Here is a 72,089-nt window from a genome sequence, read left to right as displayed (position 1 = left end):
GAGGGACAAGGGAGATACAGAACAGGTTCCCAGGGTTCAGTGCATTCATGGACAGGAGAGGGTGCATGGTAGGCTGCACCCTCTGTGGTCTCCATTTTTTCCCTGGTGACCAGTTGTTGATGCTCCTACTGCAGGATCTCCCTTGCAAGTGACTGTAGTATAGTATAGTATGCTGGGAGGTACTACAGCCGGATAGATGTTTCAGCTTAATATTGCAACCTAGGTAAGACATATGACAGATGGTGGAGCTTTTAAGGAGGGAGAGGGTTGTATGCAGAGGAAGAGCTACTATTTGATGCCATTTAGCAGGCATGTGTGTGTGGCGGGCATGGTTGAGTTCCTGAACCTATTCTCTGAGAAAAAAAAGCCCCGATGCAATTGAAAGTGGCCCCTAATGTCTTCGATCCTCTTAAAAAAGCCGTCCTTTTTTTGTGATCTTACTGGGTATTACCTGTGTAAAACATATTCAGTTTGCCAAATAAATAAATTTAAGGGTAGAAAAATTTGTTCCTTTACTTTAGAACCTACCCCATCAAAACCTTCATTATCTGTGCCTTTAAATATGTTATTTACATTTGCTGCCCTTGTGGTAAGCAATATGTGGGGAGGACCATTTGCCCCTTCTCAGTATGTGTTAACGAGCATATCAAAAATATACGGAAGGGCATGAAGGGGCACAAACATTATGCATGCTGTCACAATAGGGATCCCACAGGAATCTTCTTTGTAGAAAACAATAAATATGAAGCACCTTGGAGGGGAGGATCACTATAAAGGGAGGTTTCCCAACTGAAAACCTAATGAATCTATGAGTTAAAGTCCTATAGTCCATATGGTATAAATATTGAGTGGGATATTAATGCATTTATAAATAACGCATTAACCCACTCAGGTTCTAGACTATCATATTATTATAATACAGGAATTATATATAGCCAACAGTCTTATAGGTATGGGCCTATGTTGCACATCTTTAAATGTTCATTTTCCCTGTACATTTTTTGTATTATTGACTGTTTTTATTTTATGTGGAACTGTGCAGTATATGGTTGCCATGGATTTTACCATTGATTTAAAGAATTAGATACACAGTTGAACTCCAGCCAAATAATATGAGCCAGATTTCTGCTTGATGGGATTGTCATATACAGTATCTCACAAAAGTGAGTACACCCCTCACATTTTTGTAAATATTTTATTTTATCTTTTCATGTGACATGAGGAGACAGCAAATTTACATTATTATACATGCTGTACACTCACTACTTTACATTGTTGCAAAGTGTCATTTCTTCAGTGTTATCACATGAAAAGATATAATAAAATATATTACAAAAATGTGAGGGGTGTACTCACTTTTGTGAGATACTGTACAGGCCGATTTGACTCTGTAGTGGAGTCCCTATGTTCTGGTAAGTCTACTTCTTATGGTTGGTAATGGTTCATGTGGTGATTGCCAAAGTGGATTGAACACTCCCTCCCTGCAACGTGCTGTGTTTTGAAGACCTAATTTTGACTCTCGAGACTTTCACATATGAACGTGTTTATTTCATATTTATTTTCTTACATCAGGGGACACAGAGCCATAGTAATTACTATGTGGGTTATAGGGCCACTGATAGGTGATGGACACTGGCACGCCCTAAGGTAAGAAGTGTACTCCCTATATAACTCCTCCGTTTTTTTCGCCAGTGTCTAAGGTGTTGGTCATGAGTAAAGATGTGCTGTGCTGAGCTCCACTGGAAGCTTCCTTGCTGGGGCTAGCCATGCTGACCGGATCCGTTCTGATGTCCTTTTCATGGGCTAAATGGATGGTTCCCAGGCCTTGTGTCCGAAGAAACAAGGTTTTGCTTGTGAACAGTTCTCTTTTAGAGAGCTGAACCCTGGGATCCAGTAGTTTTTGGTAGTGAGGCCATAAAGTTTTTACTGGCAGGGTGCTGTCGCAGGTCCAGGGTTGTGGATAACCTGAGGTTCCCCTGTACCTGAAGGTTTTCTAAAGGTCTCAGAGCCCACCGTGAAGGGTGAAGATTGGGTTTTTATCTCAGACAAACCCTGCTGCGAGGAAAAGGTAAGGGAGATTTTCTCAGAAATTTCTCCTTCTATGTATAATGTTGTCATGCCTATGTGTCCCCACTGGGGGCTGTATTGAGCATCCACCGACCTGACGCTGGAAACAGCACGGAAGCCTGTCATTTTCTCCTCTCCTCCGGCCACAACAGATTCTCCAGTAAGATGGGGGGGGGGGGTCTGGTTCTCCTCCTGCTCCCCCAATATTGATCTTTTTCCCCTTCTGGGGATTGATATAAAAGCAGTTTCCTTTTTTGTAAAAAAAAAAAAAAAAGAAAGAAAGGGGGAGACAGAACGCGTGACCGCTCAGCGGAGGATTTACCCCCCACCATGTCTGCTGTTTTTTTCAGGACACCTGAGCCATCGTTTGCATGGGAAAGCACTTTCATTTGAAAGGAAAGGGAGCCGTAGTTCACGCGGGGGGGGGGGGGTGTGGCTAACGGCGTCAGACGCTGGCCACACATGGAGGAAGTGTAAAGTGCTGTGTATGTGTAGCTGCTGCTGGTTGTGGAAGGAGAGAGCAGGAGGATGGCTTATTCAGGTTAGTGACACAGGCATTCCCTTTGACACATTATACTTTACCAGGCTAGGATTAATGGCAGCTAATGGTGCTAGACTATAGCCTAGCAATGTACATTCTTTTGAGTGCCTCTACTTTATGGTTCAGGCTATGAGTGGTAATGAGACCAGGAACTCCTCTAAGGGTTCTAAAGGGTCAGTGGTTTTACTATAAACTAAATCCATTTTCAAAAGAATGTCATCCTCCTCTGAGAGGGATGCGGCTGGTCGGATTGAACCGTCAGGGGAAACTGTTGTTGCATAAACACTTCAGTCCCTGTATATATCATACAAGAGGTTTTTTTCTTCTACCATTTGTAATTTGGAAAGAAGATTGATGCAATTATGTCTCTCCATAGTCGGGTTAAACATAGCAGATTCCCATCTAGTGCTCAGGACCCTCTTAGTGAGGTGCAGGAGGCTGGGGATCAGGTAGATCTTCCCAAATATTTGGAAGATACTTATTTATCCTCTTCTGAGGATCTTAATATGGAAGGAGTAGCAGCACAAGACAAGTTGCTTGTGTACTCCATTACTCAACCTTTTTGCTACCTGCAGCGCTGGCTCTTGAGGAACCTACCTCTAATTGGGTTCATTAAAACCTCCCCCATTTGGGGATGTTTTTCCCTATTTATGGTGTTTGCTTCGGCAGCACATATACTAAAAAAGCTTATGTATTCTGAATGGGAACATCTGGATAAACAATATTATCCTTCCAAGAAATTCTCCATACTTTATCCTAAAGGAAGAGGATTTCTATGAAAGAAAATGGGGGGTTCCAGCAATTGATGCTGCAATCGCCTTTGTGGAGTTACTTAAAATTCTGCCTGATCAACAGGCCCAGCAATGGGCTGGTATATCAGATGCACTGTGTTTCACAGTAGATGCTATGAAAGACTCTATCATTTAAGCCTTATGGCTTATGCTTGGACTAGTGCATTCTTGCAGAGTTCTGTGGCTGAAAAATTGGTCAGGCGAAGCACCGTGTAAAAAGCTCTTAGCCGTTCACCATGAAAGGGAAAACCGGCTATTTAAAGACGATCTGGATAAGTACGTCCAAAGGATCTCTAATGAAAAAAAGCTCTCTTTTACCAATAAAGAAGAAGTTCAAATATCCTCCTTTAATCGTGCTGCCTCTCCTGTGCCAGGGGCATCAGCCTCTAGGCAGTCTCAACAGCCTCATCGCCAGGTTCAAGGGGAAGTCCCCAAAGGCAGAAGAGATCTTGGGACAGAAAGCCCACAAAGCAGAATGCTAAAACCTCCTCATATAGGGGCACCCTGCTTGCTTGGGTGGGGGGAAGGCTCCTGCAATTCTCAAGATCTGGCAGGAACAATGTCAGGACAGATGGATGGCTTCTGCAGTTTTTTTTCTAGGTTACGACTAGAGTTCTGAGAGTTTCCGTCTCCTCGTTTTATCCTAAGGGAAAATGTTCCCAAGCATCCAGAGAAAAAGAAGAGTCTCTTTTTGGCTCTGGTTCATCTATTATCCCAGTCGTGATATCAGAGGTTCCCTTAGTGGAACAGGGCACAGATTTTGATTCAAACCTTTTACGGTTCCAGAACCAAACGAAGAGGTAAGACCCATTCTAGATCTCAAAGATCTGAATCGGCACTTAAACATCCGATCCTTTCGCATGGAGTCAATCCGATCAGTTGTGTCCATCCTGCAAGGAGGGGAGTTTTTTGGCTTCAATCGATATCAAAGATGCACATCTCCACGTGCCAATATTTCCCGCCCACCAGAAATTTCTGTGCTTTGAAATATTAAATCATAATTTTCAGTTGTGGCCCTGCCATTCGGTTTAGCCACAACACAACGGGTGTTCTGAAAGATTCTAGATTAGATTAGCCAGATTAAGGGCTCAAAGCATAACGGCCCTAGCCTATTTAGACAATCTACCTTTAATAGATCATTCAGTCTTACAGTGCCTTGCGAAAGTATTCGGCCCCCTTGAACTTTTCAACCTTTTGCCACATTTCAGGCTTCAAACATAAAGATATAAAATTTAAATTATTTGTGAAGAATCACCAACAAGTGGGACACAATTGTGAAGTGGAACGAAATCTATTGGATATTTTAAACTTTTTTAGCAAATAAACTGAAAAGTGGCGCGTGCAAAATTATTCGGCCCCTTTACTTTCAGTGCAGCAAACTCACTCCAGAAGTTCAACGAGGATCTCTGAATGATCCAATGTTGTCCTAAATGACTGATGGTGATAAATAGAATCCACCTGTGTGTAATCAAGTCTCTATATAAATGCACCTGCTCTGTGATAGTCTCAAGGTTCTGTTGAAAACGCAGAGAGCATCATGAAGACCAAGGAACACCCCCAGGCAGGTTCTTAATACTGCTGTGGAGAAGTTTAAAGCCGGATTTGGATACAAAAAGATTTCCAAAGCTTTAAACATCCCAAGGAGCACTGTGCAAGCGATCATTTTGAAATGGAAGGAGTATCAGACCACTGCAAATCTACCAAGACCTGGCCGTCCCTGTAAACTTTCAGCTCAGACAAGGAGAAGACTGATCAGAGATGCAGCCAAGAGGCCCATGATCACTCTGGATGAACTGCAGAGAACTACAGCTGAGGTGGGAGAGTCTGTCCATAGGACAACAATCAGTCGTACACTGCACAAATCTGGCCTTTATGGAAGAGTGGCAAGAAGAAAGCCATTTCTCAAAGATATCCATAAAAAGTCTTGTCTAAAGTTTGCCACAAGCCACCTGGGAGACACACCAAACATGTGGAAGAAGGTGCTCTGGTCAGATGAAACCAAAATCAAACTTTTTGCCCACAATGCAAAACGATATGTTTGGCGTAAAAGCAACACAGCTCATCACCCTCAACACACCATCCCCTCTGTCAAACATGGTGGTGGCAGCATCATGGTTTGGGCCTGCTTTTCTTCAGCAGGGACAGGGAAAACGGTTAAAATTGAGGGGAAGATGGATGCAGCCAAATACAGGACCATTCTGGATGAAAACCTGTTGGAGTCTGCAAAAGACCTGAAACTGGGACGGAGATTTATCTTCCAACAAGACAATGATCCCAAACATACAGCAAAATCTACAAAGGAATGGTTCACAAATAAACGTATTCAGGTGTTAGAATGGCCAAGTCAAAGTCCAGACCTGAATCTAATCGAGAATCTGTGAAAGGAGCTGAAAACTGCTGTTCACAAACGCTCTCCATCCAACCTCACTGAGCTCGAGCTGTTTTGCAAGGAAGAATGGGCAAGAATTTCAGTCTCTCGATGTGCAAAACTGATAGAGACATACCCCAAGCGACTTGCAGCTGTAATCGCAGCAAAAGGTGGCTCTACAAAGTATTAACGCAAGGGGGCCGAATAATTTTGCACGCCCCACTTTTCATTTTTTTATTAGTTAAAAAAGTTTCAAAAATCCAATAGATTTCGTTCCACTTCACAATTGTGTCCCACTTGTTGGTGATTCTTCACAAAAAATAAAAATGTTATATCTTTATGTTTGAAGCCTGAAATGTGGCAAAAGGTTGAAAAGTTCAAGGGGGCCGAATACTTTCGCAAGGCACTGTAGGTCTAAACCAGAGTCTGAATACAGCTGTAACTACCTGGAATCTCTGAGTTGGATACTCAACCTAGAAAAATCCTCCATAAAATCAGCAAGGAGATTACAGTACTTGGGGCTGATTATAGATACGGTGCAGAAGAAGGTATTCTTACCCCAGACAAGAATCAGTTCCATTGTAGGACTAATTCAACTTATCAAAACAAGGAAAAATCCTTCTATTCGACTGTGCATGAGATTGTTAGGGGAAATGGTGGCCTCCTTCGAGGCTGTCCCTCGCACAGTTTTCACTCAAGACGGCTTCAAAACACCATCCTGTCAGTCTCGAATAAAAAGATTCAGGCCTTGGTTTTTTCCAATACGCTTAGCTCCCAACGTAAGTCAGAGCCTAAATTGGTGGTTGTTATCCAGCAAAAGGCAAAATCTTTTCTACGTGTATCCTGGGAAGTATTAACAACAGATGCCACCCTTCTAGGCTGGGGAGCAGCTCTGGAAGAAGATCCTGGCCAGGGGACATGGTCCAGGTTAGAGGACCTTGCCTATCAACATTTTGGAAGATAGGCAGTACGTCTGGCCCTAGAATCTTGGACGTTCAGACTACGGGACTGTGCTGTCAGGATTCAGTCTGACAATGCCACGGCGATGGCTTACATCAATCACCAGGGGGCATGAGAGGTCATGCAGCCCAAAAAGAGGTGAATAAATGTTCTAGCTTGGGCAGAACACAACATTCCTTGCCTATTGCCACTTTTCATTTCAGGAAGAGAGACTTGGCAGACGGGCTACTTGAGTCGCCAACAATTATTCCGGGAGAATGGTTTCTTCACCCCGACATCTTCCTAGCTATATGTCAGAGATGGGATATTGCGGACATGGACCTATTCGTGTCCAAATTCAACAACAAAGTCGACAACTTTGTGTCGAGAACAAGTGATCCGCTAGCAGGCGGAACAGACACATTAGTCTTTCCATGGGATCAGTTTTTCACTGATCTATGCGTTTCCTCCAGTTCTGCTACCTCAGCACCTTCCCCCACAGGATCAAGCAGGAATGAAAGGAGGCGATTCTGGTGGCCCCAGAAGTTCATAAAGATGACAGTAGGAGTCATTCGGACTCTGCCATTATAGCCACACCTTCTAGCACAAGGTTCGGTATTTCATCCTACCTTACGGACAAAAAATGTAACAGGTTTGACTGTTGAATCCCACTTTATAAAGGATTGTGGGTGATCTCCTTTGGTAGTGTCTACTTTGATGCCAGGAAGCAGGCTTCCAGAATAATTTACTATAGGGTCTGGTAGGCATATGGTTCTTGGTGTGGATCCAGGGGTTGGCACCCCAGGAAGTATGTCATAGACAGAATCCCTGATTCCTGCAAATGGGATCTGAAATGAAGGTGGCCTTGACTTCTATCAAGGGCCAGATCCCGGCCTTGTCAGTGTTTTTTCAATGGCCTCTTGCTTCCCAATCTTGGTGCATAGATTATGCAGGGGGTAACAGGGATTATTCCCCCTATCAAGGCACCTCTAAATCCTTGGGATTTAAATTTGGTCTTATCGGCTTTGCTGAATCAGCCTTCTGAGCCTTTATGAGAAATTCCCCCAGATAATCTTTCTGGTTGCCATTTCTTCTGCTAGAAGAGTAGCGGAACTAGCGGCTCTGTCTTGTAAAGAGCCATATTTGATCACTATTAGGTTACACATATTCATTTAGCAATAAGTTCCTTCTAGTGTTTGATATAGTGTTTACTTTTTAGATTAACTTCACTTTGGAAGCACAGCACCATTGTTTTTTCTATACCTATTCTTTACATGAGTACGTGTCTCATGGAAGTGTTTGCAGCATCCAGCTAATCAGACAAATCAGACAAATTACCACTCCTTATTCCATATACAGCGCAGGAGCCTAAATTAAACACTTACTCATATTTGATCATGCATAAGGATGAGGTGGTTTTATGTCCTCATCCTGAATTCTTACCAAATGTGATAACAGGTTTTTAATTTAAACCAAGATATTATTCTTGCTTCTTTCGCCCCAGAGCTTCAATCTAGGGAAGAGAAGGCACTACATTCCCTTGAAGAGCGATCAGAGTCTATTTAAAGGCAACCGCTCAGCTTCGCAAAACACATGTTTTGTTTGTACTGCCAGAGGGTTCAAAATGTGGACAGGCAGTGTCAAAATATACGATTTTCCAAATGGATTTGTCAAGTGATTGTTCAAGCTTCGACTTAAAGAAGAAAATTCTTCTTTCTTTTGTTCGAGTACACTCATCAAGGGCGATTAGTGCCTCTTGGGTGGTGCATCATCAGGCCTCTATGGCTCAGATCTGTAAGGCCGCGACTTGGTCTTTGGTTTATACATTTACCAGATTTTATCAAATCAATGTTAAAGGTCATGAGGATATTGCCTTCAGGCGCAGTGTACTGCAGGCTGCAGTATGAGTCCTCTGGCTTCCTTTGTTGTTGTGTCTTCCTCCCTTCAGTTGCCATTGCTATGGGACATCCCACATAGTAATTACTATGGCTCTGTGTCCCCTGATGTATGAAAAGAAAACTGGATTTTTAAAACAGCTTACCTGTAAAATCATTTTCTTTGATGTACATCAGGGGACACAGTGGTCACTCCCTTCTTGGTATAAACTTTTATTGCTTGGCTACAAAACTGAGGACTCCCAGTAATGGGAGGGGTTATAGAGGGACTACACATTTTGCCTTAGGACGTGCCAGTGTCCATCACCTATCAGTGGCCCTATAACCCACATAGTAATTGCTATGGCTCTGTATCCCCTGACGTACATCAAAGAAAAGGATTTTACAGGTAAGCAGTTTTAAAAATCCTGTTTTTATATGCCATGGTTCAAGCTCATTTAAGTCACATTTGTTTATCACATTTTAGTGTGGCAATTTACACAATTACCACTGTTATATTGTTTGTCCATTTTTGCCAGCTGCGTTTTCTACTTGTACCTAAAAGCACGTTTTCTATAGATAAATGATGTGATAAAAAAAAAAAAAAAGATTTCTGATCCACCAAAACTCCTAAAATGCTACTAGAGTCACAAATGGAATTCTAGGGGATGACTAGGGGTAGAGCAGGTCTAAGGCTAGGCACAAAGCTTCCCTATCTAATAAACCTCATTGCTATGGAGATATTAACCTACTCCTTGGTAGTGATGAAATTCAGATTAACTGCACAGTGCATTTCTAGCAAATCCAGGGGGTTCAAAGTTTATGGTTCCAAATTTATGGTGAAATTTGCTGGACTGAACTGAAAAAAGAAAACTTTTTTTTTAATTCTATTGTGCCTCTTCGCAACAAATGCCAGTGCAAAATATTCACGCATCATTGGAAACAGGTACATAAGTTCAGGGAAAGCCCAATATGTGGAGGAGCACTGACATAGGAGTGTCTATATGGACACTTCATCATTAATGCAGCGGAGTGCACTTCTTGATTTAGAGTTTGCCAATCAGCAGTGTTCATTCTCAATTCCTTGGATATCTTTTTATATGCCTTTCCTGTTTTACATAGTTCAACTACCTTTTCCCGCAGATCCTTTGACAATTGTTTTGCTTTCCCCATGACTCAGAATGCAGAAACCTCAGTGCAACACTGGATTAGAGATACAAGGGTCTGTGGGGAGCCCAGAAACTCATTGACCTTTTATACACGCACTAATACAAGCAAACAAGCCATTCAAACCCCTTTGTGACAACTTGTGTGCATGTTATCAAGCCAAAATCACCAGGGTATGTAAACTTTTGATATGGGTTATATGGCTAATTTGTTGTCATTATGATTTAAAAAGAGTCAACAAATTTGATTGATAATAAATGTCTTTAGCCAAAAACTAACCATGAGTGAAAGAAAGTTTGTGTTATTCATATTCTCTGAAAAATGGTCAAGAAATCATAAAGTCTGCCAGGGTATGTAAAACATATGAGCACAACTGTACTTGTTGCTGAGCACAAAGGCAGCACAACACACCACATTTTTTTTTCCACCCATTGCTATAGCGGTTATTCAATTTAAGTCATTTTCTTTATTAAACATTTCAAGCAGGCCTGAAGTGAAAGGCAGAGGTTCTGCAGGGGAAAAAAATTGCACATCTGCCACTCCACCTTCTGCTAATGTCCCCTCTTCTTGTTTTCTCTTGATCCTCTTCTGCTAATCCTATCATAGATCTGCAAACTGACAATGAGCAATTAGCATAATTATTTGATTACATGATAACAGACTTGCTGCAGGAGGATTATCGTGGTCATGTGCAAGCATTCCTCCTTTCAGATATTGAAGATTAAAAGAAGATGAAGATAACTCCATGATCATAGAGGTAGTGGACACCAGGCAGGGAGCAAGCGGCAGAGAGCAGCTGGAGTTTCCTGCAGTGGACGGATGATGAGGGAGTGGGTCATCCATGGGTGCCACCAATTCAAAGAGAGGAAAATTCTAAGGAACAATGAGGGAGGATTTTGTTCAGGGGCAGCTTGCAAAAAACTGGAGGGAGCAGCCACCCTAATCTGAAACTGCCCCACAGTTACAGGCCATTGTTATGTCCATGGCCAGTCCACACAGCTCTGCAGTGTGACCCTTTTCTAATGCAACTGCTGCTGCTAGCACTGTTGTGGCCTGCTAACACCTCCATCAGCCATAGCAAACATATCAGCCATTTGGGCACATGTATGAGGAAACACGTGACTCTGCACCATCTCAATGTGACAAATTGGCAGCCCCACACTCCTCATCGTTCCTCACCTTCCACATAATGCTGTAGTTACAACATCTTCGGCCTCTGGTGACATAATGGGTTCCGCGACTGCTTAAACCACAACTCCATTAAATTCTTACCTCCTAGGGCTAATAGTGCTCAATTATTTCTGCTCCAAGTGCAACCAATATGATTTCATTGCCCAAGCAGGCCGTTTTATTTTCATTTTAAGAGCTTTTGTTCGATTTTCTAATTGTTAGTGGAGTCGAATTCACATGCATTTTGTACCACAGCAGGGGGGGGGGGGGTTCTGTAGTCCTGTCATAGTGTGACCACACTGCTTCTCCAAAAAACACAGTAGAATGAGTTTGCATCGTCACCCTAGGACAGCAGTGAAGTATGTCACATATGTAGGCACAGTGCACACACACAATAATATATATTTATTTTAATTTTTTTCTGGCCTGTGACCAATGGACCATTTATACCCAGATGTCTACATTTCAAATAGAAATGAATGGAGAAAAAGACCACTGTGCTGATTAAAGCCTTTTATTGTGATACCTCAAATTGAATACAACAACGTGAAACAATCACACAAGTGTTGTACAATATAGCTAAGACAGAACAGCAAAGCTATGACATATCAAAAAAATAAAAAAAAATAAAAGTGTAAATGGTGTATATATATATAAAAAAAAAAAAAAGTCAAATGTGAGGTGTCAGCACTAGGCATCACATTGTGTGGTAGCAAGTTCCATTCATAACAGTGCTTTATCTGAAAAACTAGCTTAATATATAATCTCAGGGGTGAACTTCCAACAGTTCTGCTCAGCAGACTCTAAACACTGAAGGGGTTAAAGTTCACTAAATGAAAAATGTAATAGATGGATAGATATATATATATATCTCTATCTCACTGGTAGCATAATTGTCTGCCGATTGACTTTTTACTATTACTTGGAAACAATCATTTCAGTTCTGACTTCTCCTTTCCGATGTTTGTGACAAGCATAGCTGAAAAACAACATGATAGCCATTCTGTAGCATCATAAAAACATGGCCTATTTCACCATTTGTCAGTGACATTATTGAACCATGAAATAACAAATGAGAACACACATAGCAGTATTCTAAATGGAGGGTGTTTTGTAAAGTTCTATTTACCTGCTGACCACAGCTGAGAAGTTTCCAAGATATCCCCCAGCTGATGTCAGTCTCATTAACTTCAATGGGAAATGTTCCCACACTGTAAAATGGCACACCAGCATGATCAGAGATGGGAGATGCTACACAAACTTTACAGCTGCGGCTCTTTACAGCAGGGATCTAAAGCCAAGTATAACTCTAAACAAGTACCCAAATCACCCTGCACCAAACTATGTTTGAAGGGCATTCGTCCTTAAAAAGGTCAGTCCGGCCTAAAGCGATATTTGAACTTTTGGTAGATGCTAGAGGGAAATAAATAAATAAATAAATAAATACCAAAACCATTTCTTATATCTCTAAGGGACTTCAACACCAGGATGATTATACTCTGGCCTGGAAGAAGCACCCCAAGGTGGAGGAAACAACACCAAGCTGGGTAATCTTCTGTATTTCCAAAAAAGATATAAGAAACCAGCTAATGACTTAGCCCATTAGACGTCTCTTGTAATTAAAAGATTACTTTTGGAAAGACTGACCCTCTACGCACTTAGGCAGAAAATGCCAGGTCTACCTCTCCAACAGAGAATACTTCCTATGTTTCCACACATTATATTACTCCAAACTTTAAGAGATGCAACCAGTAATTATATTACTCCAAACTTTAAGAGATGCAACCAGTAATTTTCTACACACAGTTACATTAACAAAATGCCTTAAAGGGTGGACAGGCTGCTTCTGCTTGGATGTAATGACTGAGAGGTAGGCCATCTTCACACATAGAATTTGCAAGCCTATGTTTACCCTCTCAGATTACATGTGAAAAAGAGCATAGTTATTATAGTCTCAGAAGGTTCAATACTGAGTAAAACAGAACCATATATACAGGAAAATAGGTGTACAACAGTTTGTCTAATGCAAAAAACATGTCCCTGCCATGTGCAGTTGCAGGGAACAAAGAACGATGGTAATGCAAAACAGAAGTTTATGCTTGAAACAAGTAAAGTCCACTTCATTTTGTCACCATAAATAATTATATTGTAAGTCCACGTGATCACTTAAGTTTTGTTGTATATGAAGATCCAGAAAAAAAAAAAAAAAAAATTTTGCAAAAATATTTTCTATTTTTGTCAGACCAAGTACTGAGCAAATGTACAATGTCAGAACTCCCACTGTCACGGGGACATATAATATTGACAAACGGAGCACCCTAACCATCTAGGAGCTCCACCAATAATGTAGTTCCATTAAGGCCATTCTTGTAGAGCTGTCTTCTATCTGCCAGAGTATAGGGACAGTTTAAGCACTGGAATACCTGAAACTGAAACATACGAGTGAGGGGGGGGGGCAGGGAAAAAAAAAAAAAAGAAAAGAAGGGGGGACGGGAGGAGAAAACATTGCTTCCATGATAGTTTTTTTTTTTTTGAACGGCTTGTAAAAATGATATACACACGGCCACAAACAGAAATGTGTTAAGTAGCTACAACGATCATAAAAAAGTATGGAGAGATAAACAAAAAGGGAAAACAGCAACCTTACCATAAACACAAAACTTTTAAATATTACCCATATTATGTACAAAATTGGTTAATGGAAAATGCTTTTTTGTCTTTTTGTATATATATATTTCAAGTTTTATGCAAACTGCTGAAAAACAAACAAAAACAAAATCAGGATCAGTAACCAGACTGTCCTATATTTCACCTTAGCCACATCCGGGAGCCTTTATGTGTATGTTTTTTTTTTTTTTTAAGCAGGTGCTTTTTTTTTTTCATAAGGAAAGAACAGGCTTCTTTCTGATGGTGGCTGGATACCTTTGTATTTTTATTTAAATTTATTCCAATATAAATTTAGAGGCCAAGGATCATATGAATGTATGCAAAAGTCAAAGTACAGTTCATTGGACATATAGCAAAGTGCATAGCAAAAACTAGGGTCGAGCCTGCCAATCTCACCAATAGAATAGATAATAATGAAATATTAGTTGCAGCAGTCATGCAATTTCTAAATGAACCCTTTTCAGGAGCCAAGCGTTAAACATGGCCTTGTTAGATGCAGGCACCTATTGTCAGACATAACTAACTTCTTCACTAGCAGCGGAGAGGCCTAGTAAATGGATTTCAATAACCTATAGAAATACAGCAAAGTTAGTTGAGAATGTTTGCTGAAATAGTAGATCTCCAACTGTTTAATCATGTCATTCATATATAGCCACAATCTTTTTTTTTTTCTTTTTTAAGCAAAAATAGAATGACACTGAAAAGATGTCTTTCTCCTCTATCTATCTATATAGATGGCAGCTGTGAACTCTATTACAATGTTAACTAAAGCAGTTGTTGAAGTATACCATAAGCATAAAGTGCAGTCCAGCCTACTACTAAATAATGCGTTAAGCAGCAGCAATGCGTCAGTTATTACACTGAAGAAGCTTATAGCAGTACATAGAACATTTCTAGGGAGGTAAAAAGTGATAGAATCTTTTCTATTGCAAGGCTTCCCATTGTATCATTAAAGTCAAAGTGCTTACAGTAGTGGTAGTGTAAAATAGAAAAATAAAATGGTCCTAAAAAAAAGTCAGACTAGTTTTCTTTGCCGTCACCCCCATTCCTCTGGAAGGCCAGCAATTCCTAATAAACTTGTCCATCTACAGCAGACGTTTGCTTGAGATGTGACCAAACTCAGCACCAATGCCAATAATCAGGCATGTAGGGGACAGAGAAAAAAAAAAAAATTATATATATATATATATATATATATATATATATATATATATATATATATATATATATATATATATATATATATATATATATATATATATATATATAGTGTCAATAAACCTATATCATAATACTAACTGAAATTAGAGTCAAAGCCCTCCTAAAATAGTAGGACATCTTTGCAGGAGTTTAAAGATGGTTTCCCCAGGTATTCTCTGAAAAAAAAAAAAAAAGCCTGTGGATTTGCATTGGCAACAAAGAGCAGATTTTTCATATAATCTAATAACATCTGTCCTACTATGGCCCGCCTTGGCTAGGATTTGAGAAAGAAAAAAAAAAAAAAAAAAAACACATCAATCACAAAAGCCATACACCAATAACTGTGCAGGGGACACCCATATGTTACTAGGGCACAAGAAATGAATGCGGATTGCATTGTGGGTAAAGAAGCAGTAATCCGCATGGAGGGAAAAAGGTGAAAGGCTATGCCCAGTTTATACAATTTCCTTCCTACTTTCACAGCAGCTGCAGATGTGCACATGTAACAAGTCATTAAGGTAACATGTATTGTATACTTTCATTACTTTTCTTAAAAAATACAATAAAACCCAACAAACTTTGGAAATGATTTAACCAGCAAACCACCCACACCCCAAAGAGTTAAATTAAACATTCTTAGAAAAAAAAAAAACACACACAACACGGGATATAGTACTATACAAACAGGAAGGAACTTTTCCCCAGAAAGATTCCCTACAATATGAGTGTGCAAAAAAGAGGTGGGAGCATGTTTTATGACATTTCAAATGCCCTCTTTGTCCAGTGCATGAAGCCTACAATGGTTTATGGAACCAGCCATAACAACACACTTTAGATGTATGTGGCACTGGTTACACAACTGATTAAGCAAACTTCCTAGCTCCCAAGCAGGGTTTGCCATCCGGCCATGTTAGGCCACTCTAGAAGAAGAGAAGTTGAAATAATTTCTTAATGCAGGTTTTTTTTGGATCTCCAATTAGAAAAAAATAATGCATCTTTCTATGGAGGAAACATAATCGGGACCCCCCCCCAACAAGGCTGAACAATCTTAGCAACCTGGTATTATCTAAAAAGATGTAAACCAAAATGGAAATCATTGGAAGTGGGCCATCCACCCACTTGTCTGCTTTTTGGAAGAAAAAAAAACTAAAAAAAAAAACCCCTTACAGCAGCGCAGAGGATAACGTTTTTTTGAACATGCATTGAAGGCTCTGAAAACACCACTGTGATTACATCTTGTCTACCATGCCTTCAGTTCTGTAAACTCCTCCTTTTTTTGGACATGGAACATATTACACTGCAAGAAGTTCCATGTTTCAACTTTGCGAGTTAGTCGGCTGTCATTTTTTTTACTTCTTTCCTGGATGCACACTGGTTTCTTCAGTTCTGAACCTGGCATACCAAGGTGTTGGAGAAAAAACAGAACATAGGCATGCACAAAAACGTATGGCAATCCAATACAGGTGAATCCGGTGTCAAGGACTTGTGAGTGTTGACATCTCATCCAGTGTATGGCAGCAGTATCACCATAACATCCGATCACACATGAGGGGGAAAAAAGGAGGGAGGGAGGATGGTAAAACAGGAGCAGAAATCTTCTAGAACCTGTTGGAATTCAAGTCCAGCCACAAGGTGCCCATCAGCTACTCTAACAGTCCATGAGGTTACTTAATATATAAAGTTCAGTGATATATTCGGTTGCTCGGTATGAAAATCCACAGTTCGGTTTTACATTGCCTGTAATGTATGATTCACACTGACACAACCCGAAAGGAGAGCTGTGCAAGAGCGCTCACTCCCAGCCATTGTCTTTTATCATGTGAGCCAGTTCAATGATAAACTTTCCCTCCTTGTATTTTTGACTGCTTTCAAAGGCATGCTCCTAGAGGAAGCAAGAAGACTGGATGTAAGCAAATAAATAGCAGAAGCACTTCTAAGTAAAATTTGTCAGTATAGGAAAAAGGGATCTGCTGTTGCAGACTTCTTTTTAAAAGGGTGCAAGGTCCAGGGCTGTCAGCCTTATTTTTTCCTTCATTGCAGCGCAGGTAAAATGGCCTGAAACAAGTTTTTCCTTCCTGCCACACTTTACTGACTGCATGCTTGTTTCCAGTCAATAGTGTAGCACAGGGTAAGCAATGATGGCCCTGAAACTTGAATCTTTAGAACAAGTCATCAATGTCACCTCCTATATTTCAATCCTGACATATTCTATTTAAGTACCAACTATTCAGTGCCAGACTTTAAAAACATATTTCCCAGTGGAGATGTATTTTGAGGGACTGGATTACTTTTGTATATAACATAGCCTAACAATTACCAAAAGGTAAATTTCAACAGCCAATCGGCAACATACAGGAGGATGGGAACATTACTAAACTGACAAGAAAATAGGCAAATTTAGTCGTCAGTTGTCTCTTGGAACATGGCTAGCCCTAAATTAAAGTGACCCTGGCCTAAGCCATTGTCGAGGTAGCAACTGTGCCAAAGTACAGCAATTTGTTCTGTCTGCAAGTACCTGTGTTCAAATTGATAGTGGTTGTATCCCCTTGGATCCCAAGTCCTGGCTGTACATAAGGCCTTGACCTACTGTCCAAGCCACACCCCCCTCAACACTCAGCTGAATGACAATGGGTGGGAACATGCCAACAAAAAAGGTCAGATCCTCTGCTACCTACTAAAGTTATGGCATTTGACAGCTAAATAACAGGAGCATTGCTTAGTGCCAGGAGGGGAGGAGCTTTATCATATCTTAACTTAGACAGGAATGGAAACTTGTACAAACTGGGCCTTGTGCAAGATAGGACTCCACTAAGATTGATTTTTAAACTTAAAGTGGTTGTGAACCCTCACAGATACCTAATGAAGTGAATAGCCTCCGGTGATGCACACGAGATTAAACAAATCCTCCTACATATGTTGTACCCGTTTATCTGCAGCCTCTTTTTCTTTTCTTCTACATCCATTAAAAGTGCAGAATTCACACAGACTCACTCAGCTCTGAGAAGCAGGCAGTGGGGGATCTGAAGTTACACTCTGGACAGCTCAGTGAGGGGAGCTCTGAGCCTGATTGGATGGAAGGGACACACCCCTCCACACAGTGCACACACACACACACACACTCACACAGGAACAGAGATGGGGCTGTCAATCACAGGCTGTGTGTTGGAGCTCCCTCCCCTGCCACCTTTTTACTTCTTGGTATCAAGAAATCCGGTCAGAAATTGATTCATGCAGATAGCAGAACAAAGCAGTGGACAGAAATGACACTTAGTGCTCTGGGACCGAGACAAGTACACACTATAGAAGGAAAGATCTGCTTTGTTCATATTTCAGGTCAGAGGTTTACAACCACTTTAAGGCTGGTATACATGGAATTAATTTTGATGTGTACCACAGTCAGTTGCATCCCTGCTCGGACATCCGCAGGTAAAACGCTTGCCGTGCTATTTGCATGCCCTGGTTATTCCAGCTGCAAGAATCTGCCTCTGGAATCCAGAGCATGCACCTAAAGCTTTGTACACGCGCTTTGATTGTCGTACGACAGTACGTCTGATTTTTGTGACATGCTAGTCTCATGTTGAAAGTGGGGAGGTTACTAACAATACGAGAGTTTACGTTTGACAGTATACAATATCAGAAGTGACGCAACGTGTTTAATAGTTTTCTATGTATTCTTTTGTTTCTGAGCAGGCATAGTCTTGCCCTTACTATTTTTTTTTTGTACGAAAACCGTACTAATGAAACGAAAATCGAGACTTGAATTTTATAGCCTGCGCATCCAGCTTTTGTCTGAGGAAAAAGTGAAAATCAGCCGTCGAAAGTGCCGTACAAACGGTAAGATTTGCGGACGATTGGTCGTCATAACACAATTGACGTTCGAAAATCAAACCGTGTGTACGGGCCTTAACTGGCTGTGAAAGGGGCGGGAAACAAGAATTTAGTATTGCCAACTTTGCATCTTTTTAAGCCAGGTCAGAAGAAAGAACTTTTATTCATTTTTTTTATTGAAAAATAACAAAAAACATTTTTTTTTAAATAAATAAAACTATACTACTTTCTTGCTCCGTAAGGGGTATGCAACCGCCAAACAATGAACTTCATACACTTGGCCCTTTGGTATGTGCAAAAAAGCCAGAAAAAAACAAAACAAAAAAAAAACTGAAATAACCCAGCCAACACGTCTATGGGACTTTTACAGAGTAATGCATTACATTTTTATTTGGGCTTACCGTATATACTCGAGTATAGGCCGACCCGAATATAAGCCGAGGCCCCCAATTTACCCCCAAAAAAACTGGCAAACTTATTGACTCGTGTATAAGCCGAGGGTGAGACATGCCTGTCCATCCCTGTGTGTGTGTCCGTCCATCCCTGTGTGTCCGTCCATCCATCCCTGTGTGTGTGTGTGTCCATCCATCCCTGTGTGTGTGTGTCTCCATCCATCCATCCATCCATCCCTGTGTGTGTGTGTGTCTCCATCCATCCATCCCTGTGTGTGTGTGTCTCCATCCATCCATCCCTGTGTGTGTCTCCATCCATCCGTGTGTGTGTGTGTGTGTGTGTGTGTGTGTGTGTGTGTGTGTGTGTGTGTGTGTGTGTGTGTGTGTGTGTGTGTGTGTGTGTCCAGCCTACCTTTGTCCCGAGCCTCCGTCCCGTGCCTTGCCTCCTTGCCTCCGTCCCGTGCCGTGCCTTGCATCCGTCCCGTGTCGTGTCGTGCCTTGCCTTGCCCCCGTCCCGTCCCGTGCCGTGCCTTGCCTTGCCTCCGTCCCGTGCCCTCTTCGTCGGCGGCCATTGTAAAATTCAAAAGCTGCGCCGCCGCCTTCGCCTGTGATAGGCGGAACACTGAATTTCCCAGCAGCCTGTGTTCCGCCTATCACAGACGTCGTATCATCCTCGTCCGTAGTACGAGGATGATACGATGTCCGTGATAGGCGGAACACAGGCTGCTGGGAAATTCAGTGTTCCGCCTATCACAGGCGAAGGCGGAGCCGGAGGCGCGGCTTTTGAATAGAATGGCCGCTGTCTGTCTGCTCGACACGCTGATCGAGCGGGCAGACAGCGATGACTCGAGTATAAGCCGAGGGGGGCACTTTCAGCCTCAAAAAAGAGGCTGAAAATCTCGGCTTATACTCGAGTATATACGGTAAATAAACTTTAAAATTTCCTGTAAGTTTACAAAATTTGGTTTAATGGCACCACAATGTTTTAAGTACAATAAAAATGAATAACGGACTATAAATGTACCATTAATACAACTTCCCAAATTCAGTCACCATCTGCAATTTTCTAAAAGGGAGTACTGCTTGGACCTTGAGCCCTGGTTCACATTAATGCGATTGAACATGTCAAACCGAATGCCAAATCGGCAGCTATTGCCCGCAATAGAACTGTCCAAATCTGTGCGATGCCGCACAGATTCCCAAAATTAGTTTCTGTACTACTTTCAGCGATTTCAATAAACATCTGTGCAGGAAACCAAACAGAGGTCTCTGAAAATGAAAGACTGACATACGGGAATGAGCTGAACATACAAAATTTCAATCCCGCATCAATGTGAACCAGGGCTGAAGATGCGGCATCTGTCCACCGCAAGCTCTAAGACTGAGAACCAAAGACCATGGAATGCGCAGTTTTCAGTGCTCTGTAAGCAATGAGCCGGTGATTGTCAGACATCAGCTCTCTGCTCTGCACCCCATGCTCATTGGAGCTGCTGACTTAGGCTCTCAGCAGCTCGCTGAAGGAGGTGGGCGGATCCCGACTTTATTGTTGCGATTTTGCCCCTGCTGTGTGACATCATCCGACAGCCGACTTCAGCCTGCTGAAAACGGGTCTCACAGGACTGCAGAACAAACTCAAAAGATCTTTGGCTGTACGTCATGAATTAAAAATCTCACTGACCAAAACTCAATAGCAGCACAGTAATGGTCCCGCTAGTATAAAACAAGAATAACATTAATACTGGTCCAAATACTGGCACTGCTGTTAAATCAGGTTTTACCTAATAAGCCCTGATAGATTACAGTACCTTGCACTCCCTCTGCGTGAGAATTACTAAAGTATTACCTTAAAGTAGAAGTCAGGTCTAAACCTATTATCACCCCGATTCTAAGCCCTATACCAGTGATGGCGAACCTTGGCACCCCAGATGTTTTGGAACTACATTTCCCATCAATGTAGTTCCAAAACATCTGGGTTGCCAAGGTTCGCCATCACTGCCCTATAAAGATAAGATGTGCACAGTAGCTTAATCTAAGGGTACTTCAATCCAGTCTTGTGATTGGCTCCCAGCGTCGGGCTTCAAGGGAGAGGAGGCATAGTGGACAACAGATGCCCCTTAGTAAGTCAATGGGTGATGTCAACGCACAGGCACTGCAGCCAGTGTTGCTACTCTCTCCTCTAAAGCCAACTGCTGGGGAGATCACATGACTGAATCGCCCTTAGAATAGGCAACTATACACGTGTTTCCTTTACAAACTAGTTAGTAAAGTGCTTAGAATGGGGGGTGGAAAGTTCAATGAATATTAAAAAATAGGGGTGGGAGAAGATAGGTTTAGACTGGACTTCTACTTTAAATGAGGGAATGTTAAAATTACTATAAAAAAAAAAAATATATATATATATATTAAAACCACTCACGTATTTCCAGCCAAGCGTGGTTTTACAGTTCTCACAGTATATATCAGCAACGGCATGCAAACCAGTTAAAAGGACCCTCTCTTCTGCTGGACCACAACCGACATTTACCCTGCAGGACAAAAGCAGTTTCTAATAAATACTTGATATCAAATCTTTTACAATGCTAGAAAGAGTACATCAGAAAACATAAAAAGAAATCTAAGGCAAAGTAAAACGTTAAATTCTGTTGAAGGTCTTTTTATTCTTTACTCGTTTGCCTAAAAAAAAAATTATATTATAATATATATATATATATATATATATATAAGGTTAATACATGTAATCCACGTGGAATGAGGGCACAGCGACACCACTTACCGTATATACTCGAGTATAGGCCGACCCGAATATAAGCCGAGGCCCCCCAATTTACCCCCAAAAAAACTGGCAAACTTATTGACTCGTGTATAAGCCGAGGGTGAGACATGCCTGTCCATCCCTGTGTGTGTGTCCGTCCATCCCTGTGTGTCCGTCCATCCCTGTGTGTCCGTCCATCCCTGTGTGTCCGTCCATCCATCCCTGTGTGTGTGTGTGTCCATCCATCCCTGTGTGTGTGTGTCTCCATCCATCCATCCATCCATCCCTGTGTGTGTGTGTCTCCATCCATCCATCCATCCCTGTGTGTGTGTGTCTCCATCCATCCATCCATCCATCCCTGTGTGTGTCTCCATCCGTGTGTGTGTGTGTGTGTGTGTGTGTGTGTGTGTGTGTGTGTGTGTGTGTGTGTGTGTGTGTGTGTGTGTGTGTGTGTGTGTGTCCAGCCTACCTTTGTCCCGAGCCTCCGTCCCGTGCCTTGCCTCCTTGCCTCCGTCCCGTGCCGTGCCTTGCCTCCGTCCCGTGCCGTGCCTTGCCTTGCCTCCGTCCCGTGCCCTCTTCGTCGGCGGCCATTGTAAAGTTCAAAAGCTGCGCCGCCGCCTTCGCCTGTGATAGGCGGAACACTGAATTTCCCAGCAGCCTGTGTTCCGCCTATCACAGACGTCGTATCATCCTCGTCCGTAGTACGAGGATGATACGATGTCCGTGATAGGCGGAACACAGGCTGCTGGGAAATTCAGTGTTCCGCCTATCACAGGCGAAGGCGGAGCCGGAGGCGCGGCTTTTGAATAGAATGGCCGCTGTCTGTCTGCTCGACACGCTGATCGAGCGGGCAGACAGCGATGACTCGAGTATAAGCCGAGGGGGGCACTTTCAGCCTCAAAAAAGAGGCTGAAAATCTCGGCTTATACTCGAGTATATACGGTAGCTAGATTCCAACATAATCTCTTGGTAAAAGTGAAAATACTAAAAGTGTTTCAGATTCTTTCCACTTTAGCAAGGGAAGGACACACACCCAGTGGACACAAAGCTCTCCAGAAATTCCAGGTTTTAGAATGTACAGACAGATACAATCATAGCAGATGCGATCTGCACCAGGTGCTCTGAGGCAGCACAGCTACAACCTCGATGCAGCATTCTTTCCAAGGGAACCTATTTATAGCCCACACTCTGGACAGCTACTCACAAGGTTATAAATAAGGATGTGACCTGAGTGAGAAGAGCTTTGCACTCCCAACTAAAATAGCTCCAGCTTGGTGTGATCCAGGATTTTAATACATACGCCTTGTTTGAAAGGGAGTTTTCTGATTTGACAGATGGTAAAATGTCCAAATTCCTGTTATGCAGAACGGTGTACAGAATGTATGGAAAGTACATTTAGCATTTACATTTTCTCTAAAAGGCATAAAAAGTTGATCCACATACTCCACAAGCCTGAGCAAAAACATTGCTCAGGCTTCAATCACATAATGGTTATTTTTTTATTTTTTATTTTTTTAACATTATACTTCTGTAAAATATGTTGGTTGCAGTTTGCAAAAAGAAAGTTTGACTGTGCATGGTCTACCAGCAAACATGAATTCTGAATATCTAGAGTCTTATTCAATAATGCAATGGTCCATTCCCACCCTCCATCTAATATTAATGGGTACAATATCTTAAGTGACTGTTTTCACCAAAAAGAGACCTTGCAAGGACCTGTCAATAGGCTTTGACCTGTCAATGGCATCAGTTTTTAGCCTTGCGTATCCATGATTTAGTATATTACACTGACAATGTTACATTATAAAGCTCCCCTGTAGGTAAAAGCTAAAGAGAATAGCTCTGTGCTGCATCTATTTTTTTTTACTAGTAATGGCGACGATCGGTGACTTACAGTGGGACAGTGATGGTTTGGCGGGCAATCCGACACCAATATCACCAGTGGCATTAATAGTGATCAGCACCAATACTATACATGGTCTCTGTACTAATGACATGAGCTGGGAAGGGGTTAACATCTCGGGGTAATCAAGGGGTTATATGTGTGCCTAACAAGTGTTAGGCTGGATTCACACCTATGCATTTTTACTGCTTTTTGCAGATTTGCACTACAGAACACGTTCCATAGGAAAACATGTTAAATGGACTGCATTGCAAATCTGTCAAATGCAAAAAGCGCTAAAAATGCATAGGTGTGAATCCAGCCTTAATATATGTACTATATGCTGCTTTTTACAAAAAATCTATTTGTTCCTTCTCCCTGCTTTGCATGCCCTAAGCCAAGTGGAAGGCTGCGACACACAGGTATGCAACTGTGCCTGTAGGAGCCACCTGGCCACAGTTCAATATGGCAGGCAGTCCTAAAAGTGGTTAAAAAAGGGTTGGATCACCTTTTAAGAAAATAAATAATAAAAAAAAAAAAAAATGTACATCGTACAACCTTTTCACCTCTCCGATTCCCGCTGTACTTACCTCTGAGTGGTGAGCCGTGAGTGCCCATACAGCTGGGCAGCAGTCTGAGGATCTGAAATACCTGCTCTTCTCCCCCTCTTTCTGCAGTGCTTCTGGGACATATCAGAGCGATTCTTATTAGTCAGCTCCGACACAGCATCACTCCGATTCATCCCAGAAGTGCTGCAGAAAGAAGGGGGAGAAGAGTGGGGGATTTCAGATCCTTAGACCACAGCGCTGGATGCGTGAGCACTGACAACTCATCACTAACAGAAATACAGTGGGGACTAGGGGAGGGTGTATGGCGTTAGTTCACCTTTTAATTTTTTCAGAAGTGTTGAACTTGCACTTTAACAGGGCTTCCAACGGTCTTTATAAAGAGTGTAAACCCCCTTGTAATCAGGAAATCAACACAAAGTTAAAACACCACCACTGAGAGGTCATTAACTACTTACACAGAGTTAAAGAGGTAGGCTCTCCCCTGACTTCCCTGAAATGACTGCAGAGGAGAGAAAAAAAAAAAAAAGTTAAAAATGAAAAACCGCACATGAACTTCTTAGTCACAGACACAAGTAAAGTCATAATCACATTAAGAAGGGGAGATCAACTGGATGTTAATTAGGTTATTTAGGGATTACAGCATAACTTCTTTTACTGGTTGTAATTCAGTTAAATAATTTTCTTCTATGACTAACAGCATAAAGGAAGCTTAATCCACTAGGCACAAACATAATTCTTGCTGGTCAAGTGTCATTGTCTCATTAAAATCTGCTGAAACAGCAGCATAGCCTTCTATATGAATGGGAAGGCAAGGCAGCATTTATCTGAATCAGTCCTACTAACCCTGAAAAACACATTAATGCATCATTAACTGAGAGACTGAGCTGCATGGGAAAAGAAACATATGTTTAAAAAAAAAAAAAAAAAAAAAAAAAAAAACACAAAACACACACACAGTATCTCACAAAAGTGGGTACACCCCTTACATTTTTGTAAATATTTTATTATATCTTTTCATGTGACAACATTGAAGAATTTACACTTTGCTACAATGTAGTGAGTGTACAACTTGTATAACAGTGTCCCCTCAAAATAACACAACACACAACCATTAATGTCTAAACCGCTGGCAACAAAAGAGTACAATGTGAGTACAGTGAATTTTCCCTCCCTGGTGTCATGTGAATCTTTAGTGCTACAAGGTCTCAGGTGTGAATGGGGAGCAGGTGTATTAATTTTGGTGTTATCGCTCTCATACTGGTCACTGGAAGTTCAACAAGGCATCTCATGGCAAAGAACTCTGAGGATCTGAAAAAAAATAAAATAAAAAAAAAGAATTGTTGCTCTACATAAAGATGGCCTAGGCCAGTGATGGCGAACCTTGGCACCCCAGATGTTTTGGAACTACATTTCCCATGATGCTTTTGCCTTCTGCAGTGTAGTAGAGCATCATGGGAAATGTAGTTCCAAAACATCTGGGGTGCCAAGGTTCGCCATCACTGGCCTAGGCTATAAGAAGATTGCCAAGACCCTGAAGTTGAGCTGCAGCGCAGTGGCCAAGAACATACAGCGGTTTAACAGGACAGGTTCCACTCAGAACAGGCCTCGGCATGGTCGACCAAACAAGTTGAGTGCACGTGCTTAGCATCATATAGAGGTTATCTTTGGGAAATAAGATGTAGAGACAGAGGAGATGTACGAGTGCGGCAAGCATTTCTACAGGGGTTGAAGGGGTTGGGGGGGGGGTCAGCATGTCAATGTTCAGACCATACGCCGTACACTGCATCAAATTGGTCTGCATGGCTGTCATCCCAGAAGGAAGCCTCTTCTATAGAGGATTCACAAGAAAGCCTGCAAACAGTTTGCTGAAGACAAGCACACTAAGGACATGAATTACTGGAACCATAGCCTGTGGTCTGATGAGACCAAGATAAACTTATTTGGTTCAGATGGTGGGGAGCTACAGTTCATTGAGGGAACCATAAATGCCAACATGTACTGTGGCATGCTGAAGCACAGCATGATCCCCTCCCTTCGGAGACTGGGCCGCAGGGCAGTATTCCAACATAACGACCCCAAACACACCTCCAAGACGACCACTGCCTTGCTAAAGAAGCTGAGGGTGAAAGGTGATGGACTGGCCAAGCATGTCTCCAGAATCAAGCCCTATTGAGCATCTATGGGCCATCCTCAAAATGGAAGGGGGAGGAGCGCAAGGTCTCTAACATCCAGCTGCCCCATGATGTTGTCATTAAGGAGTGAAAGAGGACTCCAGTGGCAACCCGTCAAGCTTTGGTGAACTACATGCCAAAGAGGGTTAAGGCAGTGCTGGAAAATAATGGTGGTCACAAAAAATATTGGACACTTTGGGCCCAATGTGGACATTTTCACTTAGGGGTGTACTCACTTTCGTTGCCATCAGTTTAGACATTAATGGCTGTGTGTTGAGTTATTTTGAGGGGACAGCAAATTTTCACTGTTATGCAAGCGGTGTCACATGAAGATAATAAAATTTATTATATTATATGTGAGGGGTGTACTCACTTTTGTGACATACTGTGTGTGTAGGGCTGCAACTAACGATTATTTTCATAATCAATTATTGTTTTGATTAATAACCTTAAAAAACAAAAATGCGGTGCATAATTTAGTTAATATGTAACGTTAAAAAAAGCTATTTATTCTTAAGTATCTCTATGCAGTGGTAAATATAAACAACCAACTATATGGTTAGAGAGCAAAATCTCTAATCCACTCTGAGAACAGACAGAAGAGATATACTGTATATACTATTAGAGGAGATCTTCCCTCAAAAAAAAAAAAAAAAAAAAATTTAATTTTAAGAACGCTTGTTCGATTTTCTAAACGTAAGTGGGAGTGAAATCGATGTTCATTTTCGACCACAGTGACGGTAAAATTTAGAAATAGAAGACTGCTTGGTGAAAGGAATTTTCAGACAGTGGATGTGGTTTTCGTTCAGAAATTGCATTCATTTTAAGAACAGAATGTTAAAAACAAGTGAAAATTTCAAAACATTCTTTCGTTCGGCAAATGTACAAAGATTTTTCGTCTGAAAATTGATCCATGTGGCCAGCATAAGGCTTGGTGTGCAGTTTTCTTTTGCATATTTTTTTTTTGGCCCATTTGTTGTTGGGCAGATAAAAAAATACAAATTGCTGTAAAACCCATTACATGCTTTTCTGCAGCTTCTCCATTGAAGTGCATTGAACCAAAAAAGCATTGTTTTGCGTTAAAAAAAAAAAAAAAAGTTCCAAATACACAGCGGCTAAAAAAAAAGCATAAAATGTGAATGTGTCCCATAAGAAACCATGTAAATGAACTGTAGTGAATTTCTGCAAAAAGCACCAAAAAAAAAAAAAAAACACATAGATGTGAACCAGATCTAAGATGTTTAGTAACATAATGGGGTAAAAAAACAAAAACAAAAACAAAAAAAAAATAAGCTATAACGTAGCCCTTTATACTACAACAAAAAGCAGATAATCACTACTGTAAGGGGTTCATTTTTTTTTAACTGTAAAAGTGGTATTTACAGTAGCGATTATTTGCAATTTTTGTACTATAAAGGGCTCATTTTTTTTTTTTTAACCCCATTATGTTACTGGCCCAGTAATCAATTACTATTTTCATAATCGATTAGTTGTTGTGTTGTAAATATTTATTGAGAATAATTATATATATATATATATATATATATATATATATATATATTTGAGCCGAGTTTCAATTTCTACTTTGTACTACAAACAAGTAGAGGTTCCGCCTATTGGTAAACGAAGCTTATACCTCCTCCCACCCCCATTCTAAATGCTATTCTATCTACTCTAGAAAAGTGTAAAAAGGAAGAGATCTACACTTGCCTATTCTAAGAGCAATCCAGTCCAGTTACGTCATCTCTCCAGCAGCCGCCTTCAGTGAAGAGATCGCCGACAACGGCTGCAGAGCCTCGACATTGACATCACCCATAGGCTTATTATGGGGTAGCCACTATAGGCTGTCCTTCCTCTACACTGAATCATGTGACCAGACCACTCTGAGGACAGGTAATAGGTTGGAATTCACTTTAATGTATACATTTTTCCATAAACAGCAAGCTAATGTTTTGTAAATACTTTTATAACCCTATTTGGCCTAAACATTTTTAATTTACCTTTTAGCCAGGTAAATATTATGGATTCTAAATTGATTGAATTACAACTTGCAGACTACAGTTGGAAAGCTTAAAAGGCTCCTTTCACACATACGGACCGTTAGTTCGTTTTTCATCCATCAGTTGACGAATGAAAAAATGGATATCAATGCATTCCTATGGAAAAATGGATGATCATCCATTTACATCTGTTTTCATCCGCTTCCGTGAACAGTACTTTTTTACGAACGGATGAAAGCCCTATTTTTCATCCTTTAAAGAAACGGATCAGTTTACATTTCAGGATAAGCTTTGGAACTTTCTAGTTGAAACTGAGATTTTTCTTTATGTGTCTATTTTTTCTTAAAAACAATAAAAAGAGTGGGGGAAAAAAAAGAAACGGATTAAATGAAAAAACGGATGTAAAATGGATGAATGGTCTATTTTTGCATTAAAAAAAAAATGGCCCTGGGACTCAAGTGGTGAGGAACTAATATATATATATATATATATATATATATATATATATATATATATATATATATATATATATATATATATATATATATGTGTATGTATGTATATGAAAAACTGATGTAAACGTCACTTTTTTTTTTCCAAAGAAAAAACAGATGACAGAACTGATCAAACGAACGGTCTGCACATGTGAAGGGGGCCTAAAGCTACTTTTCTGCAAAGAAATGTCACATGTTATGTTGTGAATAACCTATGTTTTGAACAGACTTGAGTAGCAGGGGGATAAAGTTACACATACAGCTGAATAACGTAGAAGCAGGATATACCCACCTCCATAGTTACATAGTTAGGTTCAAAAATAAAAATACACAAATCCATCTAGCAGATATGGATAGTAGTATGGGCATATGTGAGGACAGTTTAAAAGTATTACTTTATAACTATTACATCAGTCTTGCTGGGATGAGTTTTGATCACATGACTAAACACCTAGGCATTTATCTACGGAGGAGAAAAAAATAAGTGAAAGAGGTAGGTTAGCTCTAGCAAGAAAGGAACATTACCTCCTGACTGGTGTAAAGTACAGTCCAATAGTAGATTTACATATTAAAACAGATAAACATATACCGTGTGCACGCCATGTAAGAATAATTGGTTGGTGAAAAAGAGGTTTGAGGCCTCTGTTAAAGCTGGCATCATTTAAATGTGGCTAGTAAAACGTGAACAAAACCCTGAGAGCCGGTTCACACAGGGGCGACACAACTTTCAACACGACTTTTGGAGGCAACTTAAACACGACTTGGGCACGGCTTGGGGCGACTTACAACACGACTTTAAGTCGCCCCAGGCCAGGCAACTTTTGCCGTGGCCAATCAGAGAATGAGCTCTGAAGGGGGAACTCCATGCCAAAAAAAAAAAAAAAAATGGCATGGGTTTCCCCTCCGAGAGCCTACCAGGCCCTTAGGTCTGGTATGGATTCTAAGGGGAACCCCCTGTCGCCGCTGCTGCCTCCGCCGTCTTCTGTTCTTCTCTTCTGGAGATGTTGCCTCTGCTCACTATGACAGAACACGCAGCGTCTTATATAGGGACATCACCGGAGGATGTCCCCGCCCATTATGATGTCACAGTCCCAGCAAAAGTCGCCTGGCCTGGGGCGACTTAAAGTGGTTGTAAACCCTTACAACACACTTTGACCTACAGGTAAGCCTAGATTAAGGCTTACCTGTAGGTTCAAGAAATATCTCCTAAACCTACATGGTTTAGGAGATATTTGCTGAAAAACAGGCGCTCACTCGTCCCCACCCCCTTTCCTGGCCGGCCGGGTAGCGTGCTCGAATAAGGGTCTGAATCTGGGGGGGACCCCCACGCCGTTTTTTTCAGTGTAGGGGGTTCCCCTTAGAATCCATACCAGACCTAAGGGCCTGGTATGCTCTCGGAGGGGGAACCCACACCAATTTTTTTAAACAAATTTGGCATGGAGTTCCCTCTTGAGAGCTGATAATTCTGTCAGAGTCGCTTCCGTATAGACGGAGAAATCTGACTTGGAGGCGATCTCCATTGAAATCAATGGGTACCAGTCGCCTACAAGTCGGATTGAAGTAGTACAGGAACCTTTTCTGAAGTGGGAGCGACTTCAGTAGTGTGCATTAAGACGGCTCTCATTCACTTACATTGATTTTTACATGTTGTCCAACCTGAGGCGACTAGGAGCGACCCGAAGTCGGATCTGAGTCGCCACTGTGTGAACCGGCTCTGACTCTGTGGGAATGATTTATTGAAACTGTATGGAGCAAAATCTTATGCAGTTCTGCATACAAACCAATCAGCTTCCAGGTTTTATTGTCAAAGCTAAACTGAACAAGCTGAAGTTAGAAGCTGATTGGTTACCATGCACAGCTGCACCAGATTCTGAGTGCTCCAGTTTTAATAAATCTCACCCTGTGTGTCTATGTTGTCTTTACAAATTCTGCTGGTCACCAGCACTGGGCACAAGTAAAATGTGGAAGGCCTATTAATTTAACAGTTGTCATTTACAACTTGCAGAAGAGGGGGCAGAACTTCATTTTAGAAAGACAACCCAGGTTATTACTGCTTAGAAAGAAGAGAAGGCCACTTACCTTGGATATCAATTCATCATGATTGGCTAGGTGTGCTCTACAATGAATACAGCTGTAAGTTCTGTGACAGTTTGGCAGGTAAGCCTGGAAAGTTTTGGATTTTGTCATTTTCACCATGTCTGTCGGTGGCTCCTCACTCAGCTCAGGGCTGGCACTGGAAGAATTACAACTTTGTTGCACTCGCTGACAGAAGAAACACTGGAAAATGCAAGCAAAAGCCGTTGTTGGTTTGGGGAGTGTGTGGCACTTCCCACACTGACGCCAGGGGAGAAAGTCAACCTGGGGAGAAAGAAAAATAAATAAAAATAGTGTGTGGGGGAAAGAAAGCTCCACAGCTATAAGTCAGACAGTACTGCAACACTGTTGAAATGCACACGAAATTAGTAGTGATCAAAAAAAAGTTTATACCCTAAACATGACATATACTCAAAGTAATACTGGCAAACAGAACGGTCATTAATAATTAATGCAGAAAAAAAAAAAAAGGATTGTATCTTAATCTAGAACTACAGAGATCCTTTAAAGTGTATCTAAACCCAACAAACATAACTTATTGCAGCTTACCAGTCTTTAGATGTGGTGGCTATGTTAGGTTTTTTCACCTTTATTTTATCTGGTGAACCCACAATAACAATTCTCATCATTTTATGCCTACGCTCATTTCTTCACTGTATCCATGGGGGGAAATTCAAACACATCTGCCTTTGTTCATCTCTATTACATGGAAGATTGGTTAGATTTGCATTTAATACAAGAAAGTAAGGTTCTTTGTGCTTTCTTTTCACCTCCCAGGAAACTACAAGGAGTTTGCATTTTTGGTAAGATCACAGGTATTTTCTATACTTGCTTGAAAACGAATGCAGCCATTACATCTTCAGAATGGGAAGCTGCAATATACACATTTTGGGGGATTTTGGCCTGCCAGTAAAGTCTTTCTAATGCAACTTCATATGCTAGGGTGTCAACAATGCTGCACTGCTCCTGAATTCAGAGCTGACACCCTCTGCCTGCTTGGACTACAATGGGATGAGAAAATGTTGAAGGGGCTGTGACTACCAGCATTGTCACTGCTGATTGACAAGCCTGTAGCTTGCTTAAGCTGTTAGACTTAAAGTTCTACTTTAAGTCTATAACAGTTGCTTCCAAAAGAATCAGGGTTTGAAACTAAAGTGTTCCTGACATTAGAGGTTTGAAATTAATTAGAAAAACATTTTGAAAGCCTAAAACAAGAGTTAGAGCACCGTGCAATGGATGATCACATTTTTCTAATGCATATTGGTACAAAGTGAATCTACTGAATGAAAGAATCATGTTCCACTGTAGAGTAACACTAACAGTGCACTCATAGGCTCTGCATCCTCCTTACTATCGTCAGAAAACAGAATGCTAAACAAACAGCAACTTGCAAGCAGAGCAAAACCATATCTGGGTCTAGTATCTAAGAATAGGCACTTAAACATATCACACATCAGTGTGCATGTAAGGATTCATGTACACGGGACGTTTTTACAACCTCTCCTGAACGATTTAACTTGACAGATAGTAACCCACGTTTAAAATGTCAGTTTCCCCACGTTTAGAAGCATTAAAAAATAAATAAATAAACACCTTTTTTCTTCAAAATAGCCAAAAATGAAAAAACGCCCGTAAACGAAACGCAGCTAAATGCGATTTACCACTTGAAAATGCTTCTAAAAACTCAGCTTCTGAACCCATTTTTCTGCATTCCAAAAAACAATATAAAAAAAATAAAAGCTGCTAAACTCAACTGCCTAGAAACTACTGTAAATGACCCTGTGTACATGTACTGATAAAATAACAGGAGAGTTCAGGAGCAGCTGAAAATAAATAAACGTTCAACTGCTCCTAAATGTCCATTTACCAGCAGCAGGCCTAAAGCAAGCACTACCATATGCCTTTAGCAGATAAAAAGCCAAGGTTGCAGATTGATTACATAGCTTTCAGTTGACAGACAATAAAATGTACCATTTTCAGTTATGCGAGTGGTCAGAATTTGCAGGGCTGTTGCCAGTTCTCACAAATTCGAGAAATTGGTATCAGACAGAATCAATGATCGCATTGCAATGAACTTAGTCTTTCACTCCAAGGTTGAATATTTAGAGATTATTTTGGTAATCGGGTATTGTTGGTGAATAATTCTGTAAATCTCATCATAATCGCATTAAAAGTGGAACTGTTAAAAGAAGCACATGGCATGAAAATGTGCAGTTAAAGAACACGGCTTAAATAGTAGCATGCTGATTTGGCAACTTCGTGTTGATGAATACTTTTGTTATGGGAGTCGCAGCATACGACTGTTACTAATCACCTGTCTTTGCAATGCAGAAATAAATAAATAAATATCGGTGTACTGAACATGGAATGTGTAACATGCAGATTTCTGCAGTATTCTGACACCAACAAGTGTGCCTCACAACACTATTGCACAACAAACAACTTTCCGAAGTTTAACATACTAATTTTGTGTAAACCCTAACAATTAACTTCTCTTATTTTCTCCTTGTTGGTCTCTTAAAAAAAGGAGAAGTAAAACCAAAGCTTGTTTGCTGTACTCCTCCTGTGGTTCACAGGAGTGCAGTTCGTTCTGCACTCTTGTGACCCGTTTTCACAGCTGACAGCAGGCTGAAGCCCGTTTTCGGCTGACACCACAGAATCGGTCCAGGCTGGGAAAAGATCACCTTGACCGGTGTTCTGGCAGATAGTGTTCTGTCATCATATAGCGTCCGCCCCGTACTGCGCATGCGCAGTAGAAGCTTCGGAAAATCTCGGAAGCTGAACGGTGCCTGCGCCGCGAGTGGAGGTGGTAGCCCCACCATCCAAGCAGACATAGGGTTGTGAAAATTAGACAGCCCCTCGTGGGCGAGCTTCGCTCGCCGCGCTTCGGGCTCGCTCGGCTCTTTTTTATTCCTACTCTATGTCCACTTGGATGGTGGGGCTAGAACCTGGAGTCACAGCGCAGGCGCCGTTCATCCTCGGCTATTTTCGGAATCTGTGTTGCTGTGTACTGCGCACGCGCAGTACACAGCGGACACTATCTGATGGGGGACCTTATATGATGGGACACCGGCACCTGGCTCAGCCTCTCAGCAAGCTGCTCCCGCCCCCTCCACAGCCCAGCGCTCCAGTGAGCAGACAGCAGTGACTGACAGTCACCAGCTCACTGAGTGATCAGTGGTGTTTGATCACTCGGTTCTCAGTCTTAGAGCTGGCATGGGACCGATGCTGAATCCATCTAGGCAATAATGATTTTAACCACTTAAGGCCCAGAAGAATTCACCCCCTTAATGATCAGGCCATTTTTTGCAATATGGTTATGTGTCACTTTAACTGACAATTATGTGGTCACGTGACGTTGTACACAAGCAAAATGTATGTCCTTTTTTTCCCCACAAATAGAGCTTTTTGGTGGCATTTGATCACCTGCGGGAGTTTTTTTTTTTTTTGTTATTTTGCAAAAAATAAAGACATTTTTGAAAAAAATAAAACATACATTTTACTTTTATCTATCATAAATATCCCAAAATTTTATATATATATATATATATATATATATATATATATATATATATATATATATATATATATATATATATATATATATATATATATATATATATATATATATATATATATATATATATAAAATCCTTGTCAGTTTAGGCCGATATGTATTCTTCTACAAGTTATTGGTAGAAAAAAAAAAAAAAAAAAGTTTGCAATAAGCGAATATCGTTTGGTTTGCACAAAAAGGTCTACAAAACAAGGGATATATTGATTGCATTTTTATTATATATATTTTTTTTACTAGTAATGGCGGTGATCAGTGATTTTTAGCAGATCAGAGACATTACAGTGGACAGATCGGGCACTTTTTTGGGAGCATTGATATTTATACAGTGATCAGAGCTAAAAAATTGCCACAGATTACTGTATAAATGTCACTGGCAAGGAAGAGGTTAACACTAGGGGCGTTCAAGGGGTTAAGTGTTCAGTAAGGAGGTGTTTCTAACTGGGGGGTGGGGGTAAAGAGGAGGAGGAGTGTACTAAATGGGAGTAGAGAGACATCGCTTTTCCTGATCACTAGGAAAAAGCAGATCTCTCTTTACTTCCCTGACAGAACAAGGATCTGTCTGTTTACATTGACAGATCACCATTCTAGCACTCAGAGGAGCGATCACGGGTAGCCAGCGGAAATTGCAGCCGCTGGCTACGCACATCAGCGTGCACCTAGGGCGATTTGCGCAGCCGTGCCAACCTGAAACAGTATATTGATGGCGGCTGGTCGGCAAGCGTTTAAAAAAAAAAAAAAAGGAAGTTCTCAACTAACACTAATGCAGGCCATACACGGTCGAATTTCTAATCGAATTTTCTTTTCAAAATCAGAAAATTCGTTTTTTTTGTGATCAGATGATGCCACCATTGATTTTCGAAATTCGGCCGACCAAGCCTCCAAATTTCACCTCATGTTGCTACAGTCTCTCCGTAAATTTTCTTTTATCTCTGTACATTTTCTTTCATCTCTGTACATTTTCTTTTCTTATTACGTTTCTCGCACGATTCTCCCATCATTGATTAGAAAATCGTTCGTTTTTCAAAAAATTTCCAACATGTTCGATTCCTCAAATTTTATTTCCGCACGAAAATCGGCTGTTGCTGCAGCCCACTAATGGTGCAAAATTCATACGAAAATTCTTAGATACGATTTTCTAAATAAAATTCTTTCGAAATTCGAACCGTGTATGGCCGGCATTAGCCACCAAAATGAATGAAATTTAAAAGGATTTGAAAGAGTTTGGAGCTCATGGGCCAGCTATGGTCATACTGATATTTAGGGATGGTTAATGTACTCAGGACTCTCCTCACATTTATTGTCTAGTGATCCTTCCTCCAGGCTCCCTCTACCCTCTCATTTTTCTGTACTTTTTCTCTCTAGTTCTCGTTTCCTTTGTCGCAAAGCTCCTTTTATTTATTTTTTATGATGCTCCAGACATGCCCTCCTTAGGGCGTAGTTTGTGAGAATATTGAGTAGGTTGGCTTCTATGTTGTAATTTTTCCTTTTGCATGACGTTAGGCTACAATGGATGTTTCTTCTCTTAGGGCTGGATATCCCTTGTGTTGTTGTTATGGCTACCCACTAATATAGAGATTTGGGACCTAATCTAGATATGTTCTTTTATGTCCTGATCTGATGTCATGCTATATCACTTTTATGCTTTGTTATGGCTTTTGCATGTACTCTTGTACTTTACTTGGTTACAACCATAATAAAAAGAATGGGGAAAAAAAAACAAAAAAGGGGAAGATTCTCTTTTAAAAATATGCCTAGAAGTGCAACTAACCCCCCCCCCCCCCCCCCCAAAAAAAAAAAAAAAAAAAGCAGGTTTATGGTGACAACGTTGTTGCCCTATGGAATGACAGTGTGCGAGTGTTGTCACTCTATAAGAGAAAGAACCAACCCATTTTTTCCTGATAAGGCACTGCGTCGCTTTATCTGACAACTGTGAGGTCATGCAAACGCTGTACCCAAACAAAATTGACGTCCTTTTCCCACAAATAGAGCTTTCTTTTGGTAGTATTTGATCATCTCTGCGGTTTTATTTTTTGCGCTATAAACAAAAAGATAAATAAAATAAAACCCCGCCACACATCACAATATTCTGTACTTTTGGCTGCAATAAAGATTTTTTTATAAAAAAAAAAATAACTAAAATGGGGCTAATTTTTTTCCCCTCAGTTTAGGCCGATGTGTGTTCTTATACATATTTTTGGTAAAAAAAAAAAAAAAAAATGTATATATCACAAAAAGCATATATTGATTGGTTTGCACAAAAGTTATAGCATCTACAAAATATGGGATAGATTTATGGCATTTTTTTTTTTTTTTGTTTACTAGTAGTGGCTGCAATCTGCGATTTTTATTGAGTCTGCGACGCTATGGTGGTGCATTGGATAGAGATGGGGCTCAGTTAAGTATGAGGGGAGGCTGCTACACACAAGGTTTTTTTTTTTTTTCAGAAAAACTTTGCAACCCCTCACAGTCTGGCCAAGTATTCTCCACACATATACATACATACATATATATACACATACACACACACACACACACACACACACACACACACACACACACACACGATAGCTGTTGTACAGGAAAATGCAACCTAGCCTATGAACCCCCACTATAGACAACTATGCACATCCAAGCAATTCAAGTGCTCATATTTATGGAAAAAAATAATTCTACTCCTTGACTGGTACTGATCCACACTGAATGGGCACAAGGGAAAAGATGGGAAAAGAAAAAAAAAAAAAAAACATACAAACAAATACAAAAAGTGTTTCAATAACATTTTTGCAAAAGGGAAAAAAAATAAAATACTGCAACTTTGCCTGGTAAAAAAAATATCAACAAAGGGGACCAATTTTGAAATTTCACCCTACTTACCTTTAGCTACAAAAAAAACATACTAGTAATACAGCCCAATTCCTGAAGCTGTTCATACACAGTAAAGGACTGTGTGAGCCCTTGTACACACGGTCGGACATTCTAGCAACCAAATCCGATAACATAACGTACATAAGGTGATGACGTTATTTCGTTAGGACGGGACTACGTTCAGGCTAGTAGCCAATAGCTTTGGTCTAGGAATTTGATCTGAGCATGCGTAAATGAAAATTTTACCGGCAAGTTGGAAAAGTTGGCCCGTCGGATATTCCGAAGGAAACAGTCCGATGGAGACCACACACAGTCGGAATATCCAACAAAATGGTCCGATAGGACACATTCCGTTGGAATCTCCGACCGTGTGTACAAGGGCTGATACATTGCAGTTGATTTACTAAAACCAGAATCTGCAAAATCTGGTGCAGTTCTGTATAGAATCCAGCTTTCTGGGGGTTTTTTTTTTTAATCAAAGCTTAATTGAATAAACTGAAGTCAGAAGCTGATCGGTTACCATGCACAGCTGCACCAGATTTTGCACGCTCTAGTTTTAGTAAATCAGCCCCATTCTGTGCATTTGTACACAGGACAAAAGACTTTCCAATTTTCATCTACTTTGTGTCACCCTATTAGAAGATCACCTGACTTGAACCTCTCAGTGGATACAGTAAAAGTGAAGAACAAATGAGATCCTAGACCACATGGCAAGCACATCCATGCAAATCCTGTTCATACCGTGAGGGCTCCTCATTCAACACTGTAGTGCAAGGTTTACGGACCATGGCCAAAGTCTTCTATTTTAGCAATACAGTACCCTTGTACCCCAGGAAATAAGGGAAATTCAGGGCACAGCAAGAAAGAAAGGAATGGCACGGTGAGACGCAGATCTCTCCTAGCCTGGAAGTTCCACATGCAAATCTATTAAAACTTCCTGGAAATCAGAGAACGCCGATATGCCTACAGCGAAAAGAACAAGTGCATTCAGTTCTCTTTATGGCAGTATACATGAATGAGTTCAGCTGTATAAATAACACTATTCAGTAGAGGTTTCCAAGGTTACACACGCAGGAAACACGCATCAAAAACCTCTGGATAATATGACCAAAACCACTTTGATACAGAAACAGAGCCAAGACAGATGAGCATGAGCAGATTGGAGAGACGTGTGCCTGGTACCAAGGTAACCCCCCCCCTCCCAATGTGACGTCAACCATCTGAAGGCTCCTTCGAACAAACACAGCACAAGTAGGTGGCCAGAAGAGAGCACAGTACTCTGAGCGGAGACACAATAGAACCACACAGCTGTACAACAGTCTAGACGCTACGACTGTACGCTTAACCCCCTCATCAAAACGGCAAAGAAGAATAAACGTACTATGCCAAGCAACAGTTACACAAAACACAAACGCTTTTCTGTGTATGTGAGAAGTAGCTTGCAGCCTATCAGTTGACACAACAACAGGAAGACGTGACCACGCTACATGCCTTCATGTATGTTGCCTTCTCAGAAAGTCTGCCCTTCAGGACTGTTGACATTCAACAGATACCAAACAAACCAGGGGACTTCTCTGTGTATATATACATATGAAACGTATGTACATAGCTCACAAAGTACTTGTTTACACAGTATACACAGCCAAAGCCCTCTTCTAAAATTTCAGATGGAAGAATCGTAAGCTGACAAAACACATTTTGCTTATAGTCTACACTTCAAACAAAGGAGTAGGCACATGGCTGGGAAGATTTAGTTTGGCTTCACATGTGTGATGCAGGAACCAGGAGCGATTGCAGCGCCGGTTCCCACATCGCATCTCTCCCACAGACAGTTCACACTGCCCTCTGCAAACTGCTGCGGGTGTCAATACATTGTTAATGACACCCCCAGGTTGGTTCACAGATCGCAGTACGAACTGTGATCTCACACATGAATCAGATTGCATGGGTGAGAATGCCCATGCAATGCGATTCTAGTGCAGGGAAAAAAAAAAAAAAAGTCACTGCACTATTTTCGTACATATCCAACTCACACTGCACAGACATCACACCCTGCAGTGTGGGTGCAAATCAAATGTGATGTCTGCAATCGCACATATGTGAACCTAGGCTTACAATAAGACAAGTGGCCACTCATTAAAATTAGAAGAAAAGAGGTTTAACCTTAAACTACATGGGGGGTTCTTTACTGTAAGAGCAGCAAGGATGTGGAATTTCCTTCCACAGGCGGTGGTTTCAGCGAGAAACTATTAGATAAGCACCTGAATGATCACAACATACAGGGATATACAATGGAATACTGACATATAATCACACACATAGGTTGGATTTGATGGACTTGTGTCTTATTTCAACCTCAACTACTATGTAACATCACCTGTTAGGCCTGTTGCACACAGGAGTAAAAAATGCTGAGTTTTTGACCGATTTGAAATGAGATGTATAGTTGTCTACGGAGCCATGCACACAGCTGAGTAAAGATCAGTAATACAGCGTTTAGTACAGAGCAGTAAAACAAAAATAGAAAAATTTACATTTCAGTCCAGTAATTAAAAATTATTGTATAGGCAATTTAAAAAAAACAAACAAACAAAAAAAAAAAAAAAAAACACATACATGCTTGCACCGGAGCCCTGCTGCTACATCCATTGACAAAGACAGTGGGACTCGGCCTACCTCCCGCTCCTTCATCACTGGCTTTGACTGACAGCACTAAGCGCCAATGGCTCCCAGTGCCCCAGCAAAGCCAGCAAGACCCGGAAGTGAGGGGAGAGAAGATCTGCGGGGGTATGCATGACGCTGGATCAAATTAGGGCTCAGGTAAGTAAGGGGGATGGGGGTGAGGATGCTGACACCTAAACATTTTTTACCTTAATGTAAGGAATGCATTAAGTTAAAAAATGTTTAGGCTTCACAATCACTAACTCGTGTGTTTACTCATTAAGCCTTGGTTCACACCAGTACGGCTTTGAAACCAGCTACTTCAGCGTGATTTCAAAGCCGTAGATCAGTGTGATTTGGATCTGCAGTTTCATTGCAGCTTGCAACTTATTTTAGATTGTAAGCTCAATGAGCAGGGCCCTCCTATTCCTTCTGTATTGGACTGTATTGGAAATTGTACTGTCCCCGTTTTATTGTAAAGTGCTGCGTAAACGGTTGGCACTATTTAAATCCTCTATAATAATAATTTAACAGAAGTCAATGCAAGTCATAATGAAATCGCAGAAAAGTAGAACAGGAAGCTTTTTCAAAGTTGCTGCCACTTGAGTTGCAACTATTTGAATGGTTCCACTGCCGAAAATAGGGTGTGAATCGTCATGTGATTTTGAACTGTCAAATCGCATTGGTGTGAACAAGAGCTTAAATGTTTACACATCTATAAGTGACTATATTACAATACTGGCAATGAAAGAGAATTTTACTCATCCACACGCTTACACACCTTTACTCAACATTACTCCGGTCTTTACACTCCATTTTTTGCCCCTTACACACGAGCGTCACAAGTTCCTTAGTAAACATCAGTAAATTATGATGCCCATGTGCAGGGGCCCTTAGCCTTTGTTTTATCTCACTGACCTATGGATTATAAACAGAAAATTGAACAGCAGAAGGTCCTTGAGTACAGGACAGGGAAAAAAAAAAAAATCACCCACTGCAAGTTTGTTTACACAAGATTACAGGAACAAGCATGCAGTGTTAAGAGAAAACAGAACATAAACACAATGGAGTTTCCCCGACAGCAGTCCCCCATATATATCGCCAGAATTTCTGGAACAAAGTCCATGGAGACCTTTGTTTTCCTACGCCTGAGAGCGCACTCACAACAATCAAGGCACGCGGTCGACAAAAGCGACTGGTTTCAGAATCTCGCTGTTGGCTTCAGTCTAAAAATAGAAACTGTTCAGCCAGGGAGGCAAGTCTCGCTGACAGCTCGGGGGGTAATTATCCTATGATGCATGGACAGTCGACATTCACACAACCCTAAAAAGAATTGCACGCACAGGCTCTGCCCAAAAAGGCGAGATGACAAAAAAAAGAAAAAAAAAGAAGGAAGAATAAACAAAGCGTATGGAGAAAAGGGACGGACAAATGACTATATACACGGCCAGCAGCAGAAACAGGAAGTGTGGAAAGAACACGCAGACGGGAAGGTTAGCTTTGTTTGGCTGAATACAATCCAAACATTAAAATAAAAATCCTGATCTGGTTAGAATACGGACACATTGTGTGTGTATATAAAATTCTCAGAGTAATCCAGACACAATACTACACAAGGATCCTGAGCACAGCTCTGCAAACAATAACACTGCTGTGCTAACACCTTCCAGCCCTTACCACAAACTATTTAAGACTACTTGGCAGTGCAGGAGGTTAATCATATCACTTTAATCCCTTTTAGACCAGTGAACTGGACAGAGGCTCTCTTCTTGGTAGCATCACAGGAAAACAGCTGGCTACCTACTGAGAAAAAAAACAAACAAAAAAAAAAATAACACAACAGACTCCTAGAATATGATCTGCAGGCAAAAAAACACATTGTTAATCAAGCGAGTGACGACGTCCCCTATGGCTGAGGGACACAGAGCTCCAATCAGGCTGTGACGTAAACAAAGCATTACTCCTGTTACATGCAAGTGAACCTACAGCTCGCTTAACCTTTTCGGCGCCGCTGCTCTAGCAGACAGACGGATGAGCTGCTGGTTTGTCACCGTGTTTAATAATGATGATATGTTATTATTGTGCGTGTTACCAATCAGCAGGGAAGATAATGACACCTTGCCTTTTGTAACAAACATCCTGCCAGCTCCAGTCCTGTCATTACCCGAGTTTTACCAGTCAAGAACTATAAAATACTTACAGCAGAGGAAAAACAAAGAATGTCCAACACGAGGGAAGGCTGTGACATGGCTTATGGGAGTTTTAGGCCTAACTGAAGAAAAGTAACAAAAGAAAAAGCAGGAGACTTGGGTTCATGATGTGGATACAAAGCACAGCAGATTAAAAGACGTGTGTTGTGTCAATAGCAGCAGCCATAGGGGATCTAATACTACAGTCCATTAGAAAGCAAAGAGGCTGTTCTATCAAAGCCTCCAGAACAGGATCAGGTTGTTGGTTTTTTAACAAAGAAAAGATGAAATAAAAACGTGATGTAAATCAGCAGCTCACACTACAAGCAGCCAGTCACTGTGCCATAGATGGTGAGACTGTCCAATGCTGGGTGATGTAGAATCCAAGGCTGTCTGATGACAGAATCTGGAGCATGGCAGCCAATCAGCTTCTGGCTTTCATTTTCAAAGCTGAACTGAACAAACTGAAGCTAGAAGCTGATTGGTTACCATACACAGCTGCTCCACTTTTAGTAAATCCCCCCCCCCCCCCCCAGCCTCGTACACAGGCTCCCAGGGACAGCAGTGGTGTGTTGGCAGGCCATGAGTATGGAAGGACTGACTGGCACTGCTGGATAACAGGCTCAGCCTATGTACTGCCTCCCCCCCTTGAAGTGTTAGTGAGTGTGCAGGCTCCATAGACATAGCTGGACCCCCTCGTGTACAGACACAATAGTCTCCCCTATTTCCTATACCTTCTGCTTCCCCTTCGCCTTACACGGCACTGGCCCGTCCCTCCTCCTCTCTTCTATCTTCTCCAGTGTCCGTGTAGTTCATTCTCCGGGCGGCCTTCACTACCCACCACCACCGCCACCTCCTCACCCACCTCCTCCCGCCGCTTTTGTTTTGTTTCTGACTGGAGAACGACAAACGGCGGTTTAGGAGCAGAGGGGGAGCCTACGTAAAAACATTGCCCGTGCTGGCCAATCACGGCGTGCTTACCGTCACCCATCGCAAAGTTATGAACCAATCACCCGGCAGTACAGAACACTACAGCAACAAGAACCTATCAGGAACCGAAAGCTCGTGCGTCACGACCAATGAGAGTTCATCCTCTGTGATCCTCCACCAATAACGAACGTAGGCTGCCTCGAGACAAAGGATGTTTTGGTTGCGGTTGGGGAGGAGACTGCGAGGGGAGGCATGGTTTAGGAGCACAGCACATGCTCTATAGAGGCGCGTTGACCATTGGCTGGTCTGTGACAGTTGTGCGTTGCGACCAATGGGAAGGAGGAGGCGGGAGTCTGGACTGTTGTTTGGGTTCTGAACAACAGGCGCGAGCTCGGGTAGCACGCGGCGTGGAGGAGGGGCTGCGGGCGCGCGCGGATGGGGTATAAACAACAGGCGCGTGATGACTGTATGGGGGCCACTGCAGTGTGATTATTACCCGGGTGGATCCCAGGCGTCCCCGACACTTCTGGTGACAATCACTGGCTTGGCGTGAAGGCGTTAGTGAGGCACTCGCAGGTCCAGCGTTTATTTGTAGATTTCAGTTCTAAAAATAGAACACACCTAAACAAAGATTCCAGAAAGTGACCGTTTTATCTCCACCATTTACTGTGATGTCACCGTGCCGAGCACGTGATCATGTGACATCGGAGCTAATGTGTACAAGCAGTGTCCCCGGGGCTTTGTTTGATACACCACGGTATATTGTGTAATATTTAACAATAATTAATCTATGGGAGTGGCGGAATTTTCTTTGGGGGGGGGGGGGCAAACAGTATTCCCCCCCCTCGGTTGGTCATTAGCACTTGCCCCATCATCGGCGGCTTTCCCTGCTCATTGTAGCGGCGGCCCCCATTCTGCTCACCCTAGCGCATCACAGCAGCGGCTTCTGTACCTTTCCTCCTCTGCGGGTTTTCTCTTTTTGGCCAATTGAAAAGCAGGTCTCACACCTGCTTGGCCGGATTGAGGATCAGTTTTTTAACAGCAAATGTTCATTCGCTGTTGTAACACACCTGGGTGGGCTCCGATTGCATTCTCTGTGACCCAAGCCCACCCACTTTTGAAGCCTATTAGATCCTCTGGAGAAGAGGAGGAGCCCGAACAAGTGTCCATCAGGTTCTCCCACCAAACCCAATAAGCAGATCTCCATAGCTGCAGGTACAGGAGTTAATGACCATATTAATTACAGACAGCACATCAGTCCAGAACCCAGTAATGACAGGGCAAGTTCAGGAAATATGGGAGAAATATCTTTGGGAATGACCAGATCTCCAGCACTCTGGGGAATGAAAATGATTCATTTTATGTAGTCTACGGCAGTGGTCATCAACCCTGTCCTCAGGGCCCACTAACAGGCCAGGTTTGCAAGATAACTGAAATACATGACAGGTGATATCATTTGCTGCTCAGTGATTGCAGTATTCTAGTCTGCAATACTTAAAACCTGGCCTGTTAGTGTGCCTTGAGGACAGGGTTGATGACCACTGGTCTAGGGGGAGTAAAGTAGGCCCTATCTTACCTTGTATAAGCCTGTTTTGCAGGGAGACTAATGCAGGGCTTGACAAATTTGCTTGGAATCTAGGAGCCAGCTAAAAAAGTTAGGAGCCAGGTTTTTTTTTTTAACGGACAACAGCTTTATTTTCAATATAAAAATTAACCAATCTTTAATTTAACATAGAAAGACAACTAGAACCAAACATATATAGGCATTTAACTTGTGTAGGTAATGAATATATTCTGATGTGGCACCAAGTGTTTAATGCAATGTCATTTTTTTTCACTTGGCTTTTTGTGGCCATGAATATGCCTTGTACTTTTGCAATTAAAGTACCAATGGTCAACAGCCTTTGCAGGATCAAAATCCTTCACTGATGGTCCATTCATGTTGGTCATCAACAAATCACCTAAACTTTCTTGCTGCATTACAGATCTGAACTTATTTTTTACAAAGTTCATCAAGCTGAATCCTCTCTCACAACATGCGGTTGAGACAGGCAAAACACACACTATAGACAACAAGTTTCCCAAAACTGGAAACCTGTCTGTGTTGGAGAGTGCCAAATCCAGAAGTTCACACAGTTTCTTTCCTTTTCCAAGAACTTTAAATTCATACCACTCATTGTGGATTGCATGCATGCATTTATCATGCATTTCAGGCATTGAAAGTTGTTTCTGGAAATGCTGAGCCAATATTGTGATGTCATCAACACCATAGTCCTGTAGTGATTTTCCCGATGGCCAGGCAAAGGTATCAAACACTGCAGTGGAGCGTTCAATATTCCTTTGAATCAGAAATCGCTCTTCTAGGTATTTTGCACCATACTGAATCAATTTGTCCTTTTCATTTTGGATCAAAGAAGTTACAGTATTGCTGAGTCCGTGCAACTGTACATCTTGATACTGTCCTTTGAGTGATGTTCCAGTTAAAAATCTCTCCTCATATTTTTTTGGCACATCTTTGAGTGCTTTTAAAGAAGAAATTGTGTTTTTCACATGCAACTCAATTGTGCTTAAGAAAAGCTCTTCCCTTTGAAATAAAAGGGAGAGGTTCTTAATAATTTCTAGATAGTCCAGCAGAAAATGGAGCATGTGAACAAATTTAAAATCAGTTAGTTTTTTCAACAAACCATGTGCAACTGCAGAAGCACTGTCTTTTTCTGCAGCAACACCTTCAAGGTGGACTGTCACACATTTCCAATCTTTGACAAGTGCAGAGAGAGCACTGACTTTGCTTGACACCCATCTTACATTATGCAAGTATTGAAATTTCTGGATTTTTTCATGAAAACTTTCAGCTACCTGCTTTAGCTGTCGCATTCTCTTGGGTGAATGCTGGTAAAATTGGTACAGCTTCTTTAAAACCGAGTCAAGGTCATCAATACATTTTCCATCTTTTACAGAGCTTAATACACTTAAATTTAATCGGTGTGCAACACAGTGAATGCCAATTACATGGCTAAGATTTTGACGTACTTTTTGTACCAGTCCATTTTCAGCTCCAATCATGCTTGCAGCACCATCTGTACCAATTCCAATTAGCTGGTTTGAAAAAAGCCAATCTGAAAGACCATGTGTCTTCAGCTCTTTAGTGATGGTTTCTAAGTACCCATCTGCAGTTGCCATTTCAAGAGGTAAGACTGATAGAAATACTTCTTTGATCCTATTGTTCTTGATGTATCTGACATACAATATTAATTCTTCCACTCCTCCTTTGTCAGTTGATCCATCTAGCATCAAACTAACATATTTGGCCTCCTTTAGCTCGCAGATGAGTTCTTTCCGGATTACAGTTGCAATATGTGAAATTAATTCCTTGCATCTCTTGTCATTTGCATACTCCTCTCTCACAGCAACCCCTAGTTTCCCTGTCAGCTCTAACAAACCTTTAAAGTCTGTATATGGCTTGTTGTTTTTTGCAATATAATAGGCCACATTAAATAGAACTTTCATGTGGTTGAACATCCCTTGGTCCATTTTCTTAACGCATGCAGCCAATGGCGTAGCTTCTGGAGCCAACAGGGCGTGTTTGGCTTTTATGCATTTGTCATGCTGGAGTGACTTTCCATGTTTTTTGAAGGTCTCCAGTTTAAATGGTCCTGAAAACCCTTTCACAATCTTGGATGTGTGGTCAGCAATGCCAGGGAAGGAGGCACAAATCTCACATATGGCTATGCCTGTATTATGGTCAAATTTAACCCATGCGAGTTCCTTGCACCAATCTTGTTTAAACTTCCTTCTTCCTTCATTTTGAGGGTGACTTGTTGAAGGGGACTTCTCTGCTGGTTGTTCTTCTCTTGTGCCACTTGATTCTGCAGTAACATGTTGCACTGCACTTTCTGAACAAGAAGTCTTTGCAAAGAAATTTGTCATCCGCAGTTGCTTGGCATCTTCTGGTGTCACAGCTTTTGCGGCACGTTTCATTTTTTCTGAATTCACAAACAAAGATGGTTTTGTTGAATTCCCAAACAAAAAAGATTTAGTACACGTTATTACTTAAAGTGCAGGGCCACCCTGAAAAAAAAAATGCATAAAAAATTAGAAAAAAAAAAATACATAAAAAAAAAAAAATGAAGAAAATATATTTTTTTTAACTTACCAGAAATGCCTGTTGCTAGGCACATTGTCCTAATCTGCCTCTTCCTTCTCCGTGGAGATCTTCTATCTTCTCTCCTCCGTGCGGTGTCTTCTTCTGGGTAATGGGTTGCGCTGTGTTCTGGGAACTGTGTGTCCCAGAACACAGAGCGACCCATTCACAAAGCGCTGCGCAGTAGGAAATGGGCAGTGAAGCCGCAAGGCTCCACAGCCTATTTCCCTTAGCCAAAATGGCGGCGCCGAGGGACGGGTCAGCCTCGAGCGGCCGACATCGCGGGTGCCCTGGACAGGTAAGTGTGCTTATTAAAAGTCACCAGCTACAGTTTTTGCATCTGCTGACTTTTAAATTTTTTTTTTTTTTAAAACCGGCCCTCCTCTTTAATGGCATAGTCTCCAACATTTTAAATCTTAATATATATTTATTCTTTAAAAGCAAAGCACTCCTTCTCTTATGTAGCCCTGATCTGTATCTTTACAGATGCTATTGACATCTCAAGTGACACTAATACAGTGATCAGTGATAATATACACTGTCACTAATGATGACACTGGGTAGGAAGGGGTTAATACCAAGGGCAATCAAAGGGTTAACTATGTTCTTAGTAGCGTGTGTTTACTATGTGGTGCTTTTAACCACTTGCCTACTGGGCACTTAAACCCCCCTCCTGCCCAGACCAATTTTCAGCTTTCGGTGATCTCTTTGAATCTCATGAATTTTACATGGTAATACATGGCACTGATGACACGTGACACTAATGACAGATGGCACTGATGACACATGACACTAATGACAGATGGCACTGATGACACGTAACACTAATGACAGATGGCACTGATGACACGTGACACTAATGACAGATGGCACTGATACATGGCACTGATGACACGTGACACTAATGACAGATGGCACTGATGACACGTGACACTAATGACAGATGGCACTGGTGACACTAATGACACGTGACACTAATGACAGATGGCACTGATGACACGTGACACTAATGACAGATGGCACTGATACATGGCACTGATGACACGTGACACTAATGACAGATGGCACTGATGACACATGACACTAATGACAGATGGCACTGATACATGGCACTGATACATGGCACTGATGACACATGACACTAATGACAGATGGCACTGATGACACGTGACACTAATGACAGATGGCACTGATGACACGTGACACTAATGACAGATGGCACTGATACATGGCACTGATGACACGTGACACTGATGACAGATGGCACTGATGACACGTGACACTAATGACAGATGGCACTGATGACACGTGACACTAATGACAGATGGCACTGATGACACGTGACACTAATGACAGATGGCACTGATGACACGTGACACTAATGACAGATGGCACTGATACGTGGCACCGATGACACGTGACACTGATAACACGTGACACTAATGACAGATGGCACTGATACATGGCACTGATGACACGTGACACTAATGACAGATGGCACTGATGACACGTGACACTAATGACAGATGGCACTGATGACACGTGACACTAATGACAGATGGCACTGATACATGGCACTGATGACACGTGACACTAATGACAGATGGCACTGATGACACATGACACTAATGACAGATGGCACTGATACATGGCACTGATGACACGTGACACTAATGACAGATGGCACTGATGACACGTGACACTAATGACAGATGGCACTGATGACACGTGACACTAATGACAGATGGCACTGATGACACGTGACACTAATGACAGATGGCACTGATGACACGTGACACTAATGACAGATGGCACTGATACATGGCACTGATGACACGTGACACTAATGACAGATGGCACTGATGACACATGACACTAATGACAGATGGCACTGATACATGGCACTGATGACACGTGACACTAATGACAGATGGCACTGATGACACGTGACACTAATGACAGATGGCACTGATGACACGTGACACTAATGACAGATGGCACTGATGACACGTGACACTAATGACACGTGACACTAATGACAGATGGCACTGATGACACGTGACACTAATGACAGATGGCACTGATACATGGCACTGATGACACGTGACACTAATGACAGATGGCACTGATGACACATGACACTAATGACAGATGGCACTGATACATGGCACTGATACATGGCACTGATGACACGTGACACTAATGACAGATGGCACTGATGACACGTGACACTAATGACAGATGGCACTGATGACACGTGACACTAATGACAGATGGCACTGATGACACGTGACACTAATGACAGATGGCACTGATGACACGTGACACTAATGACAGATGGCACTGATGACACGTGACACTAATGACAGATGGCACTGATGACACGTGACACTAATGACAGATGGCACTGATACGTGGCACCGATGACACGTGACACTGATAACACGTGACACTGATGACAGATGGCACTGATGACACGTGATACTGATAACAGATGGCAGGTGGCACTGGGGACAGGTGGGCATGTGTGTTTCAGTGTGTTAGTGTTCACTCATGTTTCACTGACGCTGCAGCATGGAAGCTCTCACTCCTCACAAGCTGTCTCTGTGTGAGGAGGGAAAGACGGCGATAAGAGATGATCTCATACGTTTACATATGAGATCACCTCTTGTTGGACACACTGTTCGAGTGCTAAATGGCTGCTGTGATTGGCCATTTAGCATGATCTGTGATTGGCTGTATCCAAGGGACACGGCCAATACAGAACTTCCCCGATGCGTACCCATGTCGGCGTGCAGAGGGGAAGTAAACAGGAGGATGTCCAGGGACGCCTTCCCGGCAATTGTGTCCGCGCTGTAGACATCTTTCGTCTATAGGGCGGGCACGAAGTGGTTAACAAAAGAATGTGACTTTTATTTCCGCCATGTTCCCGCTTATTAAAGGGGTTCTGCACTCATAATAAAACATTTGCCCATTCTGTTGCCTCTAGTTAATATATTTCATAATGCCACCTGTTTTTTTTTTTGGATTCACCTACCTTTTGTAATCTTTAGTAGTTTATTTTAAACCCCTGCGGCTAATGCACCCGAGATCTCGACTGTAATTACCGAAATCACGCGAGATGTCGGCTGTAGCACCCGAAATCTCGCGAGATGTCGGGTGCATTAGCCGCAATGTCTCCTGGGATTACATGAACGAGATCCCAGGAGACAGTGCGGGCTTCAGCAGGAAATGACGCTGATCCCCGCAAGAGACCGCCCATCGCCGCAGGGGTTTAAAATAAACTACTAAAGATTACAAAAGGTAGGTGAATCCAAAAAAAAAAAAAACAGGTGGCATTATGAAATATATTAACTAGAGGCAACAGAATGGGCAAATGTTTTATTATGAGTGCAGAACCCCTTTAACGTCATATCCCCGCTAAGGGTTAGATCAGGTCCGCCTGAAAAACTGACCGGTGAACCTGATCAGACAGCCCTTGTGAAAGGGGTCAAGCAGGGAGGATTACAAATAATATTTTTTTTTCCTTTAATTAAAATAATTTTTTTTTTTACTTTTTACAAAAAAAAAAAAATGTGTGTATATATATATATATATATATATATATATATATATATATATATATATATATATATATAAATTAATAAATAAATTAAATTAATAAATAAATTAAATTAATAAATTAATAATATATATAATATAATAAGAAGCCATTTACCAGCCACCACACTCACCGTTGGGCAAAAGGCGCCAGATGACGCCCGCAATCACTTCCTTCTCTTTACTTTGAAAAGGAAATGGGCGGGCAGTGAAAAACAGGCAGGGAGCTTAGGAATTAGCATTATTGGAATAGGGTGTAATTTCTACATCCACCACAAGATGGCGCCAGACTACCGAAAACTTTTAGTAGGCCGCAAAGCCGCGGCCTCAATTACTGGCTGGCGCGGCACGATGGAATTGCGCGGCGGAGTTCGGGGTCCTAATGGAGACAGGATACCCCAGCAGCGTTGCCCCGGTCGCCAGGACACGAAATCTAGGCGCAAATGCGACCTGGCGACCGGGGTTTGTCGAGCCCTGGACTAATGTGTGGAAGGGGCATTCCCAAATAGCATCCCAGTCATCATTGTCTAAGCGTTGGATGTGTCACACTGCCTCTTGGCCCTAAGATCATCTAGGGTAGGTAGGGATATTGAGAGTAAATGGGCATATACGTGGGAGGTGGGCTTCTACGTACATTCAGTCCTGAGCATGCATTCAAGGGCTGATTGTGTCACTATGAGGGAGGTCTGTGGAAATTGTCTGGAAAAGGCATGGGAGAGCTGCAGATACGGGGAAAAAGGATGAAGTGGGAACATTAAGGCTGGGTTCACACTTATGCAAATTGGATGCAGGTTACCCTGCATCTAATTTGCATAGCAGGAGATTGTGACTCTTTCTACGAAGCCGCTTCACACATCTCTGCAGCAGTTTCAGTGCGAATTGCACAGGAGCATTGTGCATCTTTTGGTCCATTTCAGGTCCGAATTCAGCCCAAAATTCAGGCTGAAATGGTGAATATATTGAAGTATCGGGCTACTGCTGTGAGCCGCTGTGTGTTATAATTTGAAACCAACCTAAAGTCAGAAGAGAGGTGTGTGCGGGTCTCAATGAATCGTCTGCTACCACTTGAGAGATACTTTATTTTATATTTGGCCCTTGCTCCTGGTTTGGGCAGCATATAGAGATGGGGTAAGGGCGGGTTCAACCAGAGCAGATTTTTGGGTGAGACTGCTTGTTCTGGAAAGTTTTTGCGCCCAAGGGCAATTCTCTAGGCTCTAATGGTAGTAAGCATGGATAGAGTGAGCGGGTATGGGGCCTCAAAACAAAAGCCTAGAGGGAATAGACCACATGTTGGAGTGGTCTGGGCAAAACCAGCAGGCCACAGTGACTTTTGGGTTCTCATTTACCAATTTTAGCTTGTATATGACAAAGCTTATTCACTAAAAGACTGTTTTACATCAGAGAACCATGAGCAAGAGAACTCCTTCATTACCTTAACAAAGCCATGGGTTTGTTAGAGTATGGCATAATTAAAGGGGGTGGGAGGAAAAGGGCACAGGAGCAGGGCTTGCAGACCCCCCCAAAAAGCTTCTATGCATTCTTTAGGAGGTGGTGGAGGAAAAGGGTGTATTTGCAACACTCTAAAAGAAAGTAGCTGCTATGCACCATTAGAAGGAGGTGCACATGCACCAGCTTGTCTCATTGTTCTCTGATGCAGTCATGTATTTTCTCATGCATGTAGTAACCAAGTGTCAGGTACTTTTACCATGGCTGAGAGGCTGCAGACCACAACAGTGCTATTGGCAGCAGATGCATTAAAAGGTCCACACTGCTGGGGCTTTCAATTTTTTGCCTATTCAAGTGCTCACATAATTTCCTGACTCTAGCGTATTTCTACCAAACATATACCTAAAAGCCATATTTTGACTTTTTTTGTAATATTTCGGAATATGGGGTTGTAGGTCTGAAATATTTTTTTACATTTTATTAAACTTTTAAGGCAATGCAGTGTAGTACTGTAAAAAAAGGAGGCACACAAACTATACTATTAATATGACGAGCAACTGGTCAATTTATATGAAGTTGAAGGGTTTTAGCTTTTATTTAAATTTTTTTTGTAGCTTTTACATCTGTTATGGCTGGTACTTCCACCAGTCAATTCAGGTCTTTTACTGCTGGATAAAACAAAAAAAAAATCAGATCCAAAGCTACATAAAAAAAGCCTTTTTTTCCAAGTTGTAATAAATCTGAATAGGATGATGCTGCTGTATTTAAACAAAGCCGTGATGTAAAATTTGTGATGCCAAAATATGGTGGTTTTTCACTGTCACACTCAAAGTTGCATAATACATTGGTACCTGTCACCTATGCCAGTGCCCAGCTCCCCAATGGCCTATTATTGTTAATCCCTTGCCTATTAGCATTGAGAATGGTCAGAAATGAGTTTCAAGATTCACCCCTATGTACTTCTATTCAGTTTCAGATTTGAGTTGATATTTTTCTGACTTAACGATGGGTTTGAGAAATCCAGACACATTCGCATATCCCTAGTGGTCAGTAAGAGCTTTAATATTTACTTACCTTAGAAAAGCTGCAGAGGCCCCACACAGCTTTCTTCCAGCTCCCTGCATTAGCTACCATGGGCTTTAACCATACAGATTGGATATTTCTCTGCCTGCATAGACCATAGCAAGTTATTCTAGTGTTGGCAGTTAGTATTTTTCTCTGTTAAGTCTTGTTAGACCTGGGACACTGGGCAGAAGACCTATTATTTTTTCTTTTTTTTTACTAGTAATAGTGGCGATCTGTGTTTTTTTTTTTTTTTTTTTTTAGAGGGACTGTGACATTACGGCGGACAGATTGGACACTTTTTTGGGACCATTGACATTTATACAGCGATCAGTGGAATAAATAGCCACTGATTACTGTGTAAATGTCACTGGCAGGGAAGGGGTTAACACTAGGGTGCACTCAAGGGGTTAACCGTATTCCCTCATGTGTGTTCTAACTGAAGGGGGTTGGGCTGCTAGGGACATGACAGAGATCACTGGGAATAGTATATCTCTGTCATGTCAACTGTCAGAACGGAGAATTGCCTTGTTTACAAAGGCAGTTCCCCATTCTGCCTCTGTAATAGGCGATCGCGGGTCGCTGGCAAACATAGAGTCCGCCCGACCCGCAGGCACGCTCCTGCAGCGGGCACAAGCCCACCCACTATCGGCCCTGAGCGAGCCGCCATACAGCTATGTATGGCGGCTGCTGCCGACCTGCTGCCATATAGCAACGGCGGCTGGTTGGCAAGCGGTTAATGATATTTTCTGTTTTGCACAGCACCACAGGAGATGATAGCAATATACAGAGCAGTAGTTACAATATGTCATTAGAATATTCTGTATTTAAGTCCTCAAATACTTTCTTGCAATGTTTTTCCTTTTCATAAAAGACCTGTTATTCACTTGCAGTGTGCCTTTGAACTTGAGAGAATGTTTAAATCATTTGGGAAGAGTCAATTTCCTCGCACAGCCCCCTCCCTCCACGCATGTCATACCGGTCTCCTCCTCTGGGAGTGTAATAACTGTCCGTGCTGGCTCAACTCCTCTTCACCCTACCATACATAATTGTAGCAAGGGCCTGACCCCTAGAGGCCTAATGGTGAACTCCATAGTCAGGGAGAGCTGACATCCTTCTTTGTAGAGTGGGTTACCAGGCATGGAGGGTGAGATGCAAAAAGAAATGCTGGGCGCCAGTCACTTTTTGAATGCGAACAAAATTTGAGATTTATTGTCTCTTAACAAGAACTGGGGGAGAGAGGGTTAGTGCCAGGACACCCTTGAGTAGATGCAATGCAAATAGGCAGACTCCGAGACTTCCATAGGTAGATATACAGTGGAAGGCCTCCAGCCAGATAACACTTCTGTAGAGGTAGGACCACTGTCTCCTATGGCAACTAATCTTGCAACAGTCAATAGAAGGTAGTTGTACGTAACTCTTGGTAACAGAACAGTCTGTTTCTTATCTCACTTTAGATCTTCACTCACTGAGCTCCCAGTCTCTCACTAGACTTCTAGATTCCAGTCATCACTGGATCCCCCTGAGCTCTTCCACAGCTATCCCGCTGTATATTCCTGGCTTGCTGAAGCTTTCCCACTTCTTCACTGTCCCGAGTTGGTGAGAAGACTGCTCTGGTACTTGCTCAAGCTTACGCACTGTAGTCTCTGGTAGGAAAATGGATGGTCTCTAAGCCCTTGTACACACGGTCGGAGATTCCGACGGAATGTGTCCCATCGGACCATTTTGTCGGATATTCCGACTGTGTGTGGTCGGCATCGGACTGTTTCCGACGGACTAACTTTTCCAACTTGCCGGTAAATTTTTCAGACAAAATGCTCCGATCGGACATACTCCGATCATGTGTAGAGAATTCCGATCGGACAAAGTGCCACGCATGCTCAGATCAAATTCCTACACCAAAGCTATTGGCTACTAGCGTCAACGTAGTCCCGTCGTAACGAAATAACGTAATCATGTCGGATTTTCCAACAACTTTGTCCGACCGTGTGTATGCAACAGTTTCGGACAAAATCCGACGGATTTGGTTGTCAGAATCTCCGACCCTGTGTACAAGGGCTTAGTGGTGACAGCTTCCCTTCTACCTCTGACCACACCTGGCACCCCGTCCGGCTGAACCTTTTTAAGTTGGTTGGACTCCAATCCCGCAGTCCCAACCCTACGCTGCTTCTGCTCCTGGATAGGCCTCAGGCAGCCAGGCCTCAGGATTCCGGCTTAGTAGCCCGGGGCAACATAACTCACATCCACCTAGACAGCCATCCAGGTGGCACAGATCACCTGACTCAACCCAAATAAATAGGTTCTCCCAGTATGCCAAGGGACTAAAGAAACCCCTGCCAATTGGCTGAGACACCCCATCCATTCAAACTCTGACCTTGCAAAACCCCTTGTCATTCTAATGTCACCAGACATGGTGCCACCTAGTGACAGAAGAGAAGAGGTGCAGCATTTCCAGAATTAGAGGGGAATCGATTGATCTCTAACAATTAGCCAGGAAAACTACCACCTGGCACACTAACTTAACTTTACTAGCAACCCTGCCTAAACACCAGGGTGCTACATCATCTTCTATGGGAATTTAGTGAAGGGGGATAGTAAAGTCTGCTGGAGCTGCCAATATCACATCCAAGTTGGTTGTGCCCAGCAGCAGTCTCAGGGCTTTTGGATGTCTTACACAAGGTAAACATTTACTGATAAATAACATGCAAAAAATAGATTAAATACACATGTAAACTTATAGGAAGATTTTGGTCAAATTAATGGTCTGATGACAGGGTTTAACCACTTTCAGACCGGACCAATTTGCTGGTCAAAGACCAGACCACTTTTTGCGATTCGGCACTGCGTCGCTTTAACTGACAATTGCGCGGTCATGCGACGTGGCTCCCAAACAAAATTGACGTCCCTTTTTTCCCACAAATAGAGCTTTCTTTTGGTGGTATTTGATCACCCCTGCGTTTTTTTTTGCGCTATAAACAAAAATAGAGCGACAATTTTGAAAAAAACGCATTATTTTTTACTCTTTGTTATAATAAATATCCCCCAAAAATATATAAAAAAACATTTTTTTCCCTCAGTTTAGGCCGATACGTATTCTTCTACATATTTTTGGTAAAAAAAATCACAATAAGCGATTATTGATTGGTTTGCGCAAAAGTTATAGCGTTTACAAAATAGGGATAGTTTTATAGCATTTTTATTAATAATTTTTTTTTTCTTTTTTACTGGTAATGGCGGCGATCAGCGATTTTTATTGTGACTGCGACATTGTGGGGGACCCATCGGATATTTTTGACACATTTTTGGGACCATTGTCATTTATACAGTAATCACTGCTATACAAATGCAGTGATTCCTGTGTAAATGACACTGGCAGTGAAGGGGTTAACCAGTGGGTGGCAGTGTAGGGGTTAAGTGTTCCTAGGGGTGTGTTACTAACTGTGGGGGGGGGGTTGGGCTTTCATTTAGTGAACACTGATCTCTGCTCCAATCACGTGGAGCAGAGATCAGTGTCACTAGTTGCTAGGCAGAATGAAGAAATGCTGTTTACAACGGCATTTCTTCATTTGGCCGCTCTGTGAGACGATCGCGGGGATGCCCGCGGCGATCGAGTCCGCGGGTCCAGTGACCGGACTCACGGGGGTCCCGACCAGCGCGGGAGCGCGCCGCCGGCGGCGCGCTCCCAATGGCAGGGCGGCAAATTTAAAGGGACGTACATGTACGCCCATTTGCCTGCCCGTGCCATTCTGTCGACGTACATCGTCATGCGCTGGTCAGCATGTGGTTAAACATTCTACACTTTGTGGTATTTTTTTCTATGTTGAGTAAGGTTTTAAAGAGTTTGACACATACACTGTCATGGTAAGTAGTGTTTTATAGTGAGGTGTGACTGTTAATAATTAGGCTCCATTCATATCTGAATGCACATATAGCCATGCACATTGTGGATAGAGCAGCCCATTCATTTCAATGATCTACCCTACCTGCAAATAATGCAGGGAAAGAAGTCCTTTATCATTTTTTTGGAATTGTACCACACCTAATTGCATGATGTTGCGGCACCTTGCAGTTTAGCACAGGTAAACTTGTGCTGTGGTTAATGATGTGTGGGGGTGCGTTTAAGAATTAATAGCAACTCCATGCATTTGCTAGTCTCTTAAAGTGCAAAACGTTTCTCTGCAGGTTGGGAACGCGCACAATTTTATGTTCCCTACCCTCAATGTGACAGCTGGAAGCCCACTTGTGTACCACAAACTGCTTCCATACTACCCTACTGCCTCATAACATGGGGTAAGGAATAAGGCCCAAGAAAGAGTGCCTATAAATGCCAGCAACAGGAAGTAGTGAAAGGTTTTGAGGCATTCTACCAGAAAGGCATTTTTGTTCCAGAAAAGAAACAGCTGAATCTTTAGTTCTAAAAATAGTAGTTTTTCTTTTTTTTTCTGCAGTTTATGCATAATGCACTCCTCTTACATTCATGCTGTGATGTTATTTATAGGCAGAGAAACCCCATAAAGACCTCACCATACTTGTTTGACACTCACAGCTGCAAATCACTCTCGAGTCCCATTATTGAAACTCACAGTTGTAAGTCACATATGAAAAACCTGCAATGACACCTACAAGCAGCTGGACGTCTGTTGGCAGTTATAACTCATACTTGTCCATCAACTGCTGCTATTTGCATGCTATGGTTACTATCTTCTATCTACAGAATGAACAGATAAAACACTGGCATTACCCTATGAAAGGCTGATGTTATACTTTATGCCCTTTAGGGCAACGGTCTTGTGCCCACACCTGCCTGATCACTTTAACTCATGTAATTTCCTTTAAGGTTTCAAAGTTTTTCGAAAAAGTATTCATACCCCCTGAAATTGTCCACATTTTGTCATGTTACAACCAAAAACATAAATGTATTTTTGGGGGATTTTATGTGATGGACCAAAACAAAATGGCCCATAATTGTGAAGTGGAAGGAAAATTATACATTACAAATAAATATTTGAAAAATGTGGCGTGCATTTGTATTTAGACCCTGAATCAATACTTTGTAGAACCACCTTTTGCTGCAATTACAGCTGTAAGCCCTACACACGGTCGGAGAATCTGTTGGAATGAGTCTTATCGGACCGCGTCGTCAGATAATCCGACTGTGTGTGGTATGCATCGGACTGATTCCGTCCGAATCTCCGTCCGATCCAAATTTCCAACATGTTGGAAAGATTTCCCGACCAACTGGGCCGGACGGACCTAATCCGATCATGTGTAGAGAATTTTGATCGGACCAAGTGCCACGCATGCTCAGATCAAATTCCTACATCAAAGCTATTGGCTACTAGCCTGAATGTAGTCCCATCGTAACGAAATTACGTCATCACGTTCTGAAAGATCGGATTTTTCAACAACTTTGTCCTACCGTGTGTATGCAACAGTTTCGGACAAGATCCGACGGACAAAATCCAACGGACAAAATCCAATGGATTTGGTTGTCGAAATCTCCGACCGTGTGTACAGGGGCTAACACATAAATATGCTTTGATCTAAACCATTTCATTGGAGCTCTGGCTGTATCTTTACAGGTTATTGTTCTGCTGGAAGGTGAACCTCCGCCCCAGTTTCAAGTCTTTTGCAGACTTTTAACAGGTTTTCTTCTAATGCCACCTACACACGATCACACTATCCTGCGGACTTAAGCCCCATACACACTATCAGATTTTCTGCTGATTCTTGTCTTCAGATTTACCAAAACCATGTAGTGCAAGGGCCTGCCTGATTGCATACACATTGAAACTCCTAAGGTTTGACCTCCCATATTATATGGTTTTGGTAAATCTGTAGGAAAAAATCAGCAGAAAATCTGATAATGTGTATGGGGCTTTAGTCTGGCAGACAAACCGCCGGAAAGTCCGCCGGACTTTCCGAAGGAGCGGACCTGCCCACACACAACCGGACTTTTCCAGCAGAGTAGGTCCGCTGGACTATGGCGGGAGTCCGCCGTACTTTTGAAATGAACGGACTTGCCTACACACGGACTTGCCTACACACGGAGGAAAGTCCATTCATTTTGAACGCGGCTCCAGGTAGCCGGGACTAGCGAAGAAAGTCAATGTTGCCACCTTCGGCGGCGAGATTGACACGTCACTGGCCATTTCGCCTGGTATGGACTTAAAGGGGAAGCCCTACGCTGAAAAAACAACGTGGGGGCCCCCCCTAGGTCCATATCAGACCCTTATCCGAGCGCGTAACCCGGCCGCTCGTCCCCACCCCCTTTCCTGACCGGCCGGGCTGCGTGCTCGGACAAGGGTGTGATATGGACCTTTGGGGGGACCCCCTCACCGTTTTTTTCAGCGTAGGGCTTCCCCTTTAAGTCCATACCAGGTGACGGGGCCAGCGATGTGTCAATCTCGCCGCTGAAGGCGGCAACATTGACTTCGCTAGTCCTGGCTACCTGGAGCCGCGTTCAAAATGAACAGACTTTCTTCCGTGTGCGGGAAAGTCCGTTCATTTCAAAAGTCTGGTGGATTAGCACACACACGGCCAGATTGTCCGCCGGACAATTTTTGAGTCAAAACTACTTTCTAAGTCCGCCGGACTTTTGGGGAAAAAAAAGTCAGCCGGAGCCAACACACGGGCGGATTGTCCGCCGGATAGTTTGATCGTGTGTATGCGGCATAAGAGTTCCCTGTATTTGGCTCTATCCAGCTTCACATCAATTCTAACCAGCTTCCCTGTCGCTGTTGAAGAAAAGCATCCCCACAACATGATGCCGTCACCACCATGTTTCACGGTGGAGATAGTGTGTTCAGGGTAATGTGCAGTGTTAGTTTTTTCCCGCGCACACAGCGTTATGCTTTTAGGCCAAAAAGTTCAATTTTGGTCTCATCTGACCACAACACCTTCTTTCCTGTGTACCTCAAATGGCTTTTCGCAACTGCAAATGGTACTTTTTTTCAACAATGACTTTCTTCTTGCCACTCTTCCTTAACCACTACAATGCTGGGCACTTTCGCCCCCTCCCTTCCCAGACCAATTTTCAGCTTTCAGCACTCTCGCATTTTCAATGACAATTGTGCGGTCATGCTACACTGTACCCAATTTAAATTTTTACCATTTTGTACGCACAAATAGAGCTTTATTTTGATGGTATTTATTCACGACTCAGTTTTTTTGCGATGTAAGCGAAAAAGAGCGGAAATTTGGGGAAAAAAAATATTTTCTTTATTCTATTTTAAAAGAAATCCAATAAAATCGAATTTTGTCATAAATTTAAGCCAAAATGTATTCTGCTACCTGTTTTTGGTAAAAAAAAACTCAGTTAAGTGTATAATAATTGGTTTCTGTGATCACGGACATATGTATGCAAATGATCATGTACAGATGTGTGCAGGTGATCATTGGGACATGTGATTTTAGTGGGACATATGTGGGGGACATGTGTGTTTTGGGGACATTGTGTGGAGACCTGTGTGTTTACACTAGACTGGTGTTCAGTGAGTAAAAAGCTGTAAAAAACAGCTCATAGTCACTAATCACCAGCCGGCTGCAGCGATCTGCTCTCTTCTCCTCAGCGACAACTTCCATGTGAAGAGAGAAGAGCCGATTGCCTAGCAACCGGCTGTTTGTTTGCATCACATGACAGCTGTGATTTGGACACGGCCATCATGTGATCAGGAGGGCCAATCACAGAGCCCTCCTGCCGATCGGAGATGCGCTGTGTCCAGGTGACACGAGCGCATCGTGATCGTGCCACTGCGTGGGCAAGCGCGTGCGATCCCCCTCTTTCTGAAGGACATTCCTGAACGTTCTTCAGAAGGAGAGAGCTCCCACCCAGCCGTATATGTAGATTGGCCAGGTGGGAAGTAGATAAAGGCCAGATTTGTGGAGTGCACGACTAATAGTTGCTCTGTGGACAGATTCTCCCACCTAAGCTGTGGATCTCTGCAGCTGCTCCAGAATTACCATGGGTCTTTTGGCTGCTTCTCTGAATAATGCTCTCTTTGCCTGGCCTGTCAGTTTAGGTGGACAGCCATGTCTAGGTAGGTTTACAGTTGTGCCATACTCTTTCTATTTTCGGATGATGGATTGAACAGTGCTCTGAGATGTTCAAAGCTTGGGATATTTTTTTTATAACCTAACCCTGCTTTAAACTTCTCTACAAATTTATCCCTGACCTGTCTGGTGTGTTCCTTGGCCTCCATGATGCTGTTTGTTAACTAAGGTTCTCTAACAAACCTCTAAATTACACACAAGTGGACTCAATTTACTAATTAGGTGACTACTGGAGGCAATTGCTTCCACTAGATTTTTTTAGGGGTATCCGAGTAAAGGGTTCTGAATACAAATGCAAGGCACACTTTTATAAAATGTATTTTTAAAAGATTTTGAAAACCATTTATCATTTTCTATCCACTTCACAATTATGTAACACTTTGTGTTGGTCTAGCACATAAAATCCCAATAAAATAAGTTTTGGCTGTAACATGACAAAATTTGGAAAACTTCCAGGTGTACGAATACTTTTTTCAAGGCACTATATGTAAAGCTGTCTATTGCCATGCACATTATGAAGGTTTTATTGGATTTGCTTTATTTAACATACATATGTATGTATGAACTAACTGAAACAGTCCTGTTACAATCACGTCCTCTATATCTGTAGCCACCTAGCTATGTTATGGACCTCTTGGGCTCTGTTACTTCTACCCCGACATTGACTGAGACAATAATGTCACTCACAAAGAATGCAGCATCTGTAGGCCAAGGCCTCATGACACCATCCAATGACTTAAGTTGGCCATACATTATACAATTTTCTTATTCCATTCCCTTAGATTTACCTTCAACTGTGTAGTGCAAAGGCCTGCCTGATTGCATACAAATTGAAAGTGCTTAGGTTTGACTTCATATTATATGGTTTTGGTTAGAGGTCGACCGATATATCGGCCGGCCGATATATCGGCCGATATTTGCAGTTTTTTAAATAATCGGCATCGCCCGATTTTGCTGATAAAAAGCCGATTTATAACTACAGTGGGACTTTGAAATGACTTCTGTATAGAAGTCAGTGTGAGTTGCCTGAGTCGTCATAGCAACACTTTCCTCCTCTCTGGGCAGACTGCCAAGAAAATAACTAAATGATACAATGTTTACACTTATGAATGAAGTCATCTCTGTGTGTAGAAGTTCTCAGTTTAACCATTTAAAGACTAAATCTTTTCTGACACTTGTTGCTTACAAGTAAAAATTCTGTATTTTCTGCCAGAAAATCACTTAGACCCCCCAAAAATTATATATTTTTTTTTTAGCAGAGATCCTAGGGAATAAAATAGCGGTTGTTGCAATATTTTATGTCACACCGCATTTGCACAGAGGTCTTTCAAATGCATTTTTTTGGGAAAAAAATACACTATTTAAAAATAAAATAAAAACAGTAAAGTTAGCCCATTTTTTTTTTTCAGCCAAAAGTTTTGACTACCTGTTTTTATTTAATACATAGGTTTTTTTTTTTTTTTTAATCTAAATCATACATACAAGTAAACTGATTGGAGGTTTGTTTTGTTTAATAAATGTTTAAATGTAAGAAATTTTCTGTATCACTTATGAAGGCTGCTTTCACACTGGAGCGTTGATGTTAAAACGCAAGTTTTAGCGGCTCTTTACCATCATTTTAGCGGTGCTATTTGGCTGCTAGTGGGGCACATATAACCCAGCTAGCGGCCAAGGAAGAGGTTAAATGCGCCCATGAAGCACTGCTGCCAAATCGCATTGCGTGCGCTTCAGCAGTGGTGCCCATTCATATCAATGGGCAGGAGTGGTGGAGGAGCGGTATACACCACTCCAAACGTGCTGCTTGCAGGACTTTTTTTTAAGATCCTGCCAGCGCATCGCCTCAGTGTGAAAGCACTCTGTCTTTCACACAGACTGCAGGAGAGCCATTTTGCAGGCACTTTACAGGCGCTATTTTTAGCCCAAAAGCGCCTGAAAAACGCCCCAATGGGAAAGGTGTGTTAGATCAAGGGGGATTAAAAAAATAATAATAATAAATAAAAAAGGAAAAAAATAAATAAAATAAAATAAAATCGACCTAACATATCGGCCCAAAAAAATCGGCATCATATATCGGCTATCGGCCGCCATGATTTCTAAATATCGGCATCGGCCAGAGAAAAACCCATATCGGTCGACCTCTAGTTTTGGTAAATCTAAAGGAAAATTGTATAATGTGTGGCCAGCCCTAGCTTTAGTATTCATTACTAGAACTGAACTGCAGTTGGGAGTCTTCTCTGCAAACAGTGTGCTTGTAGGTTTGCCATTGCTGAAGCAGAGAAGGCAAACTCTAAATGCTGTGATAGCAACTAACAATGTCTCTCTGGAGGCCAAGAGGGCAGCAACTATGCTTTGGGCTCCAGGGAGGCAGTGCGCACCTGGCACCTGCCACTCTATGAAATGGCTTATGTGGTCTACCTTAAAATCCACAGGGCTGCCATGAATTTCTGTAAGTAGTACAGCAGATTCTAGAGGTACTGATCAGGCAAAGCAGTGTACTGGTACTACAATGCAGAAAACATTTTTAGGTCTCATGCACAGTGGACGTTTTTACAGCTGCTGTTTTCAGGCAGGTTTTTTTCTGCAGCCGGTAAACTCCCCAGCATGTTATCCTATGTGTCCATACACACAGACTGTTTTCAGCAGTTTTTAGCAGGAGCCTTTTCTGGCTGGAAATAAACTCCAGAACTAGTTTGTAAACGCTGAAAAATGTAGCATTTCAGTGTTCATGGGCGTATTTGAGCCATAAGCTTTTGTGGGAGTATAGTTTTGCTAAGAAAATACAAATGGCAACAAAATACTAATGCAAAAACTCTGCAAAACCAGAGTGCATGAGGCCTTAAAAATAAGCTAATTGTTAAAATATGGGCTGCTTGTAAAAAGAAAAGAGAAAAAAAAAAGACAATTAATAAAGATCTGCCTGCATATTTGGCTGGTGTTATGTATAGCATTAGTGTGCTAAAAACAAAAGAAGCAAATAGCAATTTCCATTGCCATAGCGCTGTGAAACAATGAGCAGGTTGGACGGCAAACAACCTGTGTAGCTTGCTAGACACTTTACATGGTCTTACTATAAACAAGTATATCTAGCCTGCCCTTGGGGTCAAAAGTGTAACTGCCATCTTTTCTACTCCATAAAAACCTGCTCCTGTTATAACCTACAGTATAATACCCTATCTCTCCATGCCAGTGACAATCTGTAATACACCACCCATTTAGCACTCGAACGGCATGCCCAATGAAAGGTGATCTCATATGTAAACATATGAGATCATCTCTCATCGCCGGCTCTCCCTCCTCACACAGAGACCACATGTGAGGAGGGAGAGGAACAGCTGCAGCGTCACTGAAAAGTAAGAACACACACGCACAGTAAAACACACACACACACAGTGAAACACACACACATGCCCACCCGTCCCCAGTGCCACCTATCAGTGTCATCTATCAGTGCCATCTTTCCCCAGTACCACCTGTCAGTGCCACCTGTCCCGTGTCACGTTTCATCAGTTACACCTGTCAGTGTCACGTGTCATCAGTGCCACGAGTCACTGTCATCAGTGTCACGTATTAGTGCCATCTGTCATCAGTGCCACTTGTCATTGTCCTGGTGTTCCAGGGCCTTCAAAAGTGTAATAGGTAGTCAACAAGTTAGATGTGTAATTTATGCTCCTAGAACACGCGATGGCGCTCCCTGCATGTTGGGCCTCTCTAAGTGGCCAGGCTGTGAAAAAGTCCCACACATGTGGTATCGTAATACTCAGAAGGAGTAGTAGAATGTATTTTAGGGCGTTATTTGTGGTATACACATGCCATGTTAGAGAAACAACCTATTACAATGACAATTTTGTGGGAAAAAAAATTAAAAAATCTTAATATTGCAAAGAATTGTGGGAAAAAATGACAACACCAAAAACCTCACCATGCCTCTTACTAAATACCTTGGAATGTCTACTTTCCAAAAAGGGGCTATTTGGGGGGGGATTTATAATTTCCTGGCTTGTTCGGGTCACAAGAAATGAGATAGGCCACCAGTACATCAGGTGTGATCATTTTTTTATGATTTGCACCACAAATTGTAGACTTTATAACTTTCACAAAGACCAAATAATTTCCACTAATTTGGGTTATTTGTACCAAATATATGTAGCAGTATAAATTGTGGCCAAAATTCATGAAAAAAAAATTAATAATTTGCTAAATTTTATCACAGAAACAAAGAAAAATGTGTTTTTTTTCCAAAATGTTCTGTCTTTTTTCATTTATAGCGCAAAAAAATAAAAAACCCAGAGGTGATCAAATACCACCAAATTAAAGCTCTATTTGTATGAGAAAAAGGACAAAAAATGTATTTGAGTTCACATGACATTCACATGCGTTGCAGTACCAATACGCAAAAAGTGCTCTGGTCTTAAGCCAGCAAAATGGTCCGGGACTTAAGTGGTTAAATAGTGGTAGGTATCTCGATCCTTCAATCAGAAAGTCTGCTCAGTCCTTCTGTTGCCTTCCTTCATGTGTCAAGTGCTCTAGCTCTATTCCAACTTCATAAGTTTTTTCAGATATATGGTTTGTGAGTGTAGGTCCTTATGTTTATGTACTGTGACATACTGAAGCAGAGCATGATCCCCTCCCTTCAGAGACTGGGCCGCAGGGCTGTATTCCAACACGACCCCAAACACACCTCCAAGATGACCACTGCCTTGCTAAAGAAGCTGAGGGTAAAGGTGATGGACTGATCAAGCATGACTGGGCCGCAGGGCAGTATTCCAACATAACGACCCCAAACACACCTCCAAGACAACCACTGGCTTGCTAAAGAAGCTGAGGGTAAAGGTGATGGACTGTCCAGCATGTCTCCAGACCTAAACCCTATTGAATATCTGTGGGGCATCCTCAAACGGAAGGTGGAGGAGCGCAAGGTCTCTAATATCCACCAGCTCCGTGATGTTGTCATGTAGGAGTGGAAGAGGATTCCAGTGGCAACTTGTGAAGCTCTGGTGAACTCTATGCCTCAGAGGGTTAAGGCAGTGCTGGAAAATAATGGTGGCCACACAAAATATTGATACTTTGGGCCCAATTTGTATATTTTCACTTAGGGGTGTACTCACTTTTGTTGCTAGCGGTTTAGACAATAATTGCTGTATGTTGAGTTATTTTGAGGGAACAGCAGATTTACACTATTATACAAGCTGTACACTCACTAGTTCACACACACACACACACACACACACACACACACACACACACACACTATATTACCTAAAGTATTGTGATGCCTTCCTTTACACACACATGAACTTTAATGGCATCCCAGTCTTAGTCTGTAGGGTTCAATATTGAGTTGGGCCACCCTTTGCAGCTATAACAGCTTCAACTCTTCTGGGAAGGCTGGCCACAAGGTTTAGCAGTGTGCCTATGGGAATGTTTGACCATTCTTCCAGAAGTGCAGGCGTCAGCACTGATTTTGGACAATAAGGCCTCCGCTTTAATTCATCCCAAAGGTGTTCTATCGGGTTGAGATCAGGACTAGGCTAGTCAAGTTCCTCCACCCCAAACTTGCTCATCCATGTCTTCATGGACATTGCTTTGTGCATTTGTGCGCAGTCATGTTGGAACAGGAAGGTGCCATCCCCAAACTGTTCCTACAAAGTTGGGAGCATGAAATTGCTCAAAATGTCCCAGTATGCTGACGTCTTAGGAGTTCCCTTCACTGGAACTAAGGGGCAAAGCACAACCCCTGAAAACCAACCCCACACCATAATCCCCCCTCCACCAAACGATTTGAACCAGTGCATGAAGCAAGTGGATAAACAAGTTTGGGGCGGAGGAACTTGATTTGCCTGCACAGAGTTCTGACCTCAACCCGATAGAACACCTTTGGGATGAATTAGAACGAAAACTGTGAACCAGGGCTTCTCATCCACATCAGTGCCTTACCTCACAAATGTGCTTCTGGAAGAATGGTCAAATATTCCCATAGATACACTCCTATACCTTGTGGACAGCCCTTCCAGAAGAGTTGAAGTTGTTATAGCTGCAAAGGGTGAGCCAACTCAATATTGAACCTTATAGACTAAGACTGGGACACCATTAAAGTTAATGTATGTATAAAGGCAGGGGTCCCAATACTTTTGGTAATATAGTGATAAGCATATCTGTCTGAAAGAACACATTGGCAGTGGTAGCACTTCTACGGTAGGTGAGCTTACAGATATTGATATGAAGGCTGATGGTCATCACTTGCTGGCAGTGGGGGTCACACTATATTTAAAAGGGTCATATCTTCCTTGCCACATTGGCGCTAGCAGTCCTTCAAAGTATGTGGGGTAAACATTTCCACCTTGCAGAAAACTCTAGCCTTAGTAATTCCCCTGCAGCAGGCACCACATGTACACTACAAATTCTTTTACAACATAAAATGGCTATCCCCATAGTCAAATGTGACCTCAAACCTCTCTGCAATTTTTTTTTTTATAAATAACTCCTGCATGCCTGGCTGAAACGTTAGTACACTTGAACATGCAAGGGAAGATGCTGCAATGTGGTGGGTGTGTGCAAAAAAATTACAGTTAAAGTAGAGGAGGTCCCTGCCTGGATGGCTGAATCTTCTTTTTAGTAGATGTGCTTAGCCTCAGATTATTCAAAAATGAGCCAGTCAGTATAGTGGTTCTCCCCAAGCTTACCAACACAACATGGTGTGTAATGAAGGCCTGGCTTGGATACAAAGCTGATGAGGAAGCTTTGCTATAGTTGTTGGGCAGCTGATAGATTGGGACAGGTTCCACCGTCCCTTCTGCTTTTTGGTTCTTGTTGCAGATTATAATCATGACTTTACACTATAGTCAAACTACGAGCTGAAAAGAATGGCACAGATGTGGGAATGTAAAGGGTCCCCTTCTCTAAAGGCTGTTTTCTAGTGGTGCGGAAGTCTGTAGTCATTTTTAGCTTTCCTTCTAGCCTGTCTGGTTGTTGTTGTGGTTGTGACCTCTACAATTGATTCTACACCACAGCGAGTAGGCGCTCAGCCTTCCTCAATCTGATATGCATCTATTAAATATAAATCTGGCTTGTACTATGCCTCAAGCACTCTATTGTACAACATAATATGTGTGTTATTAAATGATGCTCTCTAAAGATATACAATAATCAAAGAAACATTGGTATTTTTTTCATTCAGCCTTGGATCAGTCTTTGGCTGCACACTAAAGCCCCGTACACACTATCAGATTGTCTGCTGAGTTTTTCCTTCAGATTTACCAAAACCATATAATATGAGGTCAAACCTTAGGAGTTTCAATGTGTATGCAATCAGGCAGGCCCTTCTACTACATGGTTTTGGTAAATCTGAAGGAAAAACTCAGCAGACAATCTGATAGTGTGTACGGGGCTTAACTGAATGTCAACTCTGTTGGTCAATAATAGCAACAACACATTTCTTGCATACAATCAACTTATATGTCTGGCAGTATTAGCAAATCTGTTGTTAGAATGTTTGTGTCAGAAATGTTCTTCTCCCCTAGCAGTGGGAATGCAAAGACAGCTCAAACCAGCTTGAGCCCTCGTTCACATTGAACACAGCTTTTTGAAATCACGCAACTTCATCTGAAATCGCACAATTTCAACACCTCGACTTTGGGGGCAACTTGAAAGACATCTGTGCGGCTTCATGCACAGATATGAATTGAAGTCGCACTCAAAATCAGCAAAAGTAATACAGCAAACAACTCTGAAGCATCTTAACCTCCCTGGCGGTACGATTATTTCGGATTTTAGGTGCTAAAAGCGGTACCATTATTTTGCATGAAAATTTGGCGTTTTATATTGTAGTCCTGCAATTCTTAGGAATAACTCTCTTAAATCTGTCCAAACCAGAGTCTAGCAGACATCCCGGGTATGATAAAGTTTGAAAAATTAAATCATAAATTATAATATAATAAATAATTATAAATAATTGTACCAAATAATAATATAACAATAATAAAAATTATTCAATAATGTAATCAAATCAAAAACACTGAAATTTGCTCAGTTGCAGAATTGTCGCTGTCATTACTTTTCAGTATTTGATGACGGATCTCCCCACAAATCGCTATCGCTCAATTCTGCGAGTGATTCTAATTTATTATCGCTGTTTTCTAGCTGGTCTAAAATCATTTTTGATGTAAAATGACAGTTTTGGTTGCTATGGGCAATCTCCAGTTTCCAGCCATAAAGAACAGTTTTTATTATATAAAACTGCATGCAGGACACTGGGCAGACCACTAGGGACAACGGGGATGTGAAATATTTACATACAGCAATGTAATCTGTAAGATTACATTATACTGTATGTTTACTGTTTGTTTCACTTTTTGAATTTGGCGCCGATCTCCGTGCCCGTGCGTCGCAACGCTCGCAGGGCACGGAGATCGGCGATGTAATGCATCGAGCGAGACACGGCTCGCTCGTACAGCGGGGAGACAACGCTGGATCCGAGGGAGAAGGTAAGTAATCCTCCTCCTGGATCCAGCGATGCAGTCCCGAGTCTGACTCGGGGATACCGCTCTTGGTATAAAAAATCCACCCCGAGTCAGACTCGGGAATACCGTCAGGGGGGTTAAGCCCTCATTCACATTGAAGTGATTTGTCGTGCATTTTGATAGGGCAAATGTCATGACAAGTCACAGCCTGTTACCGGCATTGGCACTGTTCCAATCGGTGCGACGCCACACAGATTTGCAAAAGTAGTGCAACTTGGGTCTGGTATGAATCTGGGTTTTTTTTTTTAAATACATTTTGCAGTGCTAACATTGCCTCTAAGCACAAGTCGCATGTTACAAGTCTGATGAGTTAAGATGCTGAACCGACTTGGATATACGACTTCAATGATAATCAATGGGCTAAAATCCGACCAAAGTAGTACAGGAACCTTTTCCAAAGTCAGACCGACACAAGTCGGGCCAGTTAAGATGGCTCTCATAGGGATTCATTGATTTATACGCGTCATGCGACATGTGCTCTCAAAGTTGGAGCATATGTCGCACCAGTGTGAACCGGGCCTTTCTCAGACTTCATTGGCTGCATGCCTGTTCGAAATCAGTGACTGTGTAGGTAGTGAAGTTAGGATCAGGATGTCAATCTCAGAGCCTGCTAAATTAAAACCAAATAGGTTGTGGCTCCCATATTTCTGCCCTGGAGGTTCACTTTATTTGTGTTTATATTGCAGTGGCAGTTATAGGTAAATACACTAAAAATAAGAAAAAATTCTACATATATGCACATTCCACCATCACCCCAGTTTCTGTTTTATCTGATTATCTAGGCAGCAAAAAAAAAAAATGCTGGGGTGTCATGGCGGTCAGCTGAAATATTAGATAACATGAGAACTACTGAAACTGTCAATTCTGTAGCTAAATCCAAATCACTTAAAACTTCTGACATACTGTAGGTCTTTCATTTACAACAATTCATTTTCAGTTCAATAGCTGCTACAAATTGCTAGTGTAGCTAGCTCTATACCATAGCTGCCACCTGCTCATCATTTGGATAGAAAGAAAGTCCCTCGTTTGGAACTGAATTCCACTGTTTTCTAATTTGTTCCTCTTTTGGTATGATGTTATGTCTATAAATAAATATACTATCAAGTGTCCTGTTGCATTACAGATTCCCTGGCATGGCTTATACTGGGATTGTAGGTCAGGAGATATCTGGCATAAACCACCTGTTTCGGAGTGAATTGATCCTGTGTTTGTAGGTAGGGTCACTGATCGGGGGCACAGGTAGTCCTCTCGTACTAGATCTGGGACACCATCATGCCAGGCTCCATACTGGAGCTGGAAGCCAGGGGGGTGCTCGTCAGCTTCTCCCCTAGCAGCCATAGGGTAGTGGTCACCTCCTTCGCTCCTTCCACAGCTGCTGCGTCTTTCTGGCCTGTCCAGCAGATGAAGATTGGGCAGGAGGAGGAGCAGAGATGACAGCCTGGGATCTCCAGCTCAGCGACAAGTGGCTGAGAGGAAGAAGCTTCCCCAACAAGAATGCCATCCATCTGTCTGGCTCCAGGACGATGCCCTGCCACTATGGGTGCTTCTACACTTATGTGTTTGTGTATGTGGTAGAGGGATGGCCTAGACATTGGGGGGGGGGGGATTAAAGTTCTTGGGTGTAATTAAATTTTTTTACTTTTTCAGACCCTTGATATCCCACCTGCCTTCCACTGAAGCATACCGAGCTCCATTAGCTCTTTCCCTGACTGAAAGAGCCAAGGGAAATGAAATCTGAAACCGGAAGAGACAATTTACACATCACTTCCGGGTTCATTCTAGTTATAGGACAAACAGATGTCTGCTGATCTCCCTCCCTTCCATCCAGCAGCACCTGCCATTCAGGTCCCAGGAAGCATGGTGCACCCTGGGTGAAGGCACACTCTTGGGTCACAGAAAGCAAGTGGGTTGCTGTACAGCTGCCAGATTTCTTTCAATAGAAAGCCGACAACTTGTGCTGTGTGTGAATCCCCCTGCTGCCACTGACATAAGGTTAATGGCAGTGGCAGTAAAAGTTTTAAAGGTTAAAAAGAAAACTGAAGAGATGCTGTGAAATTTGATGGAAACAAAATGTATTACATATT

General features: G+C 42.1%; 1 protein-coding gene across 2 annotated transcripts; it reads right to left on the bottom strand.

The window, feature by feature from the left end:
- Positions 1-11,415: 11,415 nt before the first annotated feature.
- On the bottom strand, positions 11,416-43,163 carry YPEL1 (yippee like 1). Of its 2 annotated transcripts, XM_077461643.1 has the most exons (6): positions 42,993-43,163; positions 41,747-41,872; positions 30,952-31,230; positions 24,663-24,706; positions 21,421-21,529; positions 11,416-16,666 (listed from the first exon to the last, which is right to left on the bottom strand). In XM_077461643.1, exons 3-6 carry the CDS (start codon positions 31,066-31,068, stop codon positions 16,577-16,579), a joined length of 360 nt encoding a protein of 119 aa, XP_077317769.1. In that variant the 5' UTR covers positions 31,069-31,230; positions 41,747-41,872; positions 42,993-43,163; the 3' UTR covers positions 11,416-16,576. The 2 variants fall into 2 exon arrangements, with proteins under 2 accessions (XP_077317769.1, XP_077317768.1); XM_077461642.1 differs by lacking the exon at positions 41,747-41,872.
- Positions 43,164-72,089: the final 28,926 nt, after the last annotated feature.

The sequence above is a fragment of the Lithobates pipiens genome, unplaced genomic scaffold, assembly GCF_037356315.1.
Source record: "Lithobates pipiens isolate NorthernLeopardFrog02 unplaced genomic scaffold, aLitPip1_a1.2 Scaffold_3, whole genome shotgun sequence".
Lineage (NCBI taxonomy): Eukaryota > Metazoa > Chordata > Amphibia > Anura > Ranidae > Lithobates > Lithobates pipiens.
The sequence above is the reverse complement of the archived record's forward strand: the minus strand, read 5'-3'. Positions and strand labels throughout refer to the sequence as shown.

What these genes read in the sequence shown, in the direction of transcription:
- YPEL1 (XM_077461643.1), bottom strand. Translation starts at nt 31,068, where the DNA reads ATGGTGAAAATGACAAAATCCAAAACTTTCCAGGCTTACCTGCCAAAC. An exon ending in GCCTACCTCTTTAACTCTGT is followed by an intron (nt 21,530 to 24,662) that starts GTAAGTAGTTAA and finishes TTTGTCCTGCAG; the next exon opens with GGTAAATGTCGGTTGTGGTC. An exon ending in CCACGCTTGGCTGGAAATAC is followed by an intron (nt 16,667 to 21,420) that starts GTGAGTGGTTTT and finishes TGCTTCCTCTAG; the next exon opens with GAGCATGCCTTTGAAAGCAG.